Raw genomic sequence first — 72,089 nt, 5'->3', positions numbered from 1 at the left:
TAGCGCGCCGTCTATCTGCAAGTGTGTCCCACTTCAAACTTTCTATGAGATTTGTAACGCTCTCGCGATGTCTAAATGTACCAGTCACGAATCTTACGGCTCTTCATGTGACCTTCTCAATCTCTTGAATCAGACCCAACTGTTAAGAGCCCCATACAGATGAACAATACTCCAAGACTGGACGAACTAACGTATTGTAAGCTATTTCCTTTGTTGAAGGACTGCATCGCTTCAGGATTCTACCAATAAACCGCAATCTAGAGTTCGCCTTACCCGTTACTTGTGTAATCTGATCATTCCTTTTGAGATCATTTCGAATTTTGACACCCAGATACTTGACTGATGGTACCTCTCCTAAAGACTGGGAATTTATTTTGTAATCTACATTAATGGGGATTTTCGCCTTGTTATACGCAGTAGGTGACACTTACTAATATTGAGGGATAACTGCCAGTCATTACACCACGCATTTATTTTCTGCAAATCCTCATTGATATATTCACAACTTTCGTGTGATACTACTTTCCTGTAGACTACAGCATCATCGGCAAACAGTCTAAAGCTGCAGTAAATAGCATCAACCACATCGTTTATGTAAATCGTAAAGAGCAGAGGACCTATTACGCTACCCTGGGGCACATCTGAAGCTACGCTTGTTTTAGTGAATTCACCCCGTTCAGGAATACATACTACTCGCTGTCTGTTAGAAAACTTTCTATCCAACCGCATTTTTCATCCGACAGACCGTAAGCGCACACCTTTTGTAGCAAGCGATAGTGCGGAACTGAGTCGAACGCATTTCGAAAGTCGGGAAAAACGGCATCAACCTGCGAGTCGATACCTAGATCCTGTTGTATATCATGCACAAAGAGGGCCAGCTGTGTCTCGTATGACAGCTGTTTCCTAAAACCGTGCTGGTTTCTGCAGATGAGCTTCTCAGAGTCTATAAAGGTCACTATGTCTGAACACAAAATATGTTCCATGATTCTACAACAACTCGATGTCAATGAAATTGGCCGGTAATTATGTGCATCAGTTTTCTACCCTTTGTATAGATTGCTATGACCTGGGGTTTCTTCCAGTCCCGTGGAACTTTCCGCTGTTCCAGTGATCTCTGATAGATGATGGATACGAGTGGTGCTATATTTGTAGCATAGTCAACATAAAATCATATAGGGATACCGTCCCGGACAACGAGCAGGACAACCCATTTACGAATATTCTCACGGTCCAAGGACATCTTCATCTGCACTGCTCGGCGCGGACGCGCATTGTCACCCATAAAAAAATGAAGGCACGGCTGAATGCACCCCAGAAAAGTCGCCGATGGTGAAGGAGTACAGTGTCACAACGTTGAGCAGATGGCGTACCGTGTTCAGATATCTGGAGGTGAGTATGCAACATCATGCCTCCCCACACCACAACAGCTAGTTCACCAAAACGATCATGATCGACAGTTTTCAATAAAATAAGTTTGGGTATTAGGCCGCCTCATTCTAGAACACTAAAACTATTAAACTGCCGAAGTTTGACTGACTTGCTGCAGTCCTCTTTGAACAGGAGAGTAGGAAGTATTCGAAACGTCGGCAGTTTAGTAGCTTTTGTGTTTTATAATGATGCGGTGTAACACCCAAAATTATTTTATTCAGAATGGCAGTGGCTGTGGAAGCCAAAAAAGTTATATGATCGACAATGTTCCTGTGTGCATTAACCGCTCCCACGCTCGTATTAGCGTACAGCCAGAATCAGTATTCAGAATCTGCTCTCATATGAGAAGAGACGCAACCCCATTCCTCGTTGGTTCAGCAGCTATGCTCTCGGCACCACCAATGCGCCTCCAATGTGCGGGTGTCAACAGAAAACAACTTACTGATTTGTAAATAATAGGCTTCAGCTATCAGTCGTCCTTTTTAAATTTTACCCGCCAGGATAGCCGAGAGCGCTAACGCGCTGCTTCCGGGACTCGGGTAGGCGCGCCGACCCCGGATCGAATCCGCCTGGCGGATTAACGACGACGGCCGGTGTGCCGGCCAGCCTGGATTTGGTTTTTAGGCGGTTTTCCACATCCTTCTAGTTGAAACCTGGGCTGGTCCTCACGTCCCGCCTCAGTTCTACGACTCGCAGACATTTGAAACGCATTCACAATATTTCAAGATTTACACTAGATGCAGACAGCTGGGGTACACTACTTCTGTCCCGGGGGGTATGGGGTGGCGGCAGCCACGGCATCCGGCCACCCCATAAAATTAACCATGCCAAATCCATCCTTAACCCTGCCGACACTGCGCACAATGCGGGATAAAGGCAGTAGCAAAAGAATGAAAGAAAGTCGCCCTTTTGAAATTTTATTGGCAGATGTAGATTGTAGCTAGAAACTACCCATTCTCAGTGCACTATCATTTCTGATCAATTCGTGCAATGCCTGTTGGTTGGGCTACATCCACAGTTCAATGAACTGTGGATGAAGCCCGACCAACAGGCATTACACGAATTGATCAAGCCGGACAGAGTGGCCGTGCGGTTCTAGGCACTATAGTCTGCAGCAGAGCGATTGCTCCGGTCGCAGGTTCGAATCCTGCCTCGGGCATGGATGTGTGTGATGTCCTTAGGTTAGTTAGGTTTAAGTAGTTCTAAGTTCTAGGCGACTGATGACCTCAGAAGTTCAGTCGCATAGTGCTCAGAGCCATTTGAACCAATTGATCAAAAATGATAGTGCGCTGAGAATGGCTAGTTTGTAGCTGAAATCTACATCCGCCAATAAAAATTAAAATGGACAACTGTTAGCTGAAATCTATTATTTACAAGCCAATATAATAGTCGCTGATTTCAACAGGCTTCTGAATGGAAGGTAACCTCCTGAACGTATTGATTGTAGGGCGAGGAAGCCACCCCATGGAATCGCCTTGCCATGGTGACGCGTGAGACTGCGTGCCTTTCAGGCCTGTTAAATGTGGTTTCAATTGCAGCTGATGTTTGACGTGTGTCTCTTGTTGCCTCCTGCACAATGTAGCGGTCATCTGCCGTTGTAGTTAACCATAAACGACCACGACCTCTACTTTGGACAGCAGTGTCGGTTGTTCGGAATGCTCCCCATGTACATGAAAAAACTATGTTGGAAATAGCAAACCCCTGGGCTACACTCATCACACTTTATTATTCAGCCAGTTTCCCGTTGATCCTGCTCCGTGTGAAGTCCTTCCTGTACTTGGTGTGTCTGGGCCATATGGTAATGAGGAAGACCAGCACAGTGCATCGTGACTGCACGCTGATTGACACCCACACACTCACCCACACACCCACACACGCCCACACACCCACACACACCCACATCCAAACACAGCCACACACAATCTTTCCTATGTTCTTCAACTGCCTCGTGTTGCGCTGCCAGCCCCATTTGGTGCTATTTTCACACTGATCTTATGCCATCTGACGTCCAGCTTTCTGTGCGCTACCGGGACACCTCCCGCAACACGCTTCCGCGCTTCATTTTCACCGAACCGTTAATATGTTACGCTACTTTTATACTTCTCGTCCTTAAGTTTTGCAGAGCTGTGTATTTAGTTAGTCGTAAAGTAAAGTTAGAAACGACTTATACATGCTGATGACTGAAGCAAAAATAGATATTAAACAGAGCTTGGCCATGCAAAGACGCGACATGAACAAAGAGCTGACCTCGCCCACATCAATACTCATCTGCAAGCCTGACAGTCGCTCAATATAAACTTGGGCGAATGCAACGCCAGCAACAAACGGTCGCGTCATACATTCACTAAGGTGCAGTTTTGAAATGCTCATCTCATATCAGTCACAAGTAGAGTTGCAATCTATCGTAGGCTACCGTAGAATGCGGTAGATTTGCAAAAAAATCTTGGTCAGTTAAGATCGTAACCCTGTTACCTGTGCGTTGGTGTGTTACATTACTAGCAGGCGTTACCTTTTCGATCGCTTTGTTTGCGTATTCGATCAGTGTCCTGGTAGAGTTGCCTAGAAACCGGCGATGGTATACCGTCTAAAAGCTGAGTGAAGTTATACTGTATAATGCACTGAGTGACATACGGAACACATTTTCCTACGTAGTTATCCTCTCGGCTGTTACTTAAAATAAACAATATAGTGAAACTGAAACTGCCAATGCTTACTTCGGCTTTTATTGCAAAATTGTTGATTTTTATCGTGAAACGGAGGATACTGGAGTAAAAAAATCGATTTATTATAATTATGGTATAAGAAAGAGGGATTTCCTAAAAAAAGTAAAAAATGTGAAACAGAAACACAGCAAACATCGCTTCAGTACTTCGTCGAGCTTATATTAAACACTTTTCCTTTATTTACAAGCAAATTTTCACACTTATCAATAGGAATAAGTAAGTTTTACCTTTGATCTGATGATGAATATCCCACTGAGTAGAAAATAACGACAATGATTATATAGATTTTTGTATGTTGGTGCGTGTAAGTGCTTTGGCTACATGAAAGCCCAGAAGTTAAGCAATCGATTAATTTTTATTACTTATAAAAACAATTTTTACTTTATAAGGATATAAAATACACACTACGGTAACACTGAATGATGTGCAGTTCTAATACGTGCAAGACAAACAATAATTAGAAGTCGACAGCTTCCAGTTTCCCTCTCACATTCATTTGTGTTACTTCCCGTACCACTGCTACAGACACTACAGATAATCCTACGTCATTCATGAACTGCACTAAAACGACCAAACAGTAGTTTTGATAGATCCCAGCTCTAGTCACAGGACAAAATTTCTGAACTTTATAAATTTCCAGCGTGCAGTACAGTGTGAACAGCGTCGCGCCGGTACAGAAGGTAGCGAAAGAAGAAGTACGGGTGCGCACTGCTTGAAGACAAAGAGAGCCGACCGAACTCTAATCTCACTCCTAGCTGCCTGATTGGCTGATTAGGCTCTTCGATCAAAGTACTCTTTGTAGAAATGTTTCTCGCTATACGACCAAAGATACATTTCTATCAGACGGAAGGCTGATTCAACATGGTTCAAATGGCTCTGAGCACTGTGGGACAACTTCTGAGGTCATCAGTCCCCTACAACTTAGAACTGCTTAAACCCAACTAACCTAAAGACATCACACACATCCATGCCCGAGGCAGGATTCGAACCTGCGACCGTAGCGGTGGCGCGGCGCCAAACTGTAGCGTCTAGAACCACTCGGCCACCCCGGCCGGCGGAAGGTTGGATTATATAACTCTGAAGATACAAGTGTGATTCACAACTCGTGTAGAGTTACGTTACACGAAACGCGTTTGTAATACCCGTCTTTATGGTATCACCTATTGATACCACACTACCGACCTCAAAGTTGGTAGCGGAATTGCAAGCTCCCCTCCGACGCCGAAAGTGGTCGCGCGGTGTCTGGCGGACGCAATGGAGCGCGCCTGCTGAGACACACGTCCAGTGGCAGCATACCATGAGCGACCTATCCCCCGCAATATACACTACTGGCCATTAAAACTGCTACACCAAGAAGAAATGCAGGTAATAAACGGGTATTCATTGCACAAACATATTATACTAGAACTGACAAGCGATTACATTTTCACGCCATTTGGGTACGTAGATCCTGAGATATCCGTACCCAGATCAACCACCTCTGGCCGTAATAACGGCCTTCATACGCCTGGGCATTGAGTCAAACAGAGCTTGGGTGGCATGTATACGTACAGCAGCCCATGCAGCTTCAACACGATACCACAGTTCATCAAGAGTAGTGACTGGCGCATTGTGACGGGTCAGTTGCTCCGCCACCATTGACCAGACGTTTTCAATTGGTGAGAGATCTGGAGAATGTGCTGGCCAGGGCAGCAGTCGAACATTTTCTGTATCCAGAAAGGCCCGTACAGAACCTGCAACATGCGGTCGTGCATTATCCTGCTGAAATATAGGGTTTCGCAGGAATCTTATGAAGGGTCGTAACACATCTGAAATGTAACGTCCACTGTTCAAAGTGCCGTCAATGCGAACAAGAGGTGAGCGAGACGTGTAACCACTGGCACCTCATACCATCTCGCCGGGTGATACGGACGATGACGAATACACGTTTCCAATGTGCGTTCTCCGCGATGTCGCCAAACACGGATGCGACCATCGTGATGTTGTAAACAGAACCTCGATTCATTCGAAAAAATGACGTTTTGCCATTCGTGCACCGAGATTCGTCGTTGAGTACACCTTCGCAGGCGCTTCTGTCTGTGATGCAGCGTCAAGGGTAACCGCAGCCATGGCCTCCGAGCTGATAGTCCATGCTGCTGCAAACGTCGTCGCACTATGCGTGCAGATGGTTGTTATCTTGCAAACGTCCCCATCTGTTGACTCAGGGATCGAGACGTGGCTGCACGATCCATTACAGCTATGCGGATAAGATGCCTGTCATCTCGACTGCTAATGATACGAGGCCGTTGGGATCCAGCACGGCGTTCCGTATTACCCTCCTGACCCCGCCGATTCCATATTCCGCTAACATCCATTGGATCTCGACCAACGCGAGCAGCAATCTCGCGATACGATACACCGCAATCGTGATAGGCTACAATCCGATAAAGTCTAAAACGTGACGGTACGCATTTCTCCTCCTTACACGACGCATCACAACAACGTTTCACCAGGCTACGCCGATGAACTGCTGTTTCTGTATGAGAAATCGTTTGGAAACTTTCCTCATGTCAGCCCGCTATAGGTGTCGCCACCGGCGCCAACCTTGTGTGAATGCTCTGAAAAGCTAATCATTTGCATATCACAGCATCTTCTTCCTGTCGGTTAAATTTCGCATCTTCAGCACCTCATCTTCGTGGTGTAGCAATTTTAATGGCCAGTAGTGTAAGATGGTCCGTGGTAGCCACACAAGCCACTCGCGCTTGGAGCTATGCAGCCACCGCAGCCGGCCGGTGTGGCCGAGCTCTTCTAGGCGCTGCAGTCCGGAACCGCGCGACTGCTACAGTCGTAGGTTCGAATCCTGCCTCGGGCATGGATGTGTGTGATGTCCTTAGGTTAGTTAGGTTTAAGTAGTTCTACGTTCTAGGGGACTGATTACCTTAGATGTTAAGTCACATAGTGGTCAGAGCCATTTTTTTTTTACAGACGCCGGCTTCTCGCAGCTCCGACACCAATATTCGCGCTTTAGGTCACCGAGCCTCATCCTTGTTGCTACTGTATCTGCTGGACTGTTTCACGCTGCATTATATGTAATGAGTCTTCATATACCTGGAGAAAATACCCAGTTAACTAAATCCTCTGTTTACTATGTGAACTCGTCTGCTAATAATTTCCGCTCCTGACCAGTTTTCCTACAACGACAACAGCTACACCACTCTGTCGTGCACAACAATCCCCCAAACTGATTATTTTATCATTCAGACGCCCGCTAAACCCGCTGGGCAGAACAGGTAATAGGATTGTGGAAAGGGCCAAGGGTTGAAGTCAGTTTCGGCTTCTAATTGTCATTTATTGTATTTTAGCAACTCTTTCGCGGCTATAGGCCTCCAACAAGAAATCTTAACAAGATAAAAATCCAATTAAGATAGCAATAAAATAATTTAAAGTAACAATATATGCAAGGCGCAATACCGATAGCTGAGGGCCACAATTAAACTCCACAATATCAAAATATGTCCTTACATTAGTTAGGTTTAATTAGTTCTAAGGTCTAGGCGACTGATGACCTCAGAAGTTAAGTCGCATAGTGCTCAGAGCCATTTGACCAATTTTGTTTAAGCTTGAAAGGAAATTTAAAAATTAATTTGCAACATTTTAAGAAACAAACTATAACCATAAGGCTAAAATTTAAAATAGCTGAGAACATATAACCACCAGTAGCACTCAGAAGGCCTCCAGGGAGGTCGGTCTGCCCTCGTTCACTTAGGTGAGCCCAACACTATTTGACCCGTCGGAACCCAACCAGGGGGCAGCCACGAACTGACCGACACAACAACTTGCTTCCAGTCAATCAGTACATGAGAACCTCGCCCGGCTATGTTCCAAACATCATAATCTACAATTGAGTACGTATTAGTTGTCAAAATTACACACCATGTTGGACAGTGACAACGGGTGTGGAAAGGACGCTGCCTGAAATAACGTTAGTGGCCAGGGCAGGTAACCAGAACACTAACGGCCACAGGACAGAAAATTCCACTGGTGCACTCAAATCGTAGTCGACCAAAATGGTTAATTGCACCACATGACGGCTAAATCTCAGCAGTAGAACCACTCAGTGTTGCTCACCGGAAAACCTCCCAAACAGAAAAACCACAAAAGCGAACCACCACAACGTGAATAGACGTGACTTGGGTAGCTGAAACCACTACTCAACTTTGACGTTCTGAGTCGGTGAACCATGAACCTCTTAGCGATCGGACAGCTCCACACACACACCGACACTGCGCAGGGGCTGCCAGCGGCCCCAGCCAATTGCACCGCACCGAGAACTTCCCTCGCCCGCAACAACTGACAGAATGCTGGCAACATCTAAAATCGTCGTCAGCGGAAATAACGCCACTACACACACACACAACGTGACCAACACTGAACAATACACAACAGTAACTAGGCACACACGAAGACTGTTGTGTCCATAGTTCCGCGTAGTCAGCGCGTACACAATTTTCCCACTAGAGAGCGCCCCGCTAAACACAACAGCGCAGGCCCAGCGCTCGTCCGTCTCCGCACTACGAGATGGCGCTGTCTTAGAGACGGACCAAATTCTGCTTCCACCGACCCGCGTATTAATATGTAACGCAGCCAATGAGATTGCTGCTAACGTAGAACCTTTTCTCCTCGCGGATCACACTCGCGCAGTGATACCTGAAAGTGCGAGGTATTATAACGAGTGTACAGACCTCCGATTAGTCAGTCTGCATCAGTCTGCATTAGTCTGCATCAGTCTGTACCAGTCTATAGACAAGTTTCAGTCTGCGCCTAATAAGATTACCATATTCCTGTACATAGCCATGAAGATAAATGGCTAGACACTTTATCAAGTATCAGAGATGTGTGAGAATAAGATTAACGTACCAAGACCAAAGAAACTTCAGATTGTCAATTGTAAATAGCATCCAGAACTAAGTTAAGTAATGTTCATGCTGGTTATTATTTTAATAAATGTGTGTGAAAATGAATCAAGTTCTGTTTAAACCTGGTCACCGTCAGTTGCTGCTCTAAGTGTGCAAGTGGCATTTCTATCGTCTGACCTAACGGCAGTAGATAAACACGCCACGATAAGACAACGAGACATATTGCTGACTCTCGCCTACTTCGCTAGAGCGACAAGTCAATTAATCTGATGGTGTGTGTACCGAAGGTCTTACTGTACGCACACCACAAAGACAAATTGGGAGTCGATGCATACTCACACACCCGACTCATGAACGATCAGCAAGGCCAAACGCGTCGTCCCGTAGGACGACCGACTGAAGATCCAGCAAGACCGTGGCCCGGCTCAACTGATGCGCGGTCGCAATGGTCGGGCGAGCCATGTCGACGCATACCTCACTGCTGCCCCAACCAGACTGCACCAGTGCCGCACTACAACTCTCCGACTGGCAGGTCCGGACTGCGCTCTAGAAGCGTTCCAACAGACTGGCAGACCCGAACTCCGACGAACTGCTTTACGATAGACAACGACCGGGAAGTTATAGCAGTCAAGCAAAGATAATACGAGAGGGGATATATCAATACGCCCTGCTAACGCCGTCCACGGTCAGGCAAAAAGCAACTCATAAGTAATTTAAATTAACGTATTGAGGTGGAAGTACGATAAAAATGAAGTGTAAAAAACATGATGGCGGGAACATGAGCCACGCACGGCTCAATCATCTTGTAAGCGACTGTTCAAATGGTTCAAATGGCTCTGAGCAATATGGGACTTAACATCTGTGGTCATCAGCCCCCTAGGACTTAAAACTACTTAAACCTAACTAACCTAAGGACATCACACACATCCATGCCCGAGGCAAAATTCGGACCTGCGACTGAAGCGGTCACGCGGTTCCAGACTGAAGCGCCTAGAACTGCACGGCCACACCGGCCGGTGCAAGCGACTGTATTATAGGCAATCAGGCAGCAAGCACCGCAAATGAAGCGTTTGTAGAATGGTGTTCATGTAGTACCCCAAGAGCCCCTGTATTCTTGTATATGGTGGGCGTCCTTATGAGAGCTCGTCTCAATCTCAGGTTAAGCATTTGCAGCGTATGCCGTGGCGAGGGTCATGGACCAGGATCGAACACGCAGCCGCCGACTAGCGGCGCCACTCCAGATGGCGTGACTCGCGAACATATAGACTGTGCGCCGTGGAGAGACGGCTAGGGGGCGGCGTGGTGTTTTATATTTATTGCTTTCAATATTGCCAGGTCTGTCCTTCCCCCCTTGTCGTGAGTAATGGCGCGGGACACGTGAAACAGCGTTTAATCTTGTCTATACACAATTTTTCCCGATTTCCCTCTCTTTCCCGGATTCTGCGCTTTCCTTTTGTTGTCCGTAGGGACCAGGGACACGGAATTGCTCCGGAATGGACGAGGAATGTGTATCGGACGTCCACATCGTTGCACCGTAGCCCCAAATTTCCGGGACGTTTTCGATTGCTGAGCGTCACTCCGCAGTATCAGTGCCATCTTCGGTACTCCCGTATGGCTGGCTTCCAGAGCGCCAACACGCTTGTTAATCTCGAAAAATTCACGATACTGACACGAACATTATCGACTAACCGGTACAACCACTTACATTATCATCTTTGCGAAGAGTAGACAAAAAAATTAGAAATTATGCTTTTCATATAGGGAAAATGGCTCCACTTTAGTCAGAAAGCTAGTCAGCTAAAATTTTAGTACAACGCGTTGCTTTCGGAAGGTGGTCTCTATATAGAGTGGTGTAGATTAGATGGCTACATCGGACAGCTAATGGAAGAGTACTGAATCGAGTTACGGATAAATTATATTTATAGCACAATATGACTAAAAGAAGGGATCGTAAGACACAAGACGATTGGTCAATAAGCAACAAATTGACATTAAACATAAAGAAAACTAATGCCATGAACTTCAGTTTGAAGAGGAAAAATGACAATGTTAAATTAAATGTAGATGGCACCTCTATAGACTGTGTAAGAAATGCAAAATTTCTAGGAATGAATATTGACTCTCAGCTGAAGTGGTGCGAACACACAAAGGTACTTGCAAACAGAATGTCATCAGCATGTTATGCCCTTAGAATTCTATCATCTGTGTGTAACATGCAGTGTCTTTTAGTTACATATTATTCATATGTACACTCAATTCTTAGCTATGGCATTCTTTTTTGGGGAACAAATCCACAAAATATGAACACAATTTTCAAACTCCAGAAAAGAGCCATAAGAATAATAACCAGAAATAGTAGTCGAGCTCATTGTAAAGATCTGTTCAAAACACTGGGAATTTTAACTGCTCCATGTGAACACATTTACCAGTCAGTTGTACACATCAAAAGTAACATTGGCAATTACTGCACAAACAGCTCTGTCCATGACCATGCAACAAGAGATAGACTCAACTTACATTTACCAAGAAAAAATAAACATAAAACTCAAAACAGCATTTTCTACCAAGGAATAAAACTGTACAATAAATTACCAAAAGAGATTAAAGAAATTTCAAAAATACACTTATTTAAGAAGGCAGCTAAAAAGTACCTGTTATGCAATACATTTTATACATTGAAGGATTACTTAGATAAAGCAGAGTAGGGGTTTGATAAAAAAATGTTATACAAACAAACAATAATAATAATGATGATTATAAAACATCCAATATTCCACATAACACCTTCACTTTATTATTTTTCTTCTTTTTTCCTTTCTAGAGACACTCTCCCCTCATGCTATGCATAGCACAATACTAACACCTCTTCCTCTTTCTGAGCTCAACATCTCACTCATTATGAAGGGATGCTGACTCAGTTTTTCAGGATAGCAAATGGGAACTTGCAGTACAGAAAATGGCCCAAGGATCACCTGTGTGTGTGTGTGTGTGTGTGTGTGTGTGTGTATGTAGTGAGTGAAGTGTTATGAAACAATGTGTGTATAGTGTGTGCAGTGACTGATAGTGAAATATGAGTGAATAGTGTGGCATTACATTACTTAATGAGTTATTTGTAAATAAATTATTGTATACCAGGAGTAAAATCTAATGATTGTCTCTAACTAGAAGTCTGTAAATATATGTGTATACGAATTAGCTTATTGTAAATTGATCTAAGCTTGTAAATACTTTGACATGTCCTATATCCTTGTAAAAAGAGATCTACGGATGAATAAAACTACTACTACTACTACTACTACTACAATTAGCCTGCAGGGGTTTAAAATTGTGGAGAGTGACCAGTCAGCAGAGATGAAAAGGCTTGGACAGAGCAGACCATCATGCACAGCTGCATCAACCCAGTATGAGGACTGTAGACAATAACAAGACAGATATAAAAACAAAAAAGAAGAAAACAAACTCGACATTAGGATACACAAGAGCTGATTGGGTTCCAAATTAAGATTCAGATTAAATGCAAAGAGTGTAGCGGTTGCAAATGAAGAACGCCATGTTGGAAGGATGGCCTACAACAGATATCTAAAAATAATGTATAGTTGCTAATTAATAGGAAAACGTAGTAGACGAAGCCCATAGAAGATATGGAAATACCAACTTTGAATCTGGATAAGACCAATTCTTGAAAATTATTATTATTATTATTATTATTATTATTATTATTATAAATGAGACACACACGACGGAAAACGAGTTGTACACAAAAAAAGATTTTGGAAGTACACCAGTGCCATGATGAAAGATAATGTAATGTTTACGATATAGGAAGCACATAACATCAGTTCATGATATCCTTAATTACATCACTGCACATTGCGTACAATTTCGCAATCAAAACATGACAAAATAATGAAACTGAGTATTCTCAAATTCTTAATATGCTACTTACGGTAGCTGAAAAGTTTTATATCAGTATAACATTCTGGATCACATCCAGAAGCTAGGTGCTCTTGGGTATAAGGAAAATCCCGAGGGTTATTGGTATTAAAGCGCGAATACTTTATTTCGTTGCTTATTTTCATACTATGAAGTTCTAGACCTATATCTACATGATTGCTCTGCAGTTCACAATCATGTGCCTAGCAGAAGGTTCACCAAACCACCTTCAAGCTGTTTTTCTGCCGTTCCACTTCCTAAGAGCGCACGGGAAAAGTGAACACTTAAATCTTTCTGTGCGATCACTGATTTCTCTTATTATATTATGATGATCATTCCTATGTAGGTGGCCGCCGACACCACCGCCTCTGAATTTTACTGTTGGCACTACACACGCTGGCAGATGACGATCACCGGGCATTAGCCATACCCACACCTTGCCATCGGATCTGCCGTGATTCGGTAGTCCACACAACGTTATTCCACTGTTCAATCGTCCAACGTTTACGCTCCTCATACCAAGCGAGGCGTCTTTTGGCATTTACCGGCGTGATGTGTGTCTTATGAGCAGCCGGTCGACCATAAAATCCAAGTTTTATCACCTCCCGGCTAACTGTCACAGTATTGGCAGTGGATCCTGACGCATGTTGGAATTCCTGTGTGATGGTCTGGATAGACGCCTGCCTATTACACATTACGACCCTCTTCAACGGTAAGCTGTCAGTCGACAGACGGGGTCGGCCTGTACACTTTTGTGCTGTACGTTTCCCTTCACGTTTCCACTTCCCTATCACATCGGAAACAGTGGACCCAGTGATGTTTATGTGTGTGGAAATCTCACGTACAGACTATAGCAGAAGTGACGCCCAATCACCTGACCACGTTCCAGGTCCGTGAGTTCCGCGGAGCGCCCCATTCTGCTCTCTCACGATGTCTAATGAGTACTGAGATCGCTGATATGGACTACCTGGCAGTAGGTGACAGCACAATGCACCTAATATGTAAAACGTATGTTTTTGATGGTGTCCGGGTACTTTAATCACATAGTGTAGGTTTTGAGATCCAAATGATGCATAGTTAGTAATCCGTAGGGAACACAGTAGACGACGCCCACGAAAGACAAGTTTTGAGATCCATAAAGACGGAACCACCTATATAAGACTAATATTTGATACTGATCATGATGATAATGTAACAGCTAAAATGGAACACACATGACAGAAAACTAATTGTATACGAAAACGTTTTTAGAGGTACACATGTGCCATGTTGAAATATGATGTAACATTTGAGATTTAGCAAATATAGTACACAATAACATCAGCTCTTGACGTTTTTAATTACATCACAACACATTGAATTCAGTTTTATAGCCATGACATGATAAAATAGTGAAACTGCCTATCCTCAAACACTTAACAGGCTACTTAACGGTAGCTTAAAAGTTTTCGTAAGAGCATAATGTTCTGGAACATGTCGAAAAACTAGATGTTGTTGGCTGTAAGGAAAACCCTCAGTGTTACTGTATAAAGAACGAAAGCTTTATTTTCATACTACGAAGCCCTATTGGAACCTACTGAGACAACTCTGTACATCTGGAACGAATATTGTCAGCAAACAAAAAGCCGTTCACAACTACTCGTCATTGTGTGTACTTCGTGTAGGTCGTTGTTCAAGTGTCATGGGGTTTAAACTGTTGCCATTCCTGAGTATACAGTATGTGTCCTGACGTGATTTATGGTTTATTATGAACACTAACATATGTAAAAGCAAGAGTCACTCAATAAATAATAGACGAAAAATAATATGCAATTCTTTAACATCTACACTGAAGCCCCAAAGAAATTACTATAGGTATGCGTATTCAAATACAGAGATATGTAAACAGGCATAATACGGCGCTGTGGTCTGCCCATGTAAGACAAGTGTCTGTTACAGTCGTTAGATCGGTTACTGCTGCTACAGCGGCAGGTTATCAAGATTTAAGGCCGACCGTTGTGGCCGAGCGGTTCTAGGCTCTACAGTCCGAAATCAAGCGGCTGTTACAGTCGCAGGTTCGAATCCTGCATCGGGCAGGGATGTGTGTGATGTCCTTAGGTTTGTTAGCTTTAAGTAGTCCTAAGTCTAGGGGACTGATGACCTCAGATGTTAAGTCCCATAGTACTTACAGCCATTTCAACCATCAAGGATTAAGTGAGTTTGAACATGGTGTTATAGACAGCGAACGGGTGATGGGAACAGCATCCCCGAGGTAGCGATGAAGTGGGGATTTTCCCGTACTAACATTTCACGAGTGTACCGTGAGTAGCAGATATCCGGTAAAATTAATCTCCGACATCGCTGCGGCCGGAAAAAGATCCTTCAAGAACGGGGCCAACGACGCCTGAAGAGAATAGTTCAACGTGACAGATGTGCAGCCCTTCCGCTATTGCTGTAGATTTCAGTGCTGGGCCATCAACAAGTGTTCAGCATGCGAACAATTCAATGAAACATCATCGATACAGGCTTTCAGAGCCGAAGGCCCACTCTTGTACATCTAATGATTGTGCGACACAAAGCTTTACGCCTTGCCTGAGCCCATCAACGTCGACAATCGACTGTTGACGACTGGAAACATGTTACCTGATCGGACGAGTCTCGCTTGATATTGTATCGAGCGGATGGACGTATACGGGTATGGAGAAAACATAATGAATCCATGGAATCTGCATGTCAGCAGGGGACTACTCAAGCCGGTGAAGGCTCTGTAATGGTGTGGAGCGTGTGCAATTGGAGTGATATGAGACCCCTGATACATCCAGATATGACTCATACAGGTAATACGTACGTAAGCATCCCGTCTGATCATCGGCATTCATTCATGTCGATTGTGCATTCCGACGGACTTGGGATATTCCAGCAGGACAATGCGACACCCCAAACGTCCAGAATTCCTACAGAGTGGTTCCAGGAACATTTTTCAGAGTTTAAACACTTCCGCTGGCCCCATACTCCCCAGAGATGAACATTGTTGAGCATATCTGGGATGCCTTGCACCGTACTGTTCAGAAGAGATCTCCAATCCCTCATACTGTGATGAATTGATGGACATCCCTGCAGGATTCACAGTGTCAGTTTCGTCCAGCACAACTTCAGACATTTGTGTTGCGGCACTTCTGCGTTCTCTCGGAGGCCCTACACGATATTAGGCAGTGCACTAATTTCTTTGGCTCTTCAGTATAGTTATGAACAACGCAGAATTAGATACACCGTACTGCTGATTCAATTTTAGTAATCTTACAGCAAAACTGTAGGACACGCGTGATGTATCCGAGATTTTCATATCCAAGTTTATAGGCTTCCTCGCAGCACACTCCATTTCCTCGTGTGCGACCAAACACAGGCAGAACTTTTTTGAAAGAAATTTCCTCCATTTGGTTAGGAATTACTCTCAGTTTATTTCGCACAATGATGATTTCATTTTTGTAGCCATTCTGGAGTGCACGTTGAACTAAAAATTAATTGGGTGTACGTGTCATACAGTTCAGGACATAGGAACAATAAGGCATGACATATTTGAAAACATTACTATACCACTGAAAGACTGGAAACTTTCAAAACATGTAGTTGTTTGTATCAAACATTTTGAAGAAAGCGATATAACTAACGTGGATATTTCCTGTGACAGGGAAGGAAATATTCAAGAAGTTGCTAGGTATAGAAACCTACTCAAAGCCTTTGCCGTTCCTCGCGCTTTTCCAGGTTTAGCAAAACATTTTAATAATTCCAGTGCTTCATCTCGCATTGATCCTGCTGTGAGAAGGGAGACAGAAGTTGAGGTACTTGAAGAAAAACAGAAGCAGGGTTCAATTAAATCATCTAAAGGCTTTTTGAGTAAGTTAAATGACAGAAGTGACTACAGCTCAAAGTGTAAATTGTGTGTGAATAGTTCTTTCGTGCATTTCTGTGTTTCACAGTGTAAAGGTAGTGTTCAAGTTTGTATTAAAGATCAAATTCTTAGTGCATCATAGCTGTGATGGGTACTTCCTGGTCATAACTGCACAGATGGTCTCAGCTGCAGAACCTGTTGGTTCTGTATGTTTACACACAAGATTTTATTTGCAGTAATTTCATATCTGATTTACAAAGAATGGCATTTTCATACATGGAGCTTCTGTCCAGCGAACAAACATTAGAAGAGAAACGAAATAAACAACTGCTTCTTCTACAGGAACAATTAGTGCTTATTCTCCAAGAGAAGAGAAATTATAGTTGTGAAATCATTTTCTTTTCATTCCTTTTGTATGAACAGCCAGCTTCGAGTTATAATGTTTTAAGGCATGACTTATTAGCTTCTCCACAGTCTTCTAACGTTGCAAATGAAAACATGAATCATTTGCAATCAGCTTAAAATGGGTTAAGTGACAGAAACATGTTGTTGTTCAGGCAGATGAAATTTATGTTCGCGAAAAGCTTTGATTTCGTAATGACACTACAACGGGGTTTGCTGAAAATCCACCTGTTTATAGAGCCAAAACTTTCATGATTTCATCTACGTTTTGTCATTTGATAGAAATTGTCAATTTTTTCCAGTATGAAATCTTACAGTTTCGGGGTTACTGGAGCTTACTTTAAAAGTATTGACATTCGTTTCAAGCCATGGTTTCAAAATGCTCATAGTCATTTATGATAACAATCGCCTGATCAGAAATGTATTTGCTCGTTTTGCAACGAAACGTCAGTTAACTTTCATACACATTTCAGTCCATACACTTGTGATTTTGTATGTATATTCAACCAAATGTTGAACGTGAAAGATGTTGATGAAACATTTCCTATATTTGGCTTTCATAATCCGATGGAAAATACCCATCTACATGCAAAATTTTCTTTAATTAGAAACCTGTACAAAAGTGAAAGAAATAAGTTAGTTAAAACTGAACTAAAACTCAGACGTAAGACTGTGTACCCCATAATAGAGAGAGAGACAGAAAGTTAATTTAGTTGATAGTATTTTTCATGAAATCATTATCTCCGCTCTGTAATTAAGTAGTAGTGATTCAAGTACTCTGATGTTCCCTGAAATCATTCACAAATGGTGGAAAACTTAACATCCTCAGTACTATGAAAGAAACATCAATGAGGAGTCCGTTAGAACTGCCACAATGAACGTTTCAGCTTCATCAACAGTTTCCTAAAGTTGTTAGAAATATGGACTTAAATCTGTGTTACAAACAACAGCTGAAGAGGTTTCTTGACAAATGACAATTTTTTTGGAATTTGTAGTGCAACTGATACAATTAAAGAAATAATTGAACACAGCTTAACTAAACTGAAAGTACCATATGTTCTACATGAAAGATTTGAAACTAATGGGTTAGAAAATCGCTTCAGTTCATATTGACAACTGTCAGGAGGGAAGTACAGTGTTTCAGTAGAACATATTTTGGACTTTGAAAAGAAAGTTAGGAAAAAAACTTTTAGGAATTCAGCCTGCAAGATGTGGCCCAGTGAAGTTTGATGTAATCCTGTTAGAACACTTGTAATTACTACAGAACCTACTATATTTGTGACCACAGATCAAGGTTGCTTGAATTCAACTGTAACTGAGTATTTTACAACAGATTTAGATGTTGATGTGTCTTCTGTTATTGATGTAAGTGATGATGTTGCACATAAGGTCCTCAAATACGTTGATTGTATTGTTGCCCCATGTACATCACTTGTGATACAACAATTGACAGCTGTTTCATTTACCTTAATTGAGGTGCTTTGTGTGTTCCATCAGAAGTGACGTTGGAGTCATGGCTATATATGTTTAAAGTACTTCAGATACTGATTAGCCCACATTTTGAACACACATCTCTACAGCAAAATAATCAAAACGTGTTCTACCACAGAATGTGTTGTGAACTTCCAAAAGTGGAAGAGGCTCTACAAAACGATTCTGTTTGTATTTCACATATGCACTCCTGTAACTTGAAATAAGAACACCGTGAATTCATTGTCCCAGGAAGGGGAAACTTTATTGACACATTCCTGGGGTCAGATACATCACATGATCACACTGACAGAACCACAGGCACATAGACACAGGCAACAGAGCATGCACAATGTCGGCACTAGTACAGTGTATATCCACCTTTCGCAGCAATGCAGGCTGCTATTCTCCCATGGAGACGATCGTAGAGATGCTGAATGTAGTCCTGTGGAACGGCTTGCCATGCCATTTCCACCTGGCGCCTCAGTTGGACCAGCGTTCGTGCTGGACGTGCAGACCGCGTGAGACGACGCTTCATCCAGTCCCAAACATGCTCAATGGGGGACAGATCCGGAGATCTTGCTGGCCAGGGTAGTTGACTTACACCTTCTAGAGCACGTTGGGTGGCACGGGATACATGCGGACGTGCATTGTCCTGTTGGAACAGCAAGTTCCCTTGTCGGTCTAGGAATGGTAGAACGATGGGTTCGATGACGGTTTGGATGTACCATGCACTATTCAGTGTCCCCACGACGATCACCAGAGGTGTACGGCCAGTGTAGGAGATCGCTCCCTACACCATGATGCCGGGTGTTGGCCCTGTGTGCGTCGCTGCGGTCCGGTCCCAGGTCGACAGGCACGTGCACCTTCCGCCGACCACTGGCGACAACATCGATGTACTGTGGAGACCTCATGCCCCACGTGTTGAGCAATTCGGCGGTACGTCCACCCGGCCTCCCGCATGCCCACTATACGCCCTCGCTCAAAGTCCGTCAACTGCACATACGGTTCACGTCCACGCTGTCGCGGCATGCTACCAGTGTTTAAGACTGCGATGGAGCTCCGTATGCCACGGCAAACTGGCTGACACTGACGGCGGCGGTGCACAAATGCTGCGCAGCTAGCGCCATTCGACGGCCAACACCGCAGTTCCTGGTGTGTCCGCTGTGCCGTGCGTGTGATCATTACTTGTACAGCCCTCTCGCAGTGTCCGGAGCAAGTATGGTGGGTCTGACACACCGGTGTCAATGTGTTCTTTTTTCCATTTCCAGGAGTGTATTATATTTCAGTGTTCTCAACATGATGCTACCATACTTAGCCAATTTTCTTATCTCAAATTACACTAAGTTAAGGAATGATGGTAATAGAAATAAAAACTTGGGAATTAAGAGGAAACTTTCCACTCTCAAGTAGTGTACAATGTTCTTGGTGTACAATGCCAAAATAAAAACCAATTTAATGCTTAGCATTTTATCAGAAACTTTTTATAATCCGGGCAACCGCAGCTGTGAAAGGCATAATGATAGGAAGCACTCCGCTTACAGCTAGTAAAACTGCTGTTTATTAAAACACGACTAGTTTCGTGCCTTCAGTTCGCATCATCAGGTGAACAACTTTGACAGATCATAAGCATACCCATCGCTCCTAATCCAAATTTACTCTTCGGAGAACGTCGTCACTACGATGACGAGCGAAAGATAAAGAAGCGCTCCGTTCTTTAAAATTTGCTAGCTACAGCAGCGCAGGAAGGCAAAAGCGGCCCGCACGAACAGCAAAGAGACACTTTGAAAGAGCACGGCCGTCCTCTTTCCCCTCCCGTTTTATTTTGGTCTTAAGCAGAAAAGCAATTTTTGCAGTAACTATAAAATGATGGAAACTGCACTGTATTCCTCTGTTTACCCTTACATCTTGCACCTTAATTACCCGCTGTGAACTACTGCATTGTCTCTAATTCTAGGTTCCTTGTCGGAACGTGTTTTTACGTATTTCTTTGTGCTGGAATCGGCCATTCCTAACAGTGTACTGCTGAACATTACAGAAATTACTTAACCTCCTTCCGTCATCGTTTTATACTTCTTTCGCCTACGTTCCTACAACGTCACCATTTAATCTTTTTTCCATTTCGTCCACTTAGGTTCCCCACTATTAACAATTCACATCCATCTGGACATTGGTCAATACTTCTTGTAAGTCATCGAAGAAATCCTTATCTTCTCGTCAGGCATATCTTCGTTAGGACTACTCACCCCAATTAAGTCCAATTTTATTCCACGAATTTTTATTGTTACGCTGATTATCCTTTCAGTTTTTTTCCCAAACAGAATATAGTCTTCACTCACTTCTTGCCAGATCGTTTATATTTGTTTCTGTCATTACCAACATATCCATTTTCAGTACTTCCGTTTTTTAAGTATATTCTAGATTTTTCCTGATAAGCCCTATTATATTCCAGAGTCCTTTTTCTTAACCATAGTCCATGCCTTTTGATCCGTCCGGCTTTTTTGTTTTGTTCGGGGAACATAGCAGAACCTGTTTTTTACCAGGGTGCGGTGCCAACATGTTAACATCCCTCCGAACTCCCAACCTGGAAGAAGGGGATTTTTCCTCAGGGTTTAGTCCCATGGGGAGGTTGCCCTCACTACGGCTAAGAGTCCCCCCTAACCTTTGTCACTATTAAGAAAGGAAAACTCGAGATCAGATAAAGGAAAAGATGGGATGCTGTAATATACTCTGTGTGGCTCCTCTGCACACACACACACATATTGTTTAAATAATGTAGATTTCTGTGCCATTCGTGGGGAGACGGTCTGGAGTAATGCTGGTCATTCCTGTGGAGGTCTCTCGTTTGCACCCAGCGATTCAGTGGCGGCTGCGGCCGATTGATTCCTTCCCTGCAGAGATCTCACTTGGCTCGTCCGACTAGTATTCTGTGGAGAATACAGGGGGTAGTTCCTCGTAATTTATCTGCGCATTTCTAGCAGTGTGCTAATTATTATACAACCTACACTCCTGGAAATGGAAAAAAGAACACATTGACACCGGTGTGTCAGACCCACCATACTTGCTCCGGACACTGCGTGAGGGCTGTACAAGCAATGATCACACGCACGGCACAGAGGACACACCAGGAACCGCGGTGTTGGCCGTCGAATGGCGCTAGCTGCGCAGCATTTGTGCACTGCCGCCGTCAGTGTCAGCCAGTTTGCTGTGGCATACGGAGCTCCATCGCAGTCTTTAACACTGGTAGCATGCCGCGACAGCGTGGACGTGAACCGTATGTGCAGTTGACGGACTTTGAGTGAGGGCGTATAGTGGGCATACAGGAGGCCGGGTGGACGTACCACCGAATTGCTCAACACGTGGAGCGTGAGGTTTCCACAGTACATCGATGTTGTCGCCAGTGGTCGGCGAAAGGTGCACGTGCCCGTCGACCTGGGACCGGACCGCAGCGACGCACGGATGCACGCCAAGACCGTAGGATCCTACGCAGTGCCGTAGGGGACCACACCGCCACTTCCCAGCAAATTAGGGACACTGTTGCTCCTGGGGTATCGGCGAGGACCATTCGCAACCGTCTCCATGAAGCTGGGCTACGGTCCCGCACACCGTTAGGCCGTCTTCCGCTTACGCCCCAACATCGTGCAGCCCGCCTCCAGTGGTGTCGCGAGAGGCGTGAATGGAGGGACGAATGGAGACGTGTCGTCTTCAGCGATGAGAGTCGCTTCTGCCTTGGTGCCAATGATGGTCGTATGCGTGTTTGGCGCCGTACGGCATCATGGTGAGGGGAGCGATCTCCTACACTGGCCGTACACCTCTGGTGATCGTCGAGGGGACACTGAATAGTGCACGGTACATCCAAACCGTCATCGAACCCATCATTCTACCGTTCCTAGACCGGCAAGGGAACTTACTGTTCCAACAGGACAATGCACGTCCGCATGTATCCCGTGCCACCCAACGTGCTCTAGAAGGTGTAAGTCAACTACCCTGGCCAGCAAGATCTCCGGATCTGTCCCCCATTGAGCATGTTTGGGACTGGATGAAGTGTCGTCTCACGCAGTCTGCACGTCCAGCACGAACGCTGGTCCAACTGAGGCGCCAGGTGGAAATGGCATGGCAAGCCGTTCCACAGGACTACATCCAGCATCTCTACGATCGTCTCCATGGGAGAATAGCAGCCTGCATTGCTGCGAAAGGTGGATGTACACTGTACTAGTGCCGACATTGTGCATGCTCTGTTGCCTGTGTCTATGTGCCTGTGGTTCTGTCAGTGTGATCATGTGATGTATCTGACCCCAGGAATGTGTCAATGAAGTTTCCCCTTCCTGGGACAATGAATTCACGGTGTTCTTATTTCAATTTCCAGGAGTGTATTTTTATACATGTGTTTGGTCGACAGTCTTGGAAAATTTAAAACTGCTGTATTTACAGAATTTTATCATCAAATCACACACCAGTGTCATACATTTTGTTAATACTTACCGGAATTTCCCATGACATTATTTGTATGACAATGAGAACAAGCTCGTTTTGACACACCAGTACCGGAGGGACGACTTTGAAAGAGTTTATTTATCGAGCTGTAGTAATTGAACTTTGTGTTCCACCTGACTAATCTCACTGTGGTCACCTAGAAGACTAACATTTTGCAGAAACATCTAATAACTCTCCAGAATCAAATTTGGAAACAATGTCTTGCATTGTAACGAATATATTTGAGTCTCCCCTCTTGCTGGAAAAACCTTTTCACCATTTTTGCAGCATATATTGTAATGTGATTAATTTAGCCATACACTGTATTGTCATAGCGTCTTACTAGCTTCAAAATCACTACACCTATCCAGGAATCTTCATCGTCACCACTGTATTTGTAAATTATTATTCTATACTACACATTGGAAAGTAATTACGTCGCAGTTTTGCTTCTAACGTTTTAACAATATTCATGTAATTAATTCTCTCTAACCGACAACAAAATACTTCAAACGACGGCCTCATTCTACAGCTGTACTACTCACACAATTAGAGTAAATATTTTTTATTGCAGCTACAATATGCTACCGTTCAATGGCGCCAGCAGACAACAGCTCCGTTTTGAATGCGACTGGCTAATGCGTCCGTTTTTGGAATTAGTGATTTAATTTCTAAGCCCATTTTCGAGCGGGCCTTAACGGGAGGACCGGTGGTTTTCAGACAATATCTTTGAGACGTGCTCATGCAGTCTTCAATGCATAACCGACAACCTGCAGTTTACTTCCTGCACACTTTTAATGGATACATCCTTGTATTGTATGTAGGCTAATTGCTAAAATGGACACCTGCTTACCGTCTTCCTGTCCATGCAGCAGCTTCCTCCCGTATCTGGAATAGTAGCAAACATTAGCTATTATTATCAGCCTACTAATAAAAATGAGGGAAAATGGGGAAACAAATATGCTACTCAAATAAGAGTCTGACACGGATTCAAATGAACAGATACATTAAATAAAGGTCTCCATTACAAAAACCAAAAACTCGCTTAATAAATTAATTTGATAGCACTGAGTTGAGTTACATAGCGTGGCTCAGGGAAAGGCAGGAATATAGTAAAATAAATCACTTAGGAAACAAATGTGCTACTCAAATAAGAGTCATACACGGATTCAAATGAACAGATACATTGAATAAAGGTCTCCATCACAAAAACCAAAAACTCGCTTACTAAATTAATTTGATAGCACTCAGTTGGATTACATAGCGTGGCTCAGGGAAAGGCAGGAATATAGTAAAATAAATCACTTAGGAATTAAATAAATAGGGACCGCAAGGTGCTAGGCTGCAAGAAAGGTGTGAAGAAACTGAAAACAAATGATAGTCGGGAGGACTGACAGAGCATACAGAAAAGACGAAATAACCTTCTATAAAATTAAAAGAATGGGTGCCAATATTAAGAGCGCAATGGGAATTCCATCGTTAAACGCAGCGGGTAGGTGGAAAGAGTACACTGAAGGCCTCCATCTGAAGGAGAATTTGTCTGATGGTGAGATTGAGGAAGGAACTGGAGTCGATAAGAAGAGATAGTGGATCCAATATTAGAATCAGAATTTAAAATGCGTTTGGAAGACTTAATGTGAAGTAAAGCAGAAGTATGTAACATTATATCGTAATTTCCAAAATCCTTGCGAGAAGTATCAATAAAACGACTATTCACGTTGGTGTGTAGAATATATTAAACTGGCGACATACCATCTGACTTTCGGAAAAATATCATCCTCACGATTCCGGAGATAGCAAGTACAGATAAGCGCGAAAATTATTGCACAATCCGCTTAACATCTCTTGCATCCAGGATTATGAGAATATTACGCAGAATAATGGAAATCAAAATTTATGATCTGGTAGATGACGAGCGGCTTTAGGAAAGATAAAGGCACCAGAGAGGCAGTTCTGACTTTGCACTTAGTAACGAAAGCAACACTGAGGAAAAATCAAGTTACGCTTATAGCATTTGTTGATGTACACAAAGCGTCCGACAATGTAAAATGGTGTAAGATGTTCGATAACCTGAGAAAAATGGATATAAGCTATAGGAAAGTTGGGGGATACACAATATGTACAAGGACTAAGATGGAACAGTAAGACTGAAAGAACAAGAACGAAATAATCGGGATAAAAAGGGCGTAGGGCAGGGATGCACTCTTCGACCTCTGTACTTGACTTTATACATCGAAGTAGAAATGACGGAAGGTTTCAAGAGCGGGTGTAGAAAGGATGTAGAGATTGAAGTGTCACAATGATACTTTTTTGTTTTTAGTCTGTATAACTTATTTTGACTAGACACTGAACAGAAGATAATACTTTTATGACTAAAAAAGGGCTAGCATAGTGTCTGGACTTGAATCGTATTAACACTGATTTAATTTTTATCTTCATGAGTAAAAGGGAGAATTTCATTACTCCCTTGTTAGTCATTCTTGTGGTCCCCTTCATGCTTGTATCTGTTGTTGAGTTCTTCAGTCCTGAGACTGGTTTGATCCAGCTCTCCATGCTACTCTATCCTGTGCAAGCTTCATATCCCAGTACCTACTGCAACCTGCATCCTTCTGAATCTGCTTAGTGTGTTTATCTCTTGGTCTCCCTCTACAATTTTTACCCTCCACGCTGCCCTCCAATACTAAATTTGTGATCCCTTGATACCTCAGAAAATGTCCTACCAACCGATCCCTTCTTCTAGTCAAGTTGTGCCACAAATTTCTCTTCTCTCCAATTCTATTCAATACCTCCTCATTATTTATGTGATCTACCCATCTAATCTTCAGCATTCTTCTGTAGCACCACATTTCGAAAGCTTCTATTCTCTTCCTGTCCAAATTATTTATCGTCCACGTTTCACTTCCACACATGGCCACACTCCATACAAATACTTTCAGAAACGACTTCCTGACACTTAAGTCTATACTCGATGTTAACAAATTTCTCTTCTTCAGAAACGCTTTTCTTGCCATTGCCAGTCTACCTTTTATATCCTCTCTGCTTAGACCATCATCAGTTATTTTGCTCCCCAAATAGCAAAACTCCAATACTGCTTTAAGTGTATCATTTCCTAATCTAATTCTATCAGCATCACCCGACTTAATTCGACTACACTCCATTATCCTCGTTTTGCTTTTGTTGATGTTCATCTTATATCCTCCTTTCAAGACACTGTCCATTCCGTTCAACTGCTCTTCCAAGTCCTTTGCTGTCTCTGACAGAATTACATTGTCATCGGCGAACCTCAAAGTTTTTATTTCTTCTCCATGGAATTCAATACCTACTCCGAACTTTTCTTTTGTATCCTTCACTGCTTGCTCAATATACAGATTGAATAACATCGGGGAGAGGCTACAATCCTGTCTCAGTCCCTTCCCAACCACTGCTTCCCTTTCATGCCCCTCAACTCTTGTAACTGCCATTTGGTTTCGAAACAAATTGTAAATAGCCTTTCGCTCCCTATATTTTACCGCTGCCACCTTCAGAATTTGAAAGAGAGTATTCCAGTCAACATTGTCAAAAGCTTTCTCTAAGTCTACAAATGCTTGTATCTGTACGGACATATTGTCCATGTAAGCCTTCATGAATAATAAGTAACGATGAACTAAATTAATTGTATTGCGCTTCTTCATTTTAAGGTCAACATTGCGTTGTAACAGCTCATCTCACAGATCAAGCGGTGAGTTTTTGTGATCAGAATTAGTTGGATTGGTCGGAATGTGCTGAGCCGCCGTTCTGACCACTTCATTGAGATAACTACAATTTATATTTACTACATAGAATCTACTTGTTTCATCTCGACGAAGTACGATTTGCCACGACGAACAGAAACCGGCGCACTTGTAAACGTAAATTTCGCGGTCATGGCATTTTTAACTAAGCCATTTGATTCCAAAGGTAAAATTCTGTGTCCTCATTACTTATTTACAAGATGAGAGAAAGACATTTTATCGTAGAATATTTGTTTCGATATAGTTTTCTTTCCCACAGATGTGACGGGCGTTTTATGTGATCTGAAACCTAATTCGCTAATAAATCATTCCAGCACTGGCCATTATTTAATGTAATAGACTTTCCGTATTGCCTTCTCTGCTCAGATCACCTGTAACGTGCCTTACAAGAACGGTGATAAGATTCGCTGACATTGCTGTTCTTAGTGAAAATGAAGAAGCATTACGGGACCTGTTGAATGGAATGACCAGTCTAATGAGTAGAAAATACTTATTGGTAGTAAACTGGAGAAAGACAAAAGTACTGATAAGTAACAGAAGTGACAATAGCGAGGAACTTAACATAAAAAATTGGTGGTCACGAAATAGACTAAGTTACGGAGCTCTGCATCCTTGGAAGCAATATAATCCTTGACGGACGAAACAAGGGTTATATCATGGGCAGACTGACACAGTCAAAGAAGGCATCCTGGCCATTATAAGTTTACTTGGATCAGACATGGCCGCTAAACTGATGAAGAAATTTCTGAGCAGATGTGTTTGGAGCACATCAATGTACGGCAGTGAGTCGTGGACTGTGGGAAAACCGGAACGAAAGGGAATTGAAGCATTTGAGAAGTGGGTTTACAGAAGAATGTTCACAATTTGGTGAACTGAAAGAGGAGGTTCTCTGGAGTATCGTTGAAGAACATACGGAAAACGCTGATAAGAAAAAGGGACAGAATAATAGTACATGTGTTAAGGCATCAGGGTATAACCTCCATGGTAGTAGGGGGAAAAACGTGTAGGAGAAAACAGACTGGAATACATACAGAAAGTAATTGAGGCTGTAGGTTGCATGTGCTACTCTGAGATGAAGAGTTTGGCGGCGGAGAGGAATTCATGTTGCCATATCAAACCAGACGGAAGACTGATGACTCAAAGAAAGGATGCTTAATCTTTCAACTTTTACAGGTTATTGGATCAGCAACCACGGCTCTGTCAAGAGGAGAAAATTGTTGCGTTTATTGTTGTTGTGGTCTTCAGTCCTGAGACTGGTTTGATGCAGCTCTCCACGCTACTCTATCCTGTGCAAGCTTCTTCATCTCCCAGTACCTACTGCAACCTACATCCTTCTGAATCTGCTTGGTGTCTTCCTCTCTTGGTCTCCCTCTACGATTTTTACCTCCACGCTGCCCTCCAATACTAAATTGGTAATCGCTCGATGCCTCAGAACATGTCCTACCAACCGATCCCTTCTTCTGGTCAAGTTGTGCCACAAACTTCTCTTCTCCCCAATTCTATTTAATACTTCCTCATTAGTTATGTGATCTACCCATCTAATCTTCAGCATTCATCTGTAGCACCCCATTTCGAAAGCTTCTATTCTCTTCTTGTCCGAACTATTTATCGTCCATGTTTCACTTCGATACATGGCTACTTTCCATACAAATACTTTCAGAAACGATTTGCTGGCACTTAAATCTATACTCGATGTTAACAAATTTCGCTTCTTAAGAAACGCATTCCTTTCCATTGCCAGTCTACATTTTATATCCTCTCTATTTCGACCATCATCAGTTATTTTGCTCCACGAATAGCAAAACTCCTGGAGAAAATTAGACATCGAAATACGGCACTACGCAACATAACCGGGTGAGATTTCCTGTCATATGATGTTACGAAAGAAGAACATATAGCGTTACCTGAAGGACAGCGTAGACAACATAGTGCATATATTGCGGTTGTACTTTCGAACTTTCAACGTAATATCCATCAGCCGATTTTTTTTTTACTAACGGGATACAAAATGCTTAAACGATTTGCTTGGCGATAACCGACAACCTTACCTAAATTTCGTAGGCTTCAATCGTCAGGAACACTGCTTTAACATGACATGTAAATAGATGGGTATATGTGGCTAAGAAGCTCGTGTTTGTCTCTCCGTAGTGGTCCAAACAGTGAGGCTCACTGCTAGCCTTGTGTGTTAGTGAAATCCTTTGCTCGCAGAGAACATCGACAGACGAAGGTGGCACTACATTTCTTGCGTCAATACCGCCAGTTAAATAAAAGATTCTAACTACCGAAGCCACTAACTACTAATAAGCATATGGTTAGCAAAGCAAAGATGTTGTTGCAAACCAAATAATGTACTTTTTACCTTAATAATCTGACAACACGAATATAAATGGTCATTGACATCGGAGTACAAAGATAAATAATCATGAATAATGTTCAATCTCCAAGTCGGATACTTCCAGATCGTTAGCCTACGCTAACTCTTCAGACCTCTACCCTCCATCAGTGCTAACTTCTCACATTTAACATTCATCACTGCTGCCTGTTCACCTCCAACGGCCCACCAGTACTTTCATCACTGTTGGGATTAACTTCCAACTGCCCAACAGTGCTGGCGATTAACTTTCAACAACGAGTCCAACCAGCCACAGAGTCTCTTACAAAGGAAGTGCAGTCAGAGATCCAAGTAAAGCGCTACACAGCACTGCCAACACAGAAGTACCCACTTGCAAACTGCAGGAATGAACGTGGGACGTACAACGAACGTATACGTTAGGACTGTGGGTTCATCGCCTACATCGCCTGTCCTGGTCTCTAGACCATATCGGTTGGACCCTAGACGATTGGAAAACCGTGGATTGGTCACATGAGTCCGACTTCAGCTGGGAGGATTGGTCACATGAGTCCGACTTCAGCTGGGAGGATTGGTCACATGAGTCCGACTTCAGCTGGGAGGATTGGTCACATGAGTCCGACTTCAGCTGGGAGGATTGGTCACATGAGTCCGACTTCAGCTGGGAGGATTGGTCACATGAGTCCGACTTCAGCTGGGAGGATTGGTCACATGAGTCCGACTTCAGCTGGGAGGATTGGTCACATGAGTCCGACTTCAGCTGGGAGGATTGGTCACATGAGTCCGACTTCAGCTGGGAGGATTGGTCACATGAGTCCGACTTCAGCTGGGAGGAGCTGATGGTATGGTTTGAGTGCTGCGCAGACCCCACGAAACCATGAACCAAAGTTGTCAACAATGCACTGTGCAAAATGGTTGTGACTCCATAATGCTGCCGACTGTGGTTACATGGGATGGACTGGGTTCTCTGGTCCAGCTGAACCGATCATTGAGTGGAAATGTTGGGCTACTTGGAGACTGTTTGCAGCCATTCATGGAGTTCATTTTCCGAAACTTGTCACCGGGCCACAGTTGTTCGCGCTTGTTTTGGAGAACATTCGGGACGATTCGAGCGAATCATTCGGCCACTCAGATCGCCTTACATGAATTCCATCGAATATTTATGGGACATAATTGTGAGGACTGTTAGCGAACAATATTCTGCACCGGCAACACTGTCAGTGTTATGCTCGGCTATAAATGCAGCATGGCTCAATATTCCTGCACGGGACTTCCAATAACTTGTCGAGTCGATGCCAAGTCGAGCCGCTGCACTACGTCGGGCCAAAGGAGCTCCGACACGACATTAGGAGGCAAATGGCTCTGAGCACTATGGGACTTAACATCTGAGGTCATCAGTCCCCTAGAACTTAGAACTAGTTAAACCTAACTAACCTAAGAACATCACACACAACCATGCCCGAGGCAGGATTCGAACCTGCGACCGTAGCGGTCGAGCGGTTCCAGACGGAAGCGCCTAGAACCGCTCAGTCACAGCGGCCGGCTGTAAGGAGGTATCTCATGAGTTTTGTGACCTCAGTGTATATGTCAAAGCCATGCCAAATGTGAATGGTCTCTTGCCTCTACCACGCATGTATTTCTCCATCACGTTAGGGAATTCGTGAGAGATTATAAATTAGTGCACCCCATTGGTGTACGATACTACACATTCACAAAAAGGATGAAAATACTGTATAATAATGCTGTTACGAGAAGGGAAAGTAACTATCTGGATCCTCGGATGACTCAAGGGGAAAAAAACAAGGAGCTATTGATCCTCGAACATACAAAGACACATTCCGGACAAAGAGGTAACCTTGCTCACATGGCTACACAGTTGCTTAAGCACGTTCCGCAGATGCACATGAGAAATCATGCAACACTGAATTACGCCAGTACGACCTAAGCAAGCAACAATCTCATCAATAACCCTAGACGTTGCAACTTAATAATGCCCATCACAAGTAATCCACAAGACAGAAGCCTGACTGTAACTAATCGTCAGCAAGCAGTCATGTGAAAACTAAGTGAAGACTAACCGAACTGGAATGTCTGCACCAAGCAACATTTTTAGCTGATAGGACTCCAGACTCGAGTTACTACTTGGAGATATTCGTGCAAATAATATAAGGGGCGATCAAAAATCGTCCGTCTAAAGGCGTTGCTGCAGTGTATATCCAACGTAGTGCGACTCCGATGTGAGCATACAAGCACCGACATGTGGCAAAGGACTAGTGTGACATTCGTGTCTCTTCGACGTGCTTGTGGTAAATGCGGAACCGTTAATTATGGCGACTTTATTACCAAATGTGTCCAAACAGAACTAAAGTGTTTCCATGGCTGCCGAAGGATAAACACGGTAGACATTCATTGGAGAATGAAGAATGTTTGCCGGCCGTAGTGGCCAAGCGGTTCTAGGTGCCACAGTCTGGAACCGCGTGACGGCTACGGTCGCAGGTTCGAATCCTGCCTCGTGCATGGATGTGTGTTATGTTCTTACGTTAGTTAGCTTTAAGAAGTTCTAGGTGACTGATAAGCACAGCAGTTAAGTCCCATAGAGCTCAGACCTTATTTTTTTTTTAATTTGTATTGGGCAGCATGTCAGTGGCACGGTGCGCCAAGTTCCATGCTGGTCGCGATTCCACACAAGACGACCGTCGACGTTGGAGGCCGCCCCAATCCATAGCTGGTGTCTAAACCGCTGGGAAACGCTAGTGCGCAAAGCTGGAGATACTACGGCGTGGAATTACGGCGACACTGATGGGAAAACTGCGACAAGGAGTGCTGCCGCATCACGATAACGCACTTCCAGGGACCGCAGATGCCGTAACGCAGAAGTTGAGGCAACTCAATTGGGAGACACTCGAGCATTCGCCCTATACTCCCGGTCTCTTTACAGGCGATTATCTCGCCTTCGGTCGGTGCCTTAGAGGCTCAACGATTCCTGTCGCACGTGGATGTGTAGCAGACAGTTACGGAACTCTCCAAGTAGCAGGACACGGTGTTTTACCGAAGATCTTCAACCTGGTGCGCTGGTGCTTCGGGGTACGTTTGCCTCAATGTTCACGACGATTTAACCTGGCTGGCATACGGATTCTGGACTATACGGCCGTCGAATGGAAACTTTTTAATCACCCCTTACAGAAAATGTATGGCAAAGGCTACTTTTATTGTACAACAAAATTCTGATTGCTCGTCATTCACCCATGCAACACACGTAGCAGGAACTGTAACACATGTGGCTGTCTCTGATCTGTTATAAATTTTATCATATGTTCATGTTTACTGATGGTGAAAGGTGCATTAGTTTTTGTTTATGCGTCAGTCAGTCTCAGAGATATGTGCTATCCCTGATATTATAGTGATATGCAAAATAGGAGTTACTATGCGTATGAACGAATTATTAACGTTTTGTGGCTCGGAAGAATGTTTCAAAAATAGATACACAGCACACACTCAGTTAATGGACTGCAACGGGTAATGAACGACTTGCATGTCTCACAAGGGGGAGGCTTCAAACATGAGCAACCGATTCGGCTAATTTTGAGACGGCTCCAGTGCGTAACCTAAATTGAAAAATTCTTAAGATATTTTTGCTGGACAACCCCCCCCCCCCCCCCCCTTGCCCTTTCAGAAAACTAAAGCTTGCTGATAACTAATTTTGTCTCATTTTGGATTCCTGGCGTGGACAAAGTAACATCGTTATCTATGACAGCATATTTATACATAATGTTTCACAATTCATTTTACATACTCCTAGATGTTGTAGAGGGGACGTAGTAGATAAGATTTTACATGGGAACCCTTGTCCGCAAACGTCATCCAACGACGTTACAGAACGTCAAACGTGTAGGCGCCGTCGCCTGTAAATATATGTATATACAGAATAATTCCATACCCGCCAGGTTAGCCGAGAGTGCTAATGCACTGCTTCCTGGACTCGGGAAGGCGCGCCGGCCCCGGATCGGATCCACCCGCCGGATTAACGACGAGGGCCGGTGTGCTGGCCAGCCTGGATGTAGTTTTTAGGCGGTTTTCCACATCCATGTAAGTGAATACCGGGCTGGTCCCCGCGTCAAGCCTCAGTTACACGACTCTCAGACATTGGAGCCACGTCCGCACTTTTCCATGATTTACACTAGCTGCAGACAGATGGGGTACTGTGATACTGTCCCGGGGGGAGGGAGGGGGGGCGGGTTGGTGGCAGGAAGAGCATCCGGCCACCCCTTAAACATTCACATACCAATCCGATTTAACCACGCCAACTCCGCGCAAAATGCGGGACAAAGTCGCAAGCGGTAGATAGAATACAAAGTAATTTCGTGATGATGTTACAAACTTTCTAATGTGATGGAGAAGGATAAATACATCAATTTGATGTATGGAACGAGTCGAAAATTGTAAGCGAAAACCTCTCTGATACCTGTCACAGTGGAATACCTCTACTGGTGCTGTTGCTAGGATTGTAAGATAGGCGAATTTCAGAAAAGGTAGTATTGACCAAATCAAGAAAAAATGTCCAATAAACGTGTGTATAAAAGGCTTACCGTAAGATTCATGAGCACTTGTTCAATAGATGTTTTTCACAGTAGCTAAGATGAACAAATGCTCATATTTCCTCAAATATGCGTTTTACAGCCCATGTTTGCTAGACATTTTTTCCTTGTTTTGGTCCGTACTACCACCTATGAAAGTTGACTACCCTAAAATATTAGCAACAACAGTACCATTACATGTACTTCTCACAGGTATCAGAATGGTTTTCGCCTACAATTTTCGACTCGTTCCCTTATGGTACAAGGACCCTTACCTCAAATTAAAACATTTATCCTTCTCCATCATCCTAGAATGTCTACAACATCACACAATCACCCTCTATATACATACATTTAGAAGCGCCGGCACCTATAATTTGGGCGCCCTATAACGTCGTTGGATGACGTTCCCGGACATGGGTTATCTACTACGTACTCTCTACTACCTTTAGAAGCGTGTAACATGATCTGTGAAACTCTCTGTATATGATGAGGACCAACCAACTTGCGCTCTAGAAGTAATACCGCCATACTGCACATCTGTGTACCAGCTATGTGATTTTTATTTCATCACCCACTGAAAAAGTTTATTTTGATGTTTCAAAATCATAATTTGTTTCTGGAAACCCCATTGGAATTTCACAACAGAGTGGAGGCAATAACGATTCACAGCATGATTCATGATCAACTTCCAGCGACAATTTTTTCAGACAATCTTACCGCATACTCGGTACACATCAGAATTAATTCCCGTAAAATAAATATTTTTAAACGCAAACCAAGTGCATTTTCCTCTGAAGATTGCATTCTTTATATGTGCTTAGTGCCTCGAATACATCTGCTTCCAACATTTATATGAGAAGTATCAACCATTTAGTTGCTCGAAGGAAATTGAAGATGTGTAACTGAGTGAGTGAAAGAGTCATTGTAAGGCAACGATTTTAAATCTTTAATTCCTGCGCTTACCGATTTATACACATAAAAGGATTAAAATGAAAAAACCTACAGAATCCAGCTGGGAATCAAACACAGGCTCTCTCCTCTCTAGCCAGATGCCTTGGTCGCTACAAAAGCGGAGCTTTCCTTAAGCAGTTCTTACCTTGTTGGTACATAAACCACGATCGAGAAAGCTTTGTTCTTGAATTTCTAAGAGAATATGTCTTTGCGAATCCCATGTATGTTGGTGAAAAATGCTCAATTTTCTGTTATCTATCAATCCCGTCAATTCTAAGTCGGCTGTACGTCATGAGCTTTAGGGATTTACTCTTTTTATTGCAAAAACGTTGGGATGTAGAGCAAATCTATGTTAGAGTCTTACATTTTAGGTTGTACACAAACGAATTACCAAATATGAGTCGAATCGGTTCGTCTTGTCTGAGGCTTTACCCTTGTCAGTACAGGATAAAATACCTAAGTAACCAGAGCCATAAAAGCAGCAAATGCTGCTAATTTATGTTGGTTTCACACTTGTAGAGATCCGTAGTACAATCTGGCTGTTTCACCGTGTATTTACTCAGCTATTCAAAGTATATGCAGTTGAAACTGTACAGCCCACTTTACAGCACTTCCACATTTTTCTTAAGTAAAATGAATATGATTTCGTGAAGCAATTCTACCACATCCAACAGCAAGATGCTCGACAGCAAAAACCGTCGTCGACTTATCTTAGTTGGTAGGTGAAAATGCTACCATAGATAAATTTGTCTGCTAATAACCTTGATTAGTAGTTCATAGATGAAACAGAATATCCTTATTTGCGATAAAAAATCATCTTACTTCGCCTTGTCACGGCCCCGCGGCTGTCCCCGTCGGAGGTTCGAGCCTCCCTCGGGCATGGTTGTGTGTATCTTGTCCTTAGCGTAAGATCGTTTAATTTAGATTAAGTAGTGCGTAAGCTTAGGGACCGATGACTTCAGTAGTTTGGTCCCATAAGGCCTTACCACAAAATCATCTAACTTCACTTCGATATGATGGCGTAGTACTACATTCAATTAATTTAAGCAAGACATGAGTCATTGTTCTATCTAGCAAAGATTGGGTAACACGTGATTTTGAAAAAGTATGTACTGCTCTTCAAAACAACGACACAAATCACAAGTTTCCAATGAGACTCGCGAGCATATTCAGTCTCGCAACACGAGATTCCGTTGTCAGCACGATATCATCTAGGAAACTGACAGCATGGAGGAGCATCAAATGAGCTTAAAAATGAAGCAATAACTAGCTTATCAACGCTTTATAAATTGTCTCACAGGTATTCTTGAGCAAAACAAATTTTTCAACATCATAGCGCTTCATCAATCTAATTTCATCAGAATAGTACGCTCCATCAGAACGTAGCTCCAAAACCAAGCGCTCCTTAATATTCCAAAATACAGACATTCCAGCGAACGCAGTGACGCTATAGTTTCTGACTTCCTTTCTAACAAGAAGCATATGGCAAACTCTACCGTCAAGGGAAGTTAGCGGCTGGTGTCAACGGCTCACTAGAGATAAAATTTCTTATGCAGCGGTAATGCAAAAAGTTTACGGACGTATTACAAATTACATGTGTTGTAGCTGGCAAGTCAACATCTTAGAGATAGCTCTAAAATAAATATTATAGATCTTTAACAAATAAGCGATGAGAAAATGAAAGATCCTTAACAGGAGCCTTTCAATATCAAAAATCATTCTTAAAGCGTCTGCCCAGCCAAATTTATAAACAATTCCAATAAACTTCACGCATCGTGGAAAATTAGTTCTTTGATTTCTTGTGCTTCCTCGATGTCTTCTGTTAGCTCAAACACATACGGATCACACACACTTCAGTAGTGTTCCAAAGTAGCTCTTACCAGAGTTCCACAAGCAGCTTCTTTTGTATAGAGACTGCACGTTCTTTGGTACCACGACGTGTTCTGTCTATTGAAACGTCCCCTTAGAAAAATTATACAAGACTGTGCTTAAACTGACACAAAATATTTTTAGCGTAACACTACAATGGCGGACAAGAATGCAAACTAGCCACAGACTGCACACAGCACAGCCAATGATTTTCAAACAAAGCGCTACGTGGCATTACCAATAAAAAACCTAAAAAGCCTACTTACACTATAACTGAGTCACCCTGATCATTCTGCTCCAAACTTTATTGCACTTCGCAAACTTAAGATTTACAAAGCGTCCTTCTGTGCGGTCCAGTAACTTTTCCGTTTCTGTCGTCCTGTTACATCTGTGGTAGAACGGGTCCGTTTAGGTGTAGTAGACGTTGATAAAGGTCACAGTTTATAAATCGACAGTGTGCTGTCCCGTTCCCGACACGTCTTCTGGTATTTCATCCTGAATGCATATCATTTATGAAGTTAATGGTTGTATGTTCGCCTCATTGAGGAAAAGAGTGGTGAGACAGGAAACTTGTCCTGTATAATCTTTAGCAGAAAAGGTCATAATGTACAGTTATTAATCTTGTTCGTTGCTCAGACAACCAATGATGTTACTTAATCCTGCATACTACCAGAATCTGTAATCGTCCGTTATTGTGTTAGCAACTGCACTTGAATTTACAGGCTTTCGACATTAATATGCTTCAGGACTATTTTGAACTGATCGGACAATTATCTTTTCTCCAGATACAGTTTTTGTCTCATGCTTTTCTTTGGAACACCAAAATTTGGTTTTGAAAGTGCATCTCAAACCAATTATATCGTAGTCTCATTTTTAGCACTTTTTAATTAAAGAGTTTTTCAATACATATAATCAGCAGACCGAAACTTCCAGTAAGACTCAAATAAAATTGTTGGTAGACACACCATGAAACATGGATTTCTCAATGATTATCAATTATTTTCGGGAAACACGTATATTTCAACGATTATTAATAATCAAAAATGGTTCAAATGACACTGAGCACTATGGGACTTAATTTCTATGGTCATCAGTCCCCTAGAACTTAGAACTACTTAAACCTAACTAACCTAAGGACATCACATACATCCATGCCCGCGGCAGGATTCGAACCTGCGACCGTAGCGGTCGAGCGGTTCCAGACTGTAGCGCCTAGAACCGCTCGGCCACCTACACCGGCAATTATTAATAATCCTCACAAACACTTCAACTGGTTTTATTTTCTCCGCTCAGGCACTGGGTGTTGCTATGTCCTAATCATCATCATTTCATCCCCATCGACGCACAAGTCGCCGAAGTGGCGTCAAATCGAAAGACTTGCACGCGGGAACGGTCTACCCGATGGGAGGCTCTAATCACACGACATTTCCATTTTACATTACATCCACCATTTATTGAATTATGTAATTTTACAACCATAATCGTCGCAGGGGATGTAGTATAACTGTGGTGGACGTAAGTACTGAATCCGGCGAAGCGATAAACTCACGTCCCTTGAAGAACAGTCTTCCGTCCTAGCCAAATCTCCGCGACACACATGTAACGTGAGAAAAAAAAAAACTCGGACAAAATATTTGGCAGTTTTCATTTAACACAAATATTATTACAATAAAATCACTAAATTAATAATATACACTGGGACGACAAAAGTCATGGAGTACCTTCTAATGTCGTCTCAGATCTCCTTTCAGCCGGAACAGTGCAACAGCTCGAAGTGGTTTGGACTCAACGAGTCATTGGAAGTCCTCTACAGAAATACTTATCCACACGAGTCATTGGAAGTCCTCTACAGAAATACTTATCCACGCTGCCACTACAGCCGTCCACATTTCGAAAGTGTTCCCTGTGCAGGATTTTGCGCAAGAACTGACTTCTCGATTATGTCCGGTAAATATTCGATGGGATTCATGTCGGACGACCTGTGTGGCCAAATCATTTGCTAGAATTGTCCAGAATGTTCTTCAATCCAACAGCGAACAACTGTGGCCTGGTGACATGGCGCATTGTCATCCATAAAAATTCCATCGTTGAACGTGAAGTCCCTGAATGAATGCAAACAGTTTCCAAGTAGCCCCCATTTCCAGTCAATGAACGGTCCAGTTGGACCAGAGGAACCAAGCCTCTCGACGTAAATACAGCCAATACCATTGTGAAGCCACTATCAGCTTCCATAGTGACTTGGTGACAAACTGGCTCGTATTCACGGGGTCTGCGCCACACTCGAACTTTACCATCAGCTCTTACCAAATGAAATCGGCACATATCTGACCAGGCCACTGTTTCCCATTAGGCTATGGTCTAACTGATATGGTCTCTAACCGAGGAGAGGCGCTGAGCTCGATGTCGTGCTGTTAGGGAAAGCACTCGCGACAGTCTTCTGCTGCCATAGCTGACTAACGCCACATTACCCCGCACTATCCCAACGGATACCTTGGAAGTAATCCCCACATTGATTTCTGCGAGTATTTCACGCAGTCTTTTAGCGCTCACAACTCTACAAAAACGCCGCTGCTCTCGGTCGTTGGCCTTGTTGAGAGATAATGCCTCAAATTTAGTATTCTCGATACATTCTTGACACTGTGAATCTCGGAATACGGAATACCCTAACGATTTCCGAAACGGAATGTGCCAAGCATCAAGCTCCAACTACCATTCCGCGTTCAAAGTCTGCTAGTTGCTGTCGTTGGGCGATAATCAGGTTGTAAATACACTAGTGGCCATTCAAACTGCTTCACCTCGAAATTGACGTGCTACAGACGCGATATTTAACCGACAGGAAGAAGACGCAGTGATATGCATATGATTAGCTTTTCAGAGCATTCACACAAGCTTGGCGCCAGTGGCGACACCTACAACATGCTGACAAGAGGAAAGTTTCCAACCGACGTCTCATACACAAACAGCAGTTGACCGGCCTTGCCTGGTGAAACGTTATTGTGATGCCTCGTGTAAGGAGGAGAAATGCGTACCATCACGTTTCCGACTGATATAAAGGTCGGATTGTAGACTATCGCGATTGCGCTTTATCTTATCGCGACATTGCTGCTCGCTTTGGTCGAGATCGAATGACTGTTAGCAGGATATGGAATCAGTGGGTTCAGGAGGGTAATACGGAACGCCGTGCTGGATCCCAACGGGCTCGTATCACTAGCAGTCAAAATGACAGGCATCTTAGCAGCATTACTGTAACGGATCGTGCAGCCACGTCTCGATCCCTGAGTCAACAGATGGGGACGTTTGCAAGACAACAACCATGTGCACGAACAGTTCGACGACGTTTGCAGCAGCGTGGCATATCAGTTCGGAGATCATGGCTGCGGTTACAGTTGGCGCTGCACCACAGACAGGAACGCCTGCGATGGTGTACTCAACGAGGAACGTCATCTTTTCGGATGAATCCAGGTTCTATTTACAGCATCACGATGGTCGCACCCGTGTTTGGCGACATCGCGGTGAAGGCACATTGGAAGCCTGTATTAGTCATCGCCATATTGGCGTATCACCCGGCGTGATGGTATGGGGTGCCATTGGTAACACGTCTCGGTCACCTCTTGTTCGCATTGACGGCACTTTGAACAGTGGACGTTACATTTTAAATATGTTACGACCCGTGGCTCTACCCTTCATTCGATCCCTGCGAAACCCTACATTTCAGCAGGATAATGCAGGACCGCATGTTGCAGGTCCTGTACGGACCTTTCTTGGTACAGAAAATGTTTGAATGCTGCCCTATCCAGCACATTCTCCAAATCTCTCACCAATTGGAAACGTGTGGTCAATGGTGGCCGAGCAATTGGCTCGTCACAATACGCCAGTCACTACTCTTGATGAACTGTAGTATCGTGTTGAAGCTGCATGGGCAGCTGTACCTGTACACGACATCTAAGCTCTGTTTGACTGAATGCCCAGGCGTATCAACGCCATTATTACGGCCAGAGGCTGTTGTTCTGGGTACTGATTTCTCAGGATCTATGCACCTAAATTGCGTGAAAATGTAATCACATGTCTGTTCTAGTATAATATATTTTTCCAATGAATACCCGTTTATCATCCTCATTTCTTCTTGGTTCAGCAATTTTAATGGCCCGTAGTGCATTTTCACATGAAACACCTGAGTATAAATGACTGTTCCGCCAATACTCTGCCCTTTTATACCTTGTATACGCGGTACTACCGGCATCTGTATACGTGCTTATCTCCGTCCCATGACCTTTGTCATCTCACTGTACAGTACCATACAGTAAACATCTGGCTAAGTTCCCGGTGTTACTGAGCCTTCTCAGTGTTTCACATTTCTTGCCAGGGAGTCCAGTTTGTAGATACATTTTTGTAACAGTCCCTGAATATTCAATTGTAACATGGTACTTGAAGCCAATGGACTGTAATTTACTTTTATTTGCAGTGCCTTGCAGGTAAATCGATTCAACAAATCACATAAACGGTGAATAAACTTCGTTCTTTAACGGAAAATGTACGAGCGGCGAAGATAAGCTGTTGGCTCGTAATAGAACAATTATGGGAGTGGTACCGCCGGTGGGCTGCCGCGAGATAACGTACGGAAGATTGCTTGCAGATGGGACTCAGCTTATTATAGACTGCAGAGCTATCTCCTGCACTCGACAATCAAATAAACATGGAGCAGTGGGCGCGCGTGACGGCTATCGCACGCATCATATTCCGAGTGCGGGGCCAGGCTTCCATAATATTCTTCCATGCTGTTACGATGTATTGTGTGAGATCCATGTTGTGCCGGGCTGAATGCTTTTCTCGTATACATTGTAATATGGAATGAATGGCAGGTGTTCTGAAAAAAACTAAAAAGAAACAGAAATTAACGCAGGGGGAAGAAAAGCAGAGGGCAAAATTAGAGAGTAATTTCGTTGTTTTAATTTAGTGTTCTTTTTTTAATGGAATCTGGTATTAAACTATGCATCCAGCACCTTAATACATAACTGGTGCATCTGCTAATAAAAGTCTTAACAAGTCTTGGCTGAAAATTGGAAGGGAATCTTGGAGAACATTTAATGTGAGTATCCTGGTCATCTTACATTTCAGTTGTGGAAACTTCAGCTTACCAGCTATGGGCTGGGAGACTCGAATAATTGCTGTGGTCAGTACGAGCAAGGACTCAAGTGAAATTAAAAGTAACTCCATGTTGGCCTCAGGAGCATGGGACAGAGGCTGGTCGATGAAATATAATAGTACTATACAAGCAATCATTATTTTGACAATGTTTTGCTAGGGAACCAATCTACATACAGTGTGTATCATAATTAATGGTGTAAACTCATACACTTGAAAGTACATGATACTAGAAGCAAAAAAGTCTGTGTAAACGTAGGGTCGAAAACGCATACCTTAAGAGCTACGAGCAATTTTTCATTTTCGATACTGTGAAACAAATCTCTTCTATTGCAAGTTCTTTGCTTTCCATATTTTGACAAGTAGTAGTATGGACCAAAACAAGAAAAAAAAGTCTAGTAAACATGTGCTCTAAAATGCATTCCTTAAGAACTATAATGACTTGTTCATCTTTGCTACATTGAAACACAAATCTTCTAATGATGAAGTGCTTGTAACTTTTAACGTATGCATTTCAGAGCATATGTTTTCTGGACATTTTTTTCCTATTTTAGTCCATACTACCACTTCCCAAAATATGGAAAGAAAAGAACTTCCAGCAGAAGATATTTGTTTCACGGTATCCAAGATGAAAAATTGCTCGTAGTTCTTAAGTTATGCAATTTCGACCCTATGTTTACTGAGACTTTTTTGCTTATAGTATCGTGTACTTTCAACTGTATGCGTTTACACCATGAATTATGATACACCCTGTATACATCCTTTTCGCTTATACCGTAACATATTCGTACGCAATGAATATACAGGACTAACGTTTGCATTACATTGACACTATTGTTTTCTAATTGTTTCTGTTAAGTGACATGTTTTTGCTTTTTATATGCATATCATGTTATACGTTAACAGTATATGCTTCATTATAACCTAAATATTTTACATCATTACTGCTTTCTTTTACTTATGTACATGATATGTATCATTTGTTTCATTTATGTAATACCAAGTGTGGCAGCCTATTATGGGTTCATCAGTTGTCTTGTAACTTTATTGTATAGGCCTGAAGATAACGTTATTGAAATGTCGAAACTGTTTGCCTAATAAAATGCTATCAAAATAGCAGTTTTTGGTATAGTATTACTACATTTCAAGTGAAATTGTCTTAAAAGTCTTATCTGAAAATTAGCTTGAGCAGTTAATCAGGGAACCGACTCGTGAAGGTACATCTTTGATCTACTGGTGACAAACAGAAGTGAGCTTTTTGACGCAGTAGCCTAGAACAGGGAGTCAGTGATCATAAGACCGTTACAGCGTCACTGAATACGGCTGTAGATAGGAATACAAAGAATAGTAGTAAGATCTTTCTGTTTAGCAATAGCAACAAAAGATATATATATCAAAATATCAGACAGTCAGCACGAAAATTTCATTTCCTGAACAACGTTGTCAATGAATAATGGTTCAAATAGCTCTGAGCACTATGGGACTTAACATTTGAAGTAATCAGTCCCCTAGAACTTAGAACTACTTAAACCTAACTAACCTAAGGACATCACACATATCCATGCCCGAGGCAGGATTCGAACCTGCAATCGTAGCGGTCGCGCGGTTCCAGACTGTAGCGCCTAGAACCGCTCGGCCACTCCGGTCGGCCAACGAACAATGTTCAAGAGCGTAATACAATAGGTATTAGACAGGCATACGCCGAGCAGAGTTGTGAGGGGTGGAAAAGAACCGCCGTGGTTCGATAACCATGTTAAAAGGCTGCAACGGAAGCAAAGAGAAATTGTCTGCAAATTTAAACATAGCCAAAGCCTAACAGACAAAAAAAACTAAACAGAGCCAAAATTTGCGTAAAGAGAGCCACGCGTGAAGCATTCAACGAACTCGAAAGTAAAATTGTCTACTGACTTGAAAGACAATCAAAAACAGCTCAGCAAGTGGATCTAAGTCACCTATCAGGACACTCTGTGACCATAATGGTATTGTAACGGAGGATGACGCAAAAAAGGCCGAAATACTAAACGTCTTTTTCCAAAAATGTTTCACAGAAGAAGACTGCTTTGTAGTACCTCCTTAAGTACGTTAAGAGCTAGTACTTATTGATTGAAGCATCGAAAATGAAGTAATTCTTTTCATGAAACTTTATCTTGAAGTATATAACATATTCTGTATAAAATTGTATTGAACTTTTCAGAAAAGCAGCTGAGATAATAGTGACCTGTTCAAAATTCAAGAAGTGGTACTGGTATCGACAACTACTGTTGAGGACAAGTAATGCTTGAGGAGGATGTCCCGTTACAAGTGGAAGTTGGTATAACCTTATTACCAAAATTTTCGTAGGCGGATCTCGCAATGTCGGCTTCTATTGGCCAGCGTGATTGCTATTCTGACAGAAACACCCCAGGTCGAGAGAGTCAGGAAACTGAATACGTGCTGCTAGGAGATGCAGGAGTGAAGACTTGCTACCAGGAGATCGTACAGTAAGCTGTTGCAGCTGGGAGATGGGGGATTAAACCCCTGCTAGAGTCCTCGCACGATACGGTAACAAGTTCAGTGATCAGTTTTCGTCCGACAAGTGTTTACCACCTTTCGGCCATCAGCTATGACAGAATCGAGGCTCACGCTCGGCAATCTTTCTCAGAGTATTTTACAGAAACTATTGGGTAAAAAACTCATTTTTTCTTTATTTTTAGCTTTATATGTCAGGTTCATGATATTGTGAACATCATTTCGTTAATGGTCACAGTTATTGATATTTATATGGAAGTAAGACACTCTGCGAAATTCGGAAAAGTTAACGATGAAAAATAGAGAGCACTAAGATTTTGTATTTGGTGCATATTATATATGTTGTTACACATGAAATTTAGCTAATATACTAAATTTTACTTTAGACTTGTGTAGAGATATCTGTCAGTTATCTCGAGAAAACTGATCTGACATTTGCGTCCGCTATGCGCCAGCGGTGAAGCCAAAGTGAAATATCCAAACATTCCTCATATTTAATAAACGGTCTAAATGAGAATTTGGTAAATGATAGCATGTATTTGGGCATATCGTTATTATACTAAACTCCATTATCGTCGGCGTTATTCCACTAACAACAGACTTTTTCGATTAAAGAATGTAATTTTTAAGAGCCTTAGATAGCTGGTGAAACGAGAAGTGATATGGGCCTTGGGATAACATAAGTGAAGACATTACACACTTTTTGCTAGCGAGGGTGTGCTACTGCTACGGACCTTACTTTTCTTCAGTTCCTCACTTAATAAACTCAATAATCCACTGTTTCAGATTCTCTCGCACTTGTGCCTGCACAATATGTTAGTGAGGTGAGACTGTGTAGCTCCACTGTGTTTTAACAACAGAAGCAAATTTTAATATTGCAACCAGAAGAAGGTATAGGTTTACTCAAAATTCGCCTCTCATGATGCTTCTCTGAAAATTGCAAATGGTTAACAACCCAGACAAAAATAAATAGCCGCATTTTCGGCGGAATTCTTTTTAGATACTAACCAAAGCAGAGGAGACAGCAGATCTCTCTGAATGCTCACGTTACAAGTGTGGTTATGTGAGGGGGGGAGGGGGGGTAGGAGGGGGCGTTCCTAACTAATGCGTACAAAAAATTTGAACTTAGGCTTCAGTTTGGAATGGCACTTCCCCTCTAGTGCTCGGCGTTTCCCCAACAATTCCTACAACCCCCACCACTACAGCTCTCCCCACATGTGCCCTGTCATCTTGCATCTATATGTCATGGCAGAATGGCATTTCGCACGGACTATACTAGGCTCTTGATGAGACGAGCCTAGCTGCTGTACAGAAAGGCATCTCCACTTGAGTACTTATCACAGAGGTAAGGCTGAACTCATTCTGCAACCGGTACTGCTGCGGCCTCCTATGCGAGTTTATTACATTGAACAGCCAAAGAAACAGTTACAACTGCCTATTATGGTGTAGGGCCCCTGCGAGCGTGCAGAAGTGCTGCAACATGACGTGGCATGGACTAAGCTAATGTGTGATGTAGTGCGTGATGGAAATGATACCATGAATCCTGCAGATCTGTCCATAAATCAGTAAGAGTTTGGGGCTGGAGATCTCTTCTGAACAGCACGTTGCAAGGCATCCCATATAAGTTCAATAATGTTCCTGTCTGGAGAGTTTGATGGCCAACAGAAGTGTTCAGACTCAGAACAGCATTGCTCTGTAGCAATTCTGGACGTGTGGCGTGTCGCACTGTCTTGTGGAATTGCCCAAGTCTGTCGGAATGCACAATGGACATGAATTCATGCAGGTGATCAGACAGGATTCTTATGTACGTGTCACCTGTATCCAGACCTATCTGGGGTTCCATATCACTCCAGCTGCGCACGCCCCACACCATTACAGAGCCTCTACCAACATGAACATTCCGCTGATGATATGCAGGGTCAATGAATTCGTGAGGTCGTCTCCATACCTGTACACATCTACCCGCTCGATAAAATTTGAAACGAGGCTCGTCCGACCAGGCGACATGTTTCCATTCTCCAACAGTCGAACATCGGTGTTGGCAGGCCCAGGTGAGGCGTTAAGTTTGTGTTGTGTAGTCAACTAGGTACACGGGTCTTCGGGTCCGAACGCCCATATCTATGACACTTCTTGATGGCCCAGCATTGAAATCTGCATCAATTTGTGGGTGGGTTACTCTTCTTTCACGTTGAACGATTCTCTTCAGTCGTCGTTGGTCCCGTTCTTGCAGGATCTTTTTCCGGCAGCTGCGATGTTGGAGATTCGAGGTTTTACCGGATTCCTGATATTCACGATCCAGTTGCAAAGTGGTCGTACGGGAAAATCCCCACTTCATCGCTACCTCGGAGATGCTGTGTCCCATCTCTCGTGCGCCAACTACAAGACCACGTTTAAACTCAAATCTTAATAACCTGCCGTTGTAGCAGCGGTAACCGGTCTATCAACAGCGCCAGACACCTGTTGTCACAAAATTTCCGACCGTAGCGCCGTGTTCTGCCTGTTTAAATATCTTTTTATTTGTATATGCACGCCTATACCAGTTTCTTTGGTGCTTCAGTGTAAGATGAATCAATGCTGTAGCAGCGCGAGTTCGTTCACTCCGTGCAGGAGCCAGTTGTACAGTTTTAACGTTTCGCAGCCTGCTAATTGATTTCATTATACGTTTTGGTGTGCTTTTTTGTGTCCACACCTATTCTTCGGCGTGCTTTCTGTTATCGGCTAACCACTATTGAAGTCACTGGTCGTATCCGCGAAATATGCTCATAACTAAGCTATTATCGCACCTGTGTAAGTGAGATTTTATAAGTTCAGTTCCTCGTCCAGTTACTCAATGATCATTCATTTACATCAGTTGGGAACTCGTGTATGGAGTTGCACAAAATCGAAGAGGTCCCGTGTTATACTGTTATACTATACGTGATATGAGAAGCTGCCTGATAGTTACTGCTTAACGCTACGTCAGCGCTTGAGTGGGGTCACACGACGTCGAGAGACGATTTACAGATCAGTGCTGCACTGTCAGCAGTTAGTTTGAAGCCTGTTGTGAATACAGTTCTGCAGAATGCCTTTCTCAGTGGAATAAAGAGCGTTTATTGAGTGTTTATTGTTACATAAGGGAGCATACAAAGTAAGAGTGATGAAACAATTAAAACTGCAGATTACACACAACAGCACTACTGTAGATTGTCTCTCACGAATGTCCCTGATGGTTATCTAGATCCAGATCTTTACTTCAACTCAGGCGTAGCGTGTTTTACCTTTGCAGGTACAAGAATTCTCAAAATACAGGGAACTCTTTGAGGTGCCCTTGCGTGATTTGAAAGTAGACACTGGTGTGCAGTTTCAGGCCAGCGGATTGTAGGTCCCATTTTTTTTTAGCAAAACCGTGAACTGTAAAGTATATGTAACGAAATTCTTGTCACCACTCATAGCGCACCGAATGGAGGAAGAACGAGAGAATGCGTTTTTCAGGAAAGATGACTCTACGGCACATACTCCACGGTTTTCAATAGCATACGTTTATGAAGCTTTCGGAGAGGAACGTACAGCTTACTCACGTTTATGGCCTCCCAGATCATCCGATCTGTCTACCTTTGATTTTTTGTTATGGAATGATTTAATGGGTAAAGTCTACAGTAATAACCCTCATACAGTTGAAAAGCTGAAAACAAACATTTGCAATGGGATTGCGGATAATACCAAATGAATTGGCAAAACTTGAGACGGATTGATTTGTGTATCCACGTTTATGGTGAACATTTTCAGCACTTCCTGTTAACTATTGACCTACTGATCGTTCAGTACGTTGTTTTTCATAATAATAATTCCCCACTCTGTATTTTGCAAGTACAATAAACGAGTTGATTGTATGTATGTTATTTATAAGACATTTTGGCCATTCTGTATTAAAGTTTACTGTCATAGCGACCACTTGTTTCTGTTACAAACGGACGATTCCCCTCCTCATTAATATACCTATCTGAAAGGTGTGGTACCCTTATTTTCATGATTACTTAGCCACCACTTTTAATTATCATTACAGTAAGTCGTAACGATTTGTGCGACATTAACATTTCTTTTAATTTAAGTGATTATATGGGGTACGTCCCTTCTCAGAAGGTCGCCAAGGTCAGAATTACAGCACCGAGCGAGGTCGCGCAGTGGGTAGAACACTGGACTCGCATTCAGGAGGACAACGGTTCAGTCCCGCGTCCGGCCATCATGATTTAGGTTTTCCATGATTTCCCTAGATCACTTCAGGCAAATGCCGGGATGATTCCTTTGAAAGGGCACTGCCTATTTACTTCGCCATCCTTTCCTAATCCTCGCTTGTGCTCCGTCTCTAATGACCTCGTCGTCGACGGGACGTTAAACACTAATCTCCTCCTCCTCAGAATTACAGCACCTAGGAGTACGCCAAATAGCACAGCCAACACACCACAGTGGCATAGCAGAAGCTCAAAACGAAATGTACGCGATGAAAGTGAAGTGGTAAGTTGTTAGGAATAAGGGGATTCGGGATATAAAAATTCAATAGCCTGTGATACTTCCTGTCAAAATTTCCTCTTCTATGATATTAGGTTGGACAGACTTAATTTTCTGCCTTTTTAGTCCAGGGTTCCGAAGAGCGAATCATCATGGGATTCGTGAGACCGCAGTCGATTTTAGAGATATAATTTTATTTCATGATTCGATTTTGATGAAGTACACCCTACATATTGCACCAAGCTACGCTTAAGTTCTCTATGAAGAACCCACGAAAATTCGACTACTAGTTTTGGAGGTTAATGTGTTCATACACATAGACAAATGTTCAAACGTGTGTGAGTTCCTAAGGGACCAAACTGCTGAGGTCGTCGGTCCCTAGATTTACACACTGTTATTGTTGTGGTCTCCAGTCCTGAGACTGGTTTGATGCAGCTCTCCATGCTACTCTATCCTTTGAGAGCTTCTTCATCTCCCAGTACCTACTGCAACCTACATCCTTCTGAATCTGCTTAGCGTACTCATCTCTTGGTCTCCCTCTACGATTTTTACCCTCCACGCTGCCCTCCAATGCTAAATTTGTGATCCCTTCATGCCTCAAAACATGTCCTACCAACCGATCCCTTCTTCTAGTCAAGTTGTGCTACAAACTTCTCTTCTCCCCAATCCTATTCAATACCTCCTCATTAGTTACGTGATCTATCCACCTTATCTTCAGCATTTGTCTGTAGCACCACATTTCGAAAGCTTCTATTCTCTTCTTGTCCAAACTAGCTATCGTCCATGTTTCACTTCCATACATGGCTACACTCCAAACAAATACTTTCAGAAACGACTTCTTGATACATAAATCTATATTCGATGTTAACAAATTTCTCTTCTTCAGAAACGCTTTCCTTGCCATTGCCAGTTTCCATTTTATATCCTCTCTACTTCCAACATCATCAGTTATTTTGCTCCTCAAATAGCAAAACTCCTTTACTACTTTAAGTGTCTCATTTCCCAATCTAATTCCCTCAGCATCACCCGATTTAATTTGACTACATTCCATTATCCTCGTTTTGCTTTTGTTGATGTTCATCTTATATCCTCCCTTCAAGACACTGTCCATTCCGTTCAACTGCTCTTCCAAGTCCTTTGCCGTCTCTGACAGAATTACAATGTCATCGGCGAACCTCAAAGTTTTTACTTCTTCTCCATGAATTTTAATACCTACTCTGAATATTTCTTTTGTTTCCTTTACCGCTTGCTCAATATACAGATTGAATAACATTGGGGAGAGGCTACAACCCTGTCTCACTCCTTTCTCAATCACTGCTTCCCTTTCATTCCCCTCGACTCTTATGACTGCCATCTGGTTTCTGTACAAATTGTAAATAGCCTTTCGCTCCCTGTATTTTACCCCTGCCACCTTCAGAATTTGAAAGAGAGTATTCCAGTCAACATTGTCAAAAGCTTTCTCTAAGTCTACAAATGCTAGAAACGTAGGTTTGCCTTTTCTTAATCTAGCTTCTAAGATAAGTCGTAAGGTTAGTATTGCCTCACGTGTTCCAACATTTCTACGGAATCCAAACTGATCCTCCCCGAGATCCGCATCTACCAGTTTTTCCTTTCGTCTGTAAAGAATTCGCGTTAGTATTTTGTAGCTGTGACTTATTAAACTGATAGTTCGGTAATTTTCACATCTGTCAGCACCTGCTTTCTTTGGGATTGGAATTATTATATTCTTCTTAAAGTCTGAGGGTATTTCGCCTGTCTCATACATCTTGCTCACCAGCTGGTAAAGTTTTGTCATTTGTGGCTCTCCCAAGGCCGTCAGTAGTTCTAATGGAATGTTGTCTACTCCGGGGGCCTTGTTTCGACTCAGGTCTTTCAGTGCTCTGTCAAACTCTTCACGCACTATCTTATCTCCCATTTCGTCTTCATCTACATCCTCTTCCATTTCCATAATATTGTCCTCAAGTACATCGAACTTGTATAAACCTTCTATATACTCCTTCCACCTTTCTGCCTTCCCTTCTTTGCTTAGAACTGGGTTGCCATCTGAGCTCTTGTTATTCATACACGTGATTCTCTTCTCTCCAAAGGTCTCTTTAATTTTCCTGTAGGCAGTATCTATCTTACCCCTTGTGAGATAAGCTTCTACATCCTTATATTTGTCCTCTAGCCATTCCTGCTTAGCCATTTTGCACTTCCTGTCGATCTCATTTTTGAGACGTTTGTATTTCTTTTTGCCTGCTTCTTTCACTGCATTTTTATATTCTCTCCTTTCATCAATTAAATTCACTATTTCTTCTGTTACCCAAGGATTTCTAGCAGCCCTCGTCTTTTTACCTACTTTATCCTCTGCTGCCTTCACTACTTCATCCCTCAAAGCTACCCATTCTTCTTCTACTGTGTTTCTTTCCCCCATTCCTGTCAATTGTTCCATTATGCTCTCCTTGAAACTCTGTACAACCTCTGGTTCTTTCAGCTTATCCAGATCCCATGTCCTTAAAGGCCCTGATACATCATTCTGAATATACTGAAAAATCTTACCTTAATTAGATCGCCGGGTACCGCTTATATATCTGCTCCTATAAGAAATTTTCCTGGCGCAGCTAAGTGCAATGCTGGCCGATAGATTTGTCTTATATAAAAGGAAAGAACTGATTTTTCTTTTCAATAATCTGGATGGCCAAGGATTGGAGAAATTAGTGAGTTCTTTAAATTGAGATGAATGTCAAAAGTTACTTTTATGAGAAAGATTATTATTAACAGATTTTTTTAAGACATTTACATGGGACTTGATGTAACAATACTACATATGAGCGAGGCTGCTTTTACCTTATCCTACAACCCTCAGGCTCCGCCATCGCTGCACACGACCGGCCCAGCCAACACGATACACCAGACTGCTCGCTAGCAACAACTTACTCCTACTGCTACACAGTTCCTACTGCAGTCAATACTGCTCTTTGGTCTCAGATTCTCTTCTAGCTTACATATCGCAGGCAGCGCGTGAGCAATACATCGAAATTACATCAGCTCGAGTGCGCTAACAACAAATTCTTTAATTATGGACCTCTTACACCCTATCTGATTTTGTATTTATAACCCTGTATTCACCTGACCAAAAGTCTTGTTCCTCCTGCCACCGAACTTCACTAATTCCCACTACATCTAACTTTAACCTATCCATTTCCCTTTTTAAATTTTCTAACCTACCTGCCCGATTAAGGGATCTGACATTCCACGCTCCGATCCGTAGAATGCCAGTTTTCTTTCTCCTGATAACGACGTCCTCCTGAGTAGTCCCCGCCCGGAGATCCGAATGGGGGACTATTCTACCTCCGGAATATTTTACCCAAGATGACGCCATCATCATTTAATCATACAGTAAAGCAGCATGTCACACTACTTTAGCTAAATTATGCTAAGAACAACACACAGACTCATGCCCAAGCGATGACTCGAACCTCTGGCGGGAGGAGCCGCGCATTGCGTGAGATGGCGCCTTAAACAGCGAGGTCACACCGCCTGGCTACACATAGACAGAGACGGTTTTAGATAAAACTTTAAAACACGATATCTTTTTTGCTTGATCCGATTTTGATGAAATAAAGCCTACACGTTGCCACAAGCTTGGCTCAAGTTACCTGTTAAAAAGCCATGAAACTTCGTCCAACTGTTATGGAGATTAGAGTTTTCAAACAGAAAGATACTACAGTTTTAGATAAAATGATAAATAACGATATCTTTCTTTGTATGAATTCATTTTGATGAAGTAAAGCCTATACATTGTGTGGCGCTGTTCTCTCTCGGCTCGATAGTGATGGGTGTCCCAGTCGAGATGACGTGGAACGGCGTCCGTCGATCACGACAACGCCAATCTGTAATAATTAAAAAAAAAAACTTCTTGCGTGATTTGGTTACTTTCAGATACTGTATCTCGAAAATTATATCACTGTCTCGATGGAGCAATACCGGAGTGTGCGCGCCGTCCTTGCTTGTCATGAAAGCAACTGTGTTCGTGGTCTGTCGATCTTCTTCACTTATAAATGTAGCGACTGCACCACTCGATAACGCGATGGCTCCACTGACCTGAAATAACGAAAGTCCCTTGCGTGTTCGCGGCAGACCCTTCAGTTTACGCGAACTTGCTGTTATAGTTGTTAGGCCCGGTTTCAAAAAATGGTTCAAATGGCTCTGAGCACTATGGGACTTAACTTGTGAGGTCATCAGTCCCCTAGAACTTAGAACTACTTAAACCTAACTAACCTAAGGACATCACACACATCCATGGCCGAGGCAGGATTCGAACCTGCGACCGTAGCGGTCGCGTGGTTCCAGACTGTAGCGCCTAGAACCGCTCGGCCACCCCGGACGGCTTAAGCCCGGTTCGAGAATGGTTATTCAGCCGTTAACAAATAGTGTTTTGAATCATGATTCTATCACCCAAGCCGAGGCCACATTATGACTTTTGCGAGGATATTAAGTTGTTAATTATTATTCCGTCGTCAAGGCGTCGCTACGTCGAGTATTCAACAACTGCACGACGTAACTCCAGAGATAACATATCCTTGAGCAATGTTCAGAATGCGTCGTAATTTTGGTGTAAAGTTATTGCTGTTCACATTTAAATGATCACTAATTCACTTGGCGCTTTTATGTTATCATAATAATAAGTTAATTTCACGAATACACTTTAACTGTCCATGAAATGACGTAGGTGACAAGGAGAATTAAAGTTGAATTAAGGTTTATTGTTCTTCGTAATTATTGTCTTTCCCTACGCTAAACACACACACCGACATGTCACTTAGGGAATTATGTCCATTAACATCAGCAATCCTGACTTCGACGATAACTTCTGACTCTAAGGCGAAATTGTAATCTCTTCGTTATTGCGTTTAATTGTCGCCTACTCAAGTCTAATAATCGAGTTTATATCGGCGATTAGTCTCTTTTTGTGTCCTTTGATGTTCGTGACTATGAAGTATCACGAAGGCTAAGTCCCATCACAAATCAGTAATCACACGATTCACTTTTCTGTCACGTACATCAAAATGCCGTTATTTGTCTAACAGTAAAGATGATCCTACTTTAGTCCGACTTCTGATTATTATTTCCAGGTTACATCATAAAACTTTAAACTTCAAGTCAGTTTTAAAAGAATGTAGCAGTTCTTAACATGTGTACTACTGTTGCAGAATACAAGAGAGAAGTGAAAATGTCCATTGCCGAGTTACATTGTAGTCACAGAGAACTTGCAGCTAGGTGCGGCTACAACTCCCATCTAGAAGAAATATTATCTTTGGTTGATTTATGGTCTGGGATTTAACCTTCGTAAATAATAATTTTTTTAATTCTTTCTTTAAACTTTCTGTTTTGTATCACATGGTAGTCTTTCATTCAGTCCTTTCTTTATGACAATCATTGGTATTTATATGACATCCCTGTAAATCAAACAGACAAGAGTGTAAATTTTGTTGTAAGTAGCTGCCGTCACTGTCTGAATGACTAAATTTGCTATTTCTTGTGCCACAAAAGGATGGTCGTTAAGGGTTCTATATTTGGGGTGTTAACAAATGTCCCAAACTACGCTCAGGTTACCTGTGAAAACCCCATTATATCCGTCTGGTAGTTTTGAAGATTAGCATGCACAAACAGACAACTATGCAGAAACGATGGTTTTACAGGTCCATTAGTTGTAAAGGTACAGATGTGCACCATATGTAAGTGCAGTAGAGACGAATTAATGAGAAATTTATTTATTGAGATGCAACAGGGCGGAAATAGGTGGTTGATGCTATATATGTAATGCAAGGTAGGTGGTCGAGTTGTCGTCATGCACTTCCCTCCTTCATAGGTCTGCGAACTGAAGAGCGACGAGTTAGTTCTTTGCTCTGTCTACCCCACCAAATAACAACTACAAGGTGTTTCAGAAAGTTATACCAGCCTTTCCACATCAGGTCTTACGTATAAATGGCAGTGTGTAGACACGACCGGGGGAGGGGGCTGTTTATTTTAAATACAGTGCGTTAACACAATGTGGAATATGGTTAACTAGTTACTAATGATACCAAAGCATGAAACGGATATGGGCAGAATTTCCGTCGGTAAATCACTGCAGACTGTTCTACACCGTTAGAGAGGAAATCAACACGGCCCTACTGCATTTAGATGTGGTACACACATTTAACATCTCTTCTTAACTCACTTAACAACAGACATTAATTTTGTACCATTCAAACAGTATTTTTAATAATCTACGATTTTTTCCTAGAGAAAGAAAAGAATCAAAAAGTGAATGAGAGAATATTGTTACATTCCATCAGCCGGCCGCTGTGGTCTCACGGTTCTAGGCGCGCAGTCCGGAACCGTGCGACTGCTACGGTCGCAGGTTCGAATCCTGCCTCGGGCATGGATGTGTGTGATGTCCTTAGGTTAGTTAGGTTTAAGTAGTTCTAAGTTCTAGGGGACTAATGACCACAGCAGTTGAGACCCATAGTGCTCAGAGCCATTTTTTTGAACATTCCATCCTGGATTTTCCATTGTTTGAAAATATGAATGAATACAGTTTGATTTTGTACTACGAAACATTTTCCCTTGTAGCTGAGGTTTCTGAATTATTCAAAAAAACTAAAAAGTGACCGTTAAATGCTCTTCCAACCAAACGCTTGCAACCCGCGGCTCAAGATTGTTCGTATATTTTCATGGCCCTCCATCGTACCACTATCAAAAAATTCTAGACTACACGAATTTATCCTGTATTCGATCTTTTCCTTCTTCGTTGACTGGCCTGTGTAACTGCTATGTGAATCTGAGTCCAACTACTTTTTCTTAGTTTGGTCATCTACCATTCTTTGGTAGTTGTTGGGGGGCCTGGGCTGACGCTATGTTGCTAAAAGGAGTATTCTAGAGCAGCAGTTATGATTTTCATGCTGCTGAGGACTTTTATTTTAAGTTATTTACAGCGGGATTCACACGAGACAGTAATAATCAGATAGACACTGATGATGACGATTTAAAATATTTGCAAGGACATCGTTGTAACATTTCGTTGTAAATACGAATTTGTTTTAGATTGTTGTTGGGAAAAAGTACAGATTAGTACGACTATATTAATCCGTTCTTCACTGAAATTTCTGTGGAACCATCAGGTAAACGAACTCTCCTATAAGGCAAAGTTTAAGCAATACGTACATACATCACTGCAGCTCAGTAGCCAGTGCGGTAGTACAAAATTTGTCCGTGGGCATTAAGTCTCAATTGTATGGCCAATTTACAGCCTCTCAAAAAGTCTATCCTATCTCTGAAAGTATTTGCAGCAATAGTAGTAGTACATCAGTGGAAAACAGGTGTTTGAATTTGAATACTCTTTTGGTGAAATTGAGCTGCCGATTGCGATGTCTTTCACACAAAGTCAATGGGTGATTTAAATCTGTTTTTGATTCGCACGAACTACATGGTCCAGTCGTATCAATGCGTCCACCACCTACGTTTGACGTCAACGTACAATGAGCACTCCCAGACGGCAGGTGGCGAGTAGTAACAGTGGAGGATACATACTGACAGACCAAAATAATTATGGCCACCGCCATAACGCTAAAAGGACCACACCAGCTGCAGGTTTTAGCGTGTGACTTTTTCGCGCCTCAGTTACGTTGCAAACATTAAAAACATTGCCACACCGCGAAAAGTATAACGTTTCTCATTGGATAGACAGAATTTTTGTAGGCGGAGCTTAAGGTTAACATTGAGACCCTGACTGGTCAGATGAAAACACAGCCAGATAGTTTTTTTTTTTAACCAACTTCGGTATAGTAAGGAGAAGTTAGGGAAGAGTTGCTTCCGAGATGGCGAGGTGCCCGCCGCTGCCCTAACGCTGCCTAAACACTGACAAGGTAATGAACGCACGCGATGCCGCATTTTTTAGGGCATAAGGCCTCACTCAGAACTGCAGAAGTCTCATCTGTTACACCCCCTTTTTGCGTAATACTAGTGTCGATCGTTAATTAAAACTCATGGTGTTCTGAAACGTGATGATTTTTCTGTTATATAGTTATTGAGAAGCCACATCAGCCACTGTAATTTACGACAAGTTAGATAAGTAATTAAAGATAATTGAGGGTCACTGTAGACCATTTCGAGAGTTTTCTCTTTTGTGAAACTTAAATTAAACCTAGATTATAGATGTGATATGGCATAGGTCATCCTTCGATCGATTGTAGAACTTGTAAACCCATTCAGGGAATATTCGTTCACATTATTGTTGAACGCAGTTGGTTTTTACCATCCTGTATTAAAACATTTCCTTTTATCAACAGTGCCATTTATAAACGATGTTTTGTGAGTAGAATAAAATTTCCAATGCTAAACTTTACTGCTTTTTCGACGTTATTTTACCAGCTAACGAAAAATAGGAAAGCCTTGAACCCCTTCCACTAAATTTAGTTAGTATTAAGATTCTTTTACTGGGAGTGCAGTGGAGATGACGCTGAAATCATTAAGTATTTGGTTATATCGTCGCTAGTCTCACTGACCTCTTCTGAATTCTACATGTCATGTGTGGTCTGGCGTCTCCTTACCAGCAACAGGTCCCAGGTTCAAACTAGTCAATTCCCTAAAAAACACGCTCAGAGCGTCGTTGCACGAAAGTGGTAGGGAGACACGATATAGAACAAACACATACCACCATGAATGTTTAGAAGTCTGCCACTTGAGTTTGCTACACATCTACGTAAAGCTATCAAGCTTACCAAATAACCCTGTGACGAAACGCACCGCTCTTCTTTGGATTTTCTCTATGTCCTCTGTAACCCGGCCTGGTACGGATCCCACACTTATGAGCAATACTCAAGTATAGAACGAACGAGTGTTTTGTAAGCCATCTCCTTAGTTGATGGACTACATTTTCTAAGGATTTTCTCAATGAATCTCAACCTGGCACTCGCCTTACCGACAATTAATTTTATACGATCATTCCACTTCAAATCGTTCCGTACGAATACTCCCAGATATTTTACAGAAGTAACTGCTATCAGTGTTTGTTCCGCTATCATATAATAATACAATAAAGGATCCTTCTTTCTATGTATACGCAACACATTACATTTGTCTATGTTAAGGTCAGTTGCCACTCCCTGCACCAAGCGGCTATCCGCTGCAGATCTTCCTGCATTTCGCTACAATTTTCTAATGCTGCAACTTCTCTGTATACTACAGCATCATCCGCGAAAAGCCGCATGGAACTTCCGACACCATCTACCAGGTCATTTACATATATTGTGAAAAGCAATGATCCCATAACACTCCCCTGTGGCACGCATGAGGTTACTTTAACGTCTGTAAACGTCCCTCCTTCGAGAACAACATGCTGTGTTCTGTTTGCTAAAAACTCTTCAATCCAGACACACAGCTGCTCTAATATTCCGTAGGCTCTTACTTTGTTTATCAGGAGACAGTGCGGAACTGTATCGAACGCCTTCCGGAAGTCAAGGAAAATGGCATCTACCTGTGAGCCTGTATCTAATATTTTCTGGATCTTATTGATTTAACGTAAAACCAGAACTTCCTAGGATTTTCTGTCAAGTTGGTACATAGAATTTTAGTTTCGAATCCACTGAACGCTTCAAGCATAGCCGTCATTACGCTAACTTTGACATCGGTTAGCTTCTGTTTGTCTGAGAGGTTTTGGCTGCGTTTAAATTTGCAGTGAAGCTCTGTTTGTTTACGCAGTAGTTTTCTAACTTTATTGTTGAACCATGGTGGGTTTTTACTCGGCACGTACCTGTCTAAAACGCATTTTACTATTGTCGTTGCATCTCTGCTGAGAGCACAACGCTGGTGAATGAGCAAGTGTTTCTGAGCAAACCGTTCAACGTACATTGTGGAACAAGGAGCTCCGAAGCTCCCTTAAGTATTCGCATGTTGACTCAACGATATCGGCAGTTACGATTGCAGTGGGAACGGGACCATTGAGATTCGACAGTAGATTACCGTCAATTTGTCGGCTCTTCGGGTGAATCACATTTTTGCTAACTAGGTCGATAGTCGTCTCCACAAACGTCGTCACCGAGGTGAACGGCGGCTCGAAACAAGCAGCGCGCCACGAACGCGGGCTGGTAGCAGCAGTATTATACTGTGAGAGACATTCTCCTGCGCTTGCGTGGGACCTATGTGAGTAATCGAAGACACGCTGACAACTGCAAACCACCTGCAGCCCTTCATGCTTGATGTCTTCCCCGTCGACGATGTTATCTTTCAGTAATATACACGCAATTGTCTGTCTCTCGCAGCCAGAATCCTGCTACAGTGCTTTGACAGGCATTGTAGGTACTCATGTCGATGTCTCTGCGATCAAATTCGCGTGATGTTAATCGTACAGAACCATCATCGTGTACGCAAACCTTTTACGCAAATTACATGACCTGTGCATAGACAACTGATGCCACAGAGCTCTGCCAAACAAGTAGTCATAATGTTTTGACTCATCAGTATACATAGCTTGTCAGAGGGATGCGGAATACAATGCAGTAGTTGCCGTAATGCATAGATTTATCGGACGTCCAAAAGGGCATGATCAATGGCTCTCAGGTCAAAGGTGGACGCATTTCCCAAACGCCTAAGTTTGTTAACTGTTCGCATGCTGCCATGGTTAAAGCTCACCGTGCATGGCAAGCAGGTTAAGCCGTGCTGCTGCTCGCGTTGTGCTGTCTGTAGGTTTCCGCCCTCTGTTGCAGGCCAGATGGTATTGTTTAGTTGGCACGGTTTCGGTTTTTTGTCTTCTTCTCGTTTTGACTGGCGCCACTCGGTTTCGTAAGCGTTTTCTGTCCGCTAATGGCAGCAGCGGCGGTTATCGATATGTAGCAACAGTTGCCGTACCATTGGGGCAACGTCGTTTTTTTTCCGTCTCGTGCGAGTGTAGCAGTTCGATTGGGGACTCAGGAGGAGCCAGGTCGGTGCAGTGCCAGAACACGCCGCGACTGCTGGCGGCAAACATGGACTGCTGGATGGAAGGGCTGTGGTCACGATGGTGCACTACCTCGTCGTAAACCGGATCCAGCAAGCTTTAAGATGAGTTCATTTCAATCCGAGTATAGCAGAGTCAGTCACCCGTGTGGGCCCCGTAGTACGTATGTCATGTTGTGGCAGATTAACATCGCGCCGTCATGTGCAGTTAGTGTATTTGCATACCGCTTAGTACTTGAAGAACCAACTGTGTTAAAAGCACTTGGCTCAGTGATTAGACGGTGTGGTTACTCAATTATCAATTAATAAGGCAGTGAAGAGATTTGTTTCATTGTGCCAACTGTCATCATAGTTGTCAGAGTGAGTTCAGTGTGTGATTGTGTGCCTAATGAATTTGATGTCACTCATTTGGTACTTGATTTTCGCTCGCCTTGCGACTGATTCCACAGCGACGTGTGGTTGCTGATTCTGGTTGGTTACATTTCGGTTGTGCCTCGCACGCAAATCGAGTGGGGTTTTATTTACTGTTAGTCTGTCTGGTGTTCTGTACTGTGACTTGTTTGTTCAGATTTTCGGGTTTGTGGAATCGGACGGAAATCTGGTAGTGGTTCCTTCCTCGTTCTGGGCGCTCTAAAAACAGTATTCTGGATGAGGTGCAGACCGCCGGTTCCGGCTTTGGCGTATTGTTCCATGGTTGTATTTGGTTTATCGGACGTCAGGTACCTTCAGCAAGATTATTATTAGTCATTCGTTAGATTGCCACTAGTCTGAGTTACCATCTTGTGAAGTCAAAGCAACTCTTGGCTGCCTATCTCATCGCTCATGAAAGTGTTTCTTGCCGCACCTTCTCAGAGGTCGATTCCTGGAGCACCGTTTGTGACTGGTCCTTGTGTTTTATTATTGTATTATGTATTACCACACCTTGTAATGCCTACATTAAAGGTTATGTACCGGGTAATCAAGAAGTCAGTGTAAATTTGAAAACTGGATAAATCACGGAATAATGTAGATAGAGAGGTACAAATTTACACTCATGTTTCGAATGACATGGGGTTTTATTAGAACCAAAAGAATACAAAAGTTCAAAAAATGTCCGACAGATGGCTCTTCATCCGATCAGAATAGCAATACTGAGCATAACAAAGTAAGACAAAGTAAAGATGACGTTCTTTACAGGAAACGCTCAATATGTCCACCATCATTCCTCAACAATATCTGTAGTCGAGGAATAATGTTGTGAACAGCACTGTAAAGCATGTCTCGAGTTATGGTGAGGCATTGGAGTCGGATGTTGTCCTTCAGCATCCCAAGAGATGTCGGTCGATCACGCTACACTTGGGACTTCAGGTAACCCCAAAGCCAATATTCCCACGGACTGAGGTCTGGGGACCTGGGAGGCCAAGAATGACGAAAGTGGTGGATGAGCACACGATCATCACCAAACGACGCGCGCAAGAGATCTTTCACACGCCCAGTAATAAGGGGTGGAGCGCCTTCCTGCATAAACATCGTACGTTCCAGCAGGTGTTTATCAGCCAGGATGGGGATGATGCGATTCTGTAACATATCGGTGTACCTCTCACCCGTCACGGTAGCAGTTACAAAACCAGAATCACACATTTCCTCGAAGAAAAAATGCCCGATAATGATAGATGTGGTAAATCCAACCCATACCGTGACTTTCTCGTCGTGCAATGGAGTTTCCACGACAGTTCTAGGATTTTCGGTATACCAAATTCTGCAGTTGTGGGCACTGACAGACTCTCGGAGCATTAGTGTATGGAATGCCGGTGCGACGTGCGACTGCACGAGCGTTGACTTCCCCATGCATAGTCGAACCCGCTCCATTCGTCCTGAACTGTCTCAGCAGCATTACGCCTTGTGCTCGGTCGGTCACTACGGTGTCTATCGTCTAAACAACCCGTGGCTTCGAACTTCGAAATCATTCTCGCCAAAGCTGCATTTGTCAGCGGACCTTTACCCGTTCGAATCCCCTTCCTATGGCGATAGAATTGTAACGCTGAACTAGCACATTCCCCTTTCTGATAATACAGCTTCACTAAAAGCGCCTTTTCAGGTAACGTCAACATGCTGCGATAGCTGGTGTATCTGATTCTCTGTCTCATTACAGTTCCTTTTATACACGATTGTCATGCGCATTCACTGACGTTTTGCTGTCCAGCGCCATCTGTCGGACATTTTTTGAACTTTTTTTTTTGTTCTAACAAAATCCAATGTCATTCCAAGCATGTGAGTCAATTTTTACCTCTCTATCTACATTATTCCGTGGTTTATTAAGTTTTCAAATTTGTATTGACTTTTTGATCACCCTATATGTCTAGTTAATAGTTCCGGTCGCCTTCTGGAATAAATCTAGCAGTGTAAGGGTTGTGTTGCAAGACTACCATCATCTTATTCCACCCGTTTGGTGGTCATTTGCTTGTTTCTTTTAATTTACCTTTGCTTGTATTTGCTGTTTTACAGCAGATTTCTAAATATTTTAGGTAACTGCCGTTCCTGGCGTGTAAACCCTTCAGCCGTGACTGTGGTCATTTGCTTTGAAAAAAACATTATCAGCATCTGTATTTTATGGTGATTCGCTAAATTGTAATGCACTGAAAACACTATTATTTACACAGTTGTTTATTCCTTCATTAGTAACGTGTGGTATTTTTATCTATTGTTGAGTCTGCAATTACTGTTTTAAAAACAATTGTTTGTAACAGTAAAAGGCAGGGACCGCCCGGTTGGCCGTACGGTCTAACGCACGGCTTTCCGTGCGGGAAGGAGCGCCTGGTCCCCGGCGCGAATCCGCCGGGCGGATTTGTGTAAAGGTCCAGCGAACCGGCCAGTCTGTGGATAGTTTTTAGGCGGTTTTCCATCTGCCTTGGCGAATGCGGGCTGGTTCCCCTTATTCCGCCTCAGTTACACTATGTCGCCAATTGCTGCGCAAACAAGTTCTCCACGTAGGCGTACACCACTATTACTCTACTACGCAAACATAGGGGTTACACTCGTCTGGTGTGAGACGTTCCCTGGCGGGTCCACCGGGGTCCGAACCGCACAATAACCCTGGATTCGGTTTGGGGCGGCGGAGGGGTGAAGTAGACTGCGGTAGTCGTCGTGGGGTTTTGGACCACTGCGGCTGCCGCGGTGACGGAGCCTCTCCATCGTTTTTAGGTCCCCGGTTAACATACGATACAATACAATACAAAATGTAAAACGCAACCAATAGTAACTGATTACCGCCCCGTCCACAATCATAACCAAATCCTGTCTTCCCTTGACAACCAGGTCTCACTGGTGTTATCCAAAACCAGCGCCGAGGTAATTGTCGTCAACGGTGGCTGGAGATGTGTTTAGGTGAACAGACGTGCAAATCTTGACCAACTGACAACCGAGATGAACGAAGAGGCTACCAAAAATGTCTCTTCAATGACCGTTCAGCGAACTTTGCTGCAAATGAGCCTCCGCGACAGGTAACTGGTTCATGCAACCATAATGGCTGTTGTTCATCGGCGATAGAGGCTCGAATTTGCACGCCAATACTGTATTTGGACGTCCATTGTGTGACGCCAGTTGGCCTTTACAAATAAATCACATTTTATCATCCATAGTAAATACGGCTTTTGGCGTGTACGCATAAAACATCTGCAAGCAAATACGCTGCAGCCAGGAGAGAGCATTATGGTTTGGGGAATGTTTTCGTGGCATTTCCTGGAAAGCACAATGGATGGACACAACTCCATAAGTCCACCCTTATATGCAGTTTATTTTTCCTCTGCACGATACCATCTGCCAGCAAGATAATGGAACGTGGTTCGAAGAACTCCGAGATGAAATGATAATTGTATTAATTGTATTGTATGTTACCCGGGGACCTAGAAACGACGGAGAGGCTCCGTCCCGGCCGCAGCCACTGCGGTCCACAGCCTCACGACGACTACCGCAGTCCACTTCACCCCTCCGCCCCTGGTGGACCATCCAGGAAACGTCTCACACCACACGAGTGTAACCCCTATGTTTGCGTAGTAGAGTAATGGTGGTGTACGCCTACGTGGAGAACTTGTTTGCGCAGCAATCGCCGACATAGTGTAACTGAGGCGGAATAAGGGGGACCAGCCCGCATTCCCCGAGGCAGATGGAAAACCGCCTAAAAACCATCCACAGACTGGCCGGTTCACTGGATCTCGACACAAATCCGCCGGGCGGATTCGTGCCGGGGACCAGGATCTCCTTCCCGCCCGGAAAGCCGAAATGATAATTAATCGAAACTCTCAGCTGCCAACAGGTGTTGTTGATAGACCTCAATGGGGACAGCTGAAAATGTGCTCCGACCGGGTGGACACTTTGCCCGAACTGTTACCAGAAGCGTCACATTAGTTGGCGCGAGGAATGAGTGATTGGGCAAATATCCTTTAGGAACATTACGAATGTAGGTTGTGGACAGTTGGGAATGTGGGTCTCGCGGGAAGCGTGCAAGGGATAAGTCCCTGCAGTCGCACTATCCTCTGTGCCCTCGGTGGCTTATATGGATAGAGTCTGCCATGTAAGCAGAAGATCCCGGTCGGGGCACACAGTATCAGCTGTCCACATTGAGGTATATCAACTACACTAGTTGGCAGCTAAGGGTTTCGATTAATTATCATTTCTTTCTAGAGAAGCTGCGTGGTCATTATTGGTATCTGTTCTTTCGGAACAGTTACTATCTTCATGTACAGGGATGAGTATCCCATATACCCCTGACTATCGAACTCCCCATATTTAAAACTGTTCGAGAATCTGTGGGACCACCGCGATCGAACTTCTCATACCATGGCTCCACAGCCGAGAAACCTAGAGCAGCTGCCACAGCACTGGAGTCCGCATGGCTTAACAAGCCTGTCATATCTCCCAGAACCTTACCAACTCTTTTCCTGCATGTCTCGCGTTGCAAAAGGCGGTTATACAGGCTTTGGACGGGTGGTCACATTAGCCTGGCTGGACAGTGTAATTCTTTCTTTAACAAGTGTCTTGTGGAAGTGAATCGGGTGTTTTCGTGAAGACGAGGAAAGGGGGAGGTGGAGGAGTGTGGAGTGTTGTACATTTAAGTACAGGCAGTCTGCCACCGTGTTGTTCGTCACTCATCTTCCCACGTGCTTTATGACGTTCTTTTTATTCAGAGTCTAATCGAATACTTTGAATTGAGAGATAAACAACCATCTCTTAAGGGTTGCGTCCTGGGGGAGCTTCATGTAGTCACGGGCTTTGGTGTGCCTGTATCCAACCCAGTTTTACAAAAGTAACCTTAGCGCAGCTGCTGCTGTTCAGCCACTTCTAGCATTATGCTCCCAAGATGAATGCCGAAGTTCACTCATATTGTTACAATGTTGATCGGCCACCAGTACATTTAACTAGCCGGTTCATGGTCTTGTTCGCATGATGGCAGCTGCCTCTGCGGTAAATGTACTCGTATTTAGGGGTTTTAAAGCTTTGCTTTCTATGAAACTAAGTTTCTCCATTTTTTCATCGTTTTCTCAAGTATCTTTCAATAACTTTATGTCATCAGTGACCAAATGATTTATGGGACATGTAAATACATTACTGGCCATTAAAATTGCTACACCACGAAGATGACGTCTTACAGACGCGAAATGTACACGACAGCAAGAACATGCTGTGATAAGCAAATGATTAGCTTTTCAGAGCATTCACGTAAGGTTGGCGCCGGTGGCGATACCTACAACGTGCTGACATGAGGAATGTTTCCAACCGATTTCTCATACACAAACAGCAGTTGACCGGCGTCGCCTAGTGAAACGTTGTTGTGATGCCTCGTGTATTAGGAGGAGAAATGCGTACCATAACGTTTCCGACTTTGATAAAGGTCGGATTGTAGCCTTTCGCGATTGCGGTTTATCGTATCGCGACATTGCTGCACGCGTTGGTCGAGATCCAATGGCTGTTAGCAGAATATGGAATCGGCGCGTTCAGGAGGGCAATACGGAACGCCGTGTTGGATACCAACGGCCTCGTATCACTAGCAGTCGAGATGACAGGCAACTTATCCGCATGGCTGGAACGGATCGAGCAGCCACGTCTCGATTCCTTAGTCAACAGATGAGGACGTTTGCAAGACAACAACCATCTGCACGAACAGTTCGACGACGTCTGCTGCGCCATGGATTATCACCTCGGACAACATGGCTGCGGTTACTCTTGACGCTTCATCACAGACAGGAACCCTTGCCGTGGTGTAGTCAACGACGAACCTGGGTGCACGAATGGCAAAACGCAATTTTTTTCGGATGAATCCAGGTTCTGTTTACAGCATCATAATGGTCGCATCCGTGTTTGGCGACATCGCGGTGAACGCACATACGCCATACTGGCGTATCACCCGGCATGATGGTATGGGGTGCCATTGGTTACACGTCTCGGTCACCTCTTGTTCGCATTGACGGCACTTTGAACAATGGACGTTACATTTTTGATGTGTTGCGACCCGTGGCTCTACCCTTCATTCGATCCCTGCGAATCTCTACAGTTCAGCAGAATAATGCACGTCCGCATGTTGCAGGTCCTGTACGGGCCTTTCTAGATACAGAAAATGTTCGACTGCTGACCTGGCCAGCACATTGTCCAGATCTCTCACCAATTGAAAACGTCTGGTCAATGGTGGCCGATCAACTGGTTCGCCACAATACGCCAGTCACTACTCTTGATGAACTGTGGTACATCTATATCTACATTTATACTCCGCAAGCCACCCAACGGTGTGTGGCGGGGGGCACTTTACGTGCCACTGTCATTACCTCCCTTTTCTGTTTCAGTCGCGTATGGTTCGCAAGAAGAACAACTGTCTGAAAGCCTCCGTGCGCGCTCGAATCTCTCTAATTTTACATTCGTGATCTCCTCGGGAGGTATAAGTAGGGGGAAACAATATATTCGATACCTCATCCAGAAACACACCTTCTCGAAACCTAGACAGCAAGCTACACCGCGATGCAGAGCGTCTCTCTTGCAAAGTCTGCCACTTGAGTTTGCTACACATCTACGTAAAGCTATCAAGCTTAGCAAATAACCCTGTGACGAAACGCGCCGCTCTTCTTTGGATCTTCTCTATCTCCTCCGTCAAACCGATATGGTACGGATCCCACACTGATGAGCAATACTCAAGTATAGGTCGAACGTGTGTTTTGTAAGTCACCTCCTTTGTTGATGGACTACATTTTCTAAGGACTCTCCCAATGAATCTCAACCTGGTAACCGCCTTACCAACAATTAATTTTATTTGATCATTCCGCTTCAAATCGTTCCGTACGCATACTATCAGATATTTTACAGAAGTAACTGCTACCAGTGTTTGTTCCGCTATCATAGAATCATACAATAAAGGATCCTTGTTTCTATGTATTCGCAATACATTACATTTGTCTATGTTAAGGGTGAGTTGCCACTCCCTGCACCAAGTTCCTATCTGCTGCAGATCTTCCTGCATTTCGCTGCAATTTTCTAATGCTGCAACATCTCTGTATACTACAGCATCATCCGCGAAAAGCCGCATGGAACTTCCGACACCATCTACCAGGTCATTTACATATATTGTGAAAAGCAATGGTCCCATGATATTCCCCTGTAGCACGCCAGAGGTTACCTTAACGTCAGTAGACGTCTCTCCATTGATAACAACATGCCGTGTTCTGTTTGCTAAAAACTCGTCAATCCAGCCACACAGCTGGTCTTATATTCCGTAGGATCTTACTTTGTTTACCAGGCGACAGTGTGGAACTGTATCGAACGCCTTCCGGAAGTCAAGGAAAACAGCATCTACCTGGGAGCCTGTGTCTAATATTTTCTGGGTCTCATGAACAAATATAGCGAGTTGGGTCTCACAAGATCGTTGTTTCCGGAATCCATGTTGACTCGTACAGAGTAGATTCTGGGTTTCCAAAAACGACATGAAACGCGAGCAAAAAACATGTTCTAATATTCTACAACAGATCGACGTCAGAGATATAGGTCTATAGTTTTGCGCATCTGCTCGACGACCCTTTTTGAAGACTGGGACTACCTGTGCTCTTTTCCAATCATTTGGAACCTTACGTTCCTCTAGAGACTTGAGGTACACGGCTGTTAGAAGGGGGGCAAGTTCTTTCGCGTACTCTGTGTAGAATCGAATTGGTATCCCGTCAGGTCCAGTGGACTTTCCTCTGTTGAGTGATTTCATTTGCCTCTCTATTCCTTGGACACTTATTTCGATGTCAGCCGTTTTTTCGTTTGTGTAAGGATTTAGAGAAGGAACTGCAGTGCGGTCTTCCTCTGTGAAACAGCTTTGGAAAAAGGTGTTAAGTATTTCAGCTTTACGCATGTCATCATCTGTTTCAGTGCCATCATCATCCCGGAGTGTCTGGATATGCTGTTTCGAGCCACTTACTGATTTAACGTAAGACCAGAACTTCCTAGGATTTTCTGTCAAGTCGGCACATAGAATTTTACTTTCGAATTCACTGAACGCTTCACGCATAGCCCTCCTTACGCTAACTTTGACATCGTTTAGCTTCTGTTTGTCTGAGGGGTTTTGGCTGCGTTTAAACTTGGAGTGAAACTCTCTTTGCTTTCGCAGTAGTTTCCTAACTTTGTTGTTGAACCACGGTGGGTTTCTCCCGTCCCTCACAGTTTTACTCGGCGCGTACCTGTCTATGACGCATTTTACAATTGCCTTAAACTTTTTCCATAAACAATCAACACTGTCAGTGTCGGAACAGAAATTTTTGTTTTGATCTGTTACGTAGTGTGAAATTTGCCTTCTATTACTCTTGTTAAACAGATAAACTTTCCTCCCTTTTTTTATATTCCTATTAACTTCCATATCCAGGGATGCTGCAACTGCCTTATGATCACTGATTCCCTGTTCCGCACTTACAGAGTCTAAAAGTTCGCGTCTGTTTGTTATCAGTAGGTCCAAGATGTTATCTCCACGAGTCGGTTCTCTGTTTAATTGCTCGAGGTAATTCTCGGATACTGCACTCAGCATAATGTCACTCGATGCTCTGTCCCTACCACCCGTCCTAAACATCTGAATGTCCCAGTCTATATGTGGTAAATTGAAATCTCCACCTAAGATTATAATATGCTGAGAAAACGTGTGTGAAATGTATTCCAAATCTTCTCTCAGTTGTTCTGCCACTAATGTTGCTGAGTCGGGAGGTCGGTTAAAGGAGCCAATTATTAACCTAGCTCGGTTGTTGAGTGTAACCTCCACCCATAATATTTCACTGGAACTATCTACTTCTACTTCACTACAGGATAAACTACTACTAACAGCGACAAACACGCCACCACCGGTTGCATGCACTCTATCCTTTCTAAACACCGCCTGTGCCTTTGTAAAAATTTCGGCTGAATTTATCTCTGGCTTCAGCCAGCTTTCTGTACCCATAACGATTTCAGTTTCGGTGCTTTCTATCAGCGCTTGAAGTTCCGGTACTTTACCAACGCAGCTTCGACAGTTTACAATTACAATAACGATTGCTGCATGGTCCCAACATGTCCTGACTTTGCCCCGCACCCTTAGAGGCTGTTGCCCTTTCTGTACTTGCCCGAGGCCATCTAACCAAATAAAAAACGCCCAGTCCACGCCACACAACCCTTGCTACCCGTGTAGCCGATTGCTGCGTGTAGTGGACTCCTGACCTATCCAGCGGAACCCGAAACTCCACCACAATATGGCGCAAGTCGAGGAATCTGCAGCCCACACGGTCTCAGAACCGTCTCAGCCTCTGATTCAGACCCTCTACTCAGCTCTGCTCCAAGGGACCGTAGTCAGTCCTGTCGACGATACTGCAGATAGTGAGCTCTGCGTTCATCCCGCTAGCGAGACTGGCAGTCTTCACCAAATCAGATAGCCGCCGGAAGCCAGAGAGTATTTTTTCGGTTCCTAGCGACACACATAATTGGTGCCGACATGAGCGACCACCTGCAGGTGGGTACACTCTGTACCCTTCATGGTATCCGGAAGGACCCTTTCCACATCTGGAATGACTCCCACCGGTATGCACACGGAGTGCACATTGGTTTTCTTCCCCTCTCTTGCTGCCATATTCCTAAGGGGCCCCATTACGCGCCTGACGTTGGAGCTCCCAACTACCAGTAAGCCCACCCTCTGCGACCGCCCGGATCTTGCACACTGAGGGGCAATCTCTGGAACAGGACAAGCAGCCATGTGCGGCTGAAGATCAGTATCAGCCGGAGACAGAGCCTGAAACCGGTTCGTCAGACAAACTGGAGAGGCCTTCCGTTCAGCTCTCCGGAATGTCTTTCGCCCCCTGCCACACCTCTAGACGACCTCCCACTCTACCACAGGTGAGGTATCAGCCTCAATGTGGGCAGTATCCCGGGCAGCCACAGTCGTAGTCCGATCGGGGGATGCGTGGGGCGAGCTGGCCGTCCCCGACAAACCCCCATCCGGACCCCCACAGTGATGCCCATTGGTAACAGCCTCAAGCTGTGTGACCGAAGCCAACACTGCCTGTAGCTGGGAGCGAAGGGATGCCAACTCAGCCAGCATCCGAACACAGCAGATGCAGTCCCTATCCATGTTAAAAATTGTTGTGTAAAGAACGTCTGAATTAATCTACAGAGAGCACAAACAAATCGACACAAAATATAAACGGTTATTAAAATACAAGATTGCCTAGTAAATGCAGTAATGCTGCTACCTGCACACTGCTGACACACTGCTTGGCGGCGGAAGGAGGCTACGCGATTTTACAGTATTCAGGTACTAAAACGTGATACTACAACTCTCAAATACTATAATACGCCCGAAATTTATGAATTAAACAATGCAAGTACCAAAAACACGCAAGGAAATTAAGAATTTAATTACGTAACAAATGAGTGAGCTAGGAGTATACGACTTTCTGTTGGCAGCTGCTTATCCAATGGCGGCAGGGAGCACACTGGCCGTGACCAACCGACACTGGCCGTTCAGAACAATAACAGAAGACAGATGACTACGCGAATTTACACTATTCAAGTACTGAAACGCGATGCTACAACTCTCAAATACTATACTACGCCCGAAATTTATGAACTAAACAATGCAAGTACCAAAAACACGCAAAGAAATTAAGAATTAAACTATGTAACAAATGAGTGAGCTAGGAGTATACGACTTTCTGCTGGCAGCTGCTTATCCGACGGCGGCAGGGAGCTGCGTGGGCAGTTGTACCTGTACACGCCATCCAAGCTGTGTTTGACTCAATGCCCAGGCGTATCAAGGACGTTATTACGGCCAGAGGTGGTTGTTCTGTGTACTGATTTATCAGGATCTATGCACCCAAATTGCGCGAAAATGTAATCACATGTCAGTTCTAGTAAAATATTTGTCCAATGAATACCCGTTTATCATCTGCATTTCTTCTTGGTGTACCAATTTTAATGGTTAGTAGTGTATCTAAGTCGGAGGTGGGTGTCGTCTTATTTTTGGTTGGTTTTCTATTGTAAGCCTAAAACCTATAGCATGTTCATCTCTATTTTGTTTCGATGGCTTACCTGAAACTGCACTAGTTCTGAAGATGGGATTACAAACTGACTTGCTTATGTGTTTCATGGCTTGACAGCATAGGTGCACTGTAGCCTGAAGCATATGTTACTTTGCTCAAAGAGTAAATATTTTTATGTGCTTTCCAGAGAGTAAAAGTGTTGTACGTTGTACACTTGTGCGAAAGATGTCAAATTTGACGGGAAATGGTAAGTACAGATAATACACCACGCTTCCTCTCTGGGTAAGTACTTATTCCACACCGGAATGACTGACGGGAGCTAGCATGGAGTCACTGCAACAGCCACCGTGTCAATGTGTAATTCCTAGAAGCTAACAATTCCAGGGCATTAACGCAGCGGTATAGCAAACACCAACAATACAGGCTTGGCGCAGTATCACGTTCTCGTGTTTCTCCTCGGAAGAATCCATAACAAAACTAATTCTAATTCGATATTCGCTGAATATTATTCCACAATTTGTTAGATATATTCAATTCTCACTGCTTAGTTAAAATGGCTCTGAATACTATGGGACTTAACATCTGAGGTCATCAGTTAGCTAGAACTTAGAACTGCTTAAACCTAACTAACCTAAGGACATCACACACATCCATGCCCGAGGCAGGATTCGAACCTCCGACCCGGTTCCGGGCTGAAGCGCCTAGAACCGCTCGGCCACTGCAGCCGGCTCTCTGCTTAGTTAATTCAAGATATTTTTAGCGTGCGATAGCTCTTTAGCATTGACAGAGGTTGTCGTTCG

This window comes from Schistocerca gregaria, chromosome 6 (assembly GCF_023897955.1).
Source record: "Schistocerca gregaria isolate iqSchGreg1 chromosome 6, iqSchGreg1.2, whole genome shotgun sequence".
Taxonomy (NCBI): domain Eukaryota; kingdom Metazoa; phylum Arthropoda; class Insecta; order Orthoptera; family Acrididae; genus Schistocerca; species Schistocerca gregaria.
The sequence above is the reverse complement of the archived record's forward strand: the minus strand, read 5'-3'. Positions refer to the sequence as shown.